A 72,089-nucleotide genomic window follows, 5' to 3' on the forward strand; every position below is an offset into this window, starting at 1 on the left:
GAGACAGAGGAAAAGTTCTTTGGTGTTGCTTTAACTTGGTTTCACAAAAGAGATGGCACATAAGTTACCATGGGAATTTATTCTCTGCACCTAGCCTGGTCCCGATCAGGCTAACAGCCAAGCTAAGTTAATTCTAATAGTAATTATGTCGTCTTATTGGTTCAGCTAGCTGTCATTCACATCAGACCTCTGTGCTAATTTTTAAGGAGCTTTATTCCAAGGTATTTTCAACTATAATATTAAGGTATATCATACTATGTGCATATTTGCAGTGGCAAGCGCTTTCTTAATGACGTTGCGTGCCGAGACAAGGAAGCACTCACACGTGGGTGCATACGTAAATTTGCATTCAGTTGGTCTACCACGCCTACTCCTGCTGTTTTATAGAAATAGCCGTGATTCCCCATTCCACAAAGGACAACTTACTTCATTGTTAGTCTATATCAAAAGCGGTTGTTCACTTTGTGTGAATGACGCTATTTTCCGCGTCTTTTTTATTCCAACCGTGGGCACGTTGGAGCAGAAACGAGAACACGCACACATCCTGATTTGCTTACACCTGGCTTGACATAGTCGCTCCTACTCATCCTGGATTGACATTAGTGAAACGAGTTGAGCTAGGATGACCAGACAACGCTATGTCAAACCTCGCTTTATCACTTATCTTGGATGTCTTAATTCTGCCTTTGTGAAATACCCCTCTGGTACTTTTGTAGCCATACACTACTCCAGCTAATCAAGAAGCTGCTTTTGGAACATGGAGTTATTTGATTGGCTATCAGCACCAACTGCTTTTTCGGCAGAATTATGGGCCGTACCTTTGACATACCCTTACAACAGTACATATAAGGTTCCTTTATACTGGTACATCAATTTAGTTTAGCCAGGCTAAAGTTGAATCTGACCGATCTCTTCCTGTTTGTCATGCTATTGATGCCATGGAAACTGCCATTGGCATTTTTACATTTTGGTTGCTCATAGAGGGAAGTCACTAGCCTAGAAATCTAGACGCACCCTAGCGGCAGCAAATTACATTTGCTTCCAGGGCTAGTCTAGCAACTCTCCGTTGGTTTGTGAGCTCGAAAAATTAAACTTCTATCAGGCCAATCAAATTGTGTATAGAGTCGTTAGGCGGGCTTAACATAAAGATTGATGGCTGGCCAACAGTGTGACACGAGTTAAGCTTGTTTTAAGATGGCAAAAGTTTGAACTAGCCAACTAGCTCCGCTGCTGGTAAAAACGCATGGGACTCAGCGCTGTCCTATTGCATGCAGAGGGAATTTGAAAGACAACTGTTGTGTCCGAGTGAGGGCACGCATACACATTGATGGAGGAGGACATGGAAGTGCTGAACAATAAACTTGGCTTTATTCACTACTGTATAATTATAATACACGTAGGCTTTCTGTGTCTCCTTGCGGTAGAGAAGAGCGTTGGATGGGGGAGTTCTACCTTATAGCCCCCGCCTAAACGCATTGGGAAGTGAAGTTTGTATATCCATACACAACATTCCTCCCCGGAACCTTTAACCTCATCCATTTCTTTTAAATCAAAACAATAGTGTTTACTTACACTCCTCTGTATCTTTTACAGGATAACTTCATTAACTCATAACATTTCAGTATGTCAAACGCCTGATTCTCGCCTGATTCTCTGTGGTCGGGTGCTGACTGGTTCATTCACAATTTCATTTAATTCATCTCCTTCCAGTTCCAGACCGGGTACAATCTGTTTCAGGAGGATCATACAATTGTTCTGCAATTACCTCATTATTCTCAGTAATTTTGCATTCACCAGAAATCTTAGTAGCAATCAGTTGATCAATGTGCTTTTTGCTTATTTGTCCATCTATGTTTACAAGGTAAGTAAGAGGACCCAGCACTCGCTCAATTACACCATGTTTCCATTTCTTTCCTTCCCCTCCCCGGAAATTCTTAACCAGCACTACTTGATTTGGCTGTAACATTCTCACACGGGTTTGGTTGTTTTTCACATTTGCTTGTTTTTCTTGCATTTGCACAGAAAACTTTGGTGTCACTGGTGACAACCTGGTTCTGACATTTCTCTTTAGGAACAACTGAGAAGGAGTTTTCCCTGTAGAGGAACACAGAGTGTTTCGGTAACTGAATAGAAAACTATCTATGCAGTGTTGTAATGATCGCCCAGAATCTTTCTGTTTATCCAGTGACTGCTTAAAAGTTTGGACCAACCTCTCAGCTAATCCATTGGATGCTGGATTGTATGGAGCAGACTTGATATGTTTAACTCCATTCACTTCCAAAAATGTTTCAAACTCTTTTGACACAAGCTGTGGGCCATTATCTGAAACAACCACTTGGGGGAGCCCATAAGCTGCAAACAGACTCCTCATAGCTTCAACAGTAGCTGTAGCAGTGGTACTTGTCATTAATTTGATCTCTGGCCAACGTGAATATGCATCACTAACCAACAAAAACTGGTGTTTCCCTTTTTCTGCGAAATCTATGTGAATTCGCTCCCATGGCAGCTCTGGCCATTTCCACGGGTGCACTGGTGCTTTGTTAGGTGCATGTCAAACGCTGTTTGACGTTGGCTGGACCAGTTCCACTGACTGTCCTTCTGTAGCAACACTGTCATTGGTTTGATAACGGTTGAGAGATTCTCAAGAAACTTCCCATAGTAGGTCAGTAAGGCTAAAAAAGCCCTAAGCTCTGTGACATTTTTAGGGACTGAAGCGCTGACTATCGCTTCCACTTTCTCAGGTACAGGGTGTAACCCTTCACTGTCAATTTTGTGCCCCAAGTAGGTAACACTGGGCTGACTGAAGCTACATTTGTCTCTGTTCACCCGTATGCCTCTTTCTTGTAAGCGTTGTAACACCTGCTCCACATTTTCCCAGTGTCTCGGCCTCGGTTGACCCCGTAATCAATATGGCGTCAAGGTAGCATACAAGTTTTGGTAAGCCCTGAAGAATCTGATCCATAATACGTTGGAATATTGCTGGTGAACTAGCTATTCCATAAGGTAACCTGTTCATTTGGTAAAGCCCTTTTGGTGTGTTAATGGTCAGGTACTGCTTAGATTCGTCATCTAGCTTCACCTGCTGGTAAGCTTGGGTAAGATCTAGCTTGGTGAAGTATTTTCCCCCAGCTAGCTGGGCAAACAGATCCTGTGTTTTAGGAAGAGGGTATTTGTCTACCTCTAACCATGGATTTATCGTTACCTTGTAGTCACCACAAATTCTGACATCACCATTTGTTTTTGGAATGCACACAATTGGGGTTGCCCATTCACTGTACTCCACTGGAGTGCAAACTCCCACTTCCTGTAATTTGGCTAATTGTTTGTCACCAGCAGCACTAAGTGCATAAGGCACAGATCTAGCCTTGCAGAATTTTGGATTGGCATTTTCCATGACTCTCAGCTTTGTTTTCACACCTGAAATGACCCCACGATCTGCATTGAACACAGGAGAATATCTCTCATACATCTCTGAGAGAGGATCAGTAACTGGTAAGTGATTCACTCTAGACCAGTCTAAATGCAGGTGCTGAATCCAATTTCTGCCCATTAGTGTTGGACCACTTCCTTTTGCCACTAACAACGTGAGTTGTTTTGTTTGCTCACCACACTGTACTTTCACTTGAATGTGACCCATGAGTACAATTGGCTCTGAGTACGTTTTAAGCCGCACATCACATGGCTGCAGTTTACACTTTTTAAACCGCTTGTTGTACAGCTTCTCTGACATTACACTCATTGCTGCACCTGTGTCAACTTCCATCTTAATCTTAATACCATTGCATCTCACCATTACCATATATGGCTTCACATACTCACTGTCACCTTTCACTGTAAACAGTTCAGTCTTTTGTGACCCCTGGTAATTCAGTGTCTGCACAGTTCTCAGTTCCTGGTGGCTGTCCTGGCGCGTATGCCGCTCCCTCCAAGGGCGATGCTGACCGTTGGCTCCGCGTTGCACTTGTCCCCTTGTCTGGCGGTTCTCTCATGACGTAGAGGGTGTCTCGCTCGGCTGGCGCGCCCCTCACTGACGGTCGCTGTCCGCCGCTGTGCTTGCCGGATTCCTTGGTTCTGCATGCTCGCTCCAGATGCCCTTTCTTGTTGCACGCTCTGCACTGGAAATCTTTGTATCTGCAGTTGGCAGGCAAATGCCCTTCTCGCTGGCAACGGTAGCACACGTTGTCTCCGCCGCTCGTTGCGTTTGGCTTTTGTTTCCTCTCAGATTCTTTTTGGCGTGCGTGAGCCTTCCCCTTGTAGCTGCTCACGCTGTCGGTTCTAAGCGGTGTTTGCTGAATCGTTTTCAGACTGCTCGTGGTGGACTCAAAATTGTGCACAATGTCCATGACTTTTGCCCACTTCAGCTTTTCTCCATATGCAGCACTCAACTAACCTGACGAATTTCGCTCCGCATAGCTCCACTCATCCATCTGGAACCGATCCATTGAAGTGTTGCTTCAGAAGGCTGGGCCTAATAAAAAAATGCTTGCATATGATTGAATAAGCCACTTGTCCGTCATCTATTGACGTGCTACTTCAACCACTCACATCGAAGCCAACCCGTGAAGCTAATAACAGTCTCACAGTCGCTTCTACGCTATGTCCAGGGGGTCAGGATTTGAAGGGTTAGCTTCAGCCACTTAGCATGGCATTTGGCCGCCGACATTTTTGAAAACATGGCGTTACATGGTTGCAACTTCCGGCACCAGTTTTTACATGCTGATTGGTAGATGACCGCTCATGCACGAGTTTAGTGTTGGGCACGAGCGTCCTCGAGCGTCCTCGCGCGTCCATGTTGGTTTGCATTTCTGGAAGACGACAAATAAAACAACTAACTACTTGGATTAAGCTACTGATACTTGACTTAATGCCTACATGGTTTAGGCTGTATTACCGGACTTTGTGGTAAATAAAAGAAAAATGTTAATGTTGTCATATTAGGCTATTATTTGCCGTATATGTGGGTTGACAAAGTAACTGACTATGACCATACATTTTAGCAGATGCATATGACCTATATCCAATTATTGGCCTACTCATTGCGTTGTGTATGAAAACTAATTTAAAACGCAAAGGATGTAGTTCTGTAGTCCATGACAACGCAACGTCTGGATCATGTAACCATGTCTCCCCAAGTGATTTAAAACTAAACAAATGTCAATGACTTATTTAGTTTGCTTTCTTGCAACATTGACATGATTAGGCTATGCATTTGATTTAAATGTTCAGGCTGCCAGTCGAGGCAAAAGCCAAATATCCAACAATTGCAGACTCTATGCCTACTCGAACCACAGTACCCGAGGGATGTGCGCTTCTATCGGTAAGTTTAACTTGCGTTGCCTTCATTTCGTCTGCCTGCAAATGTAGCCTAGGTTTAATAAGCTGCAAATTCACACTGGGTGCAGCAAAAATCCCAGCTATCCACAAGTTTCTTCGTCCCATGTCTACATAATTATAGTAATTTTCGTTGAATAGCTTATTGCGCAATATACAGCCTGTCCAAATATACTGTAACATTTAGGGATCATTATTTGTGTAGCCTAAAGTGAGTCAATATTGATTCGCATTGTTTATTATCACATATGAACATCACATTAAATAACCTAGGACTTCAGAGACAGGGCAAACTTCTACCACCATTCCCAAAATGTTATCCCAACCAATGAAATACATTTGCGCTTATAACGAGGTGAAGTGAAGTGCGTTCACGAACAACTTCTTTTCCTCTGAGGGAATGTCCAATCTTCATCAACGACATACCTGTTGTACCTTACGTTGTCTCTGTCTGTAACGTGGAATCTAATAGGCTAATTCTACCTGGTGCCGGAAACGAACACCCATGAAACGCCATTTTCATAAAGATGGCTGCAGTCAATTTCAAACTTTTTTGGCTGAAGTACCTAGCCTAGCATGGGCCATTGAAATGAATGGGGGCGGGACTTAGTCACTCTCCAGTCCAGTTATATATAATACCTCCATGGCTATGTCACATCTATGAAACTCCCGCCCTGCGTCCTGATTGGCTGAACCATAAAGTCGGTTGCAGAAATCACTCTCAATGGAAGAGGTCCCAGATGGATGTGAGTGAAGCTAGGCGGAGCTAAGCGGAACGAAATTCATCTGGCTAGGGTCAGGTTAGCACTCAACAGCTTAGTTCGTAGCTCTTTACTGCTAATTCCATAAACTAGCTGGTCCCTGAGCTGCTCATCCAACTTGTCACCGAACTCACAGGTTGCTGCAAGTCCTTTTAGCGCAGCCACATATTCAGCTACAGTCTCTCCATTTTGCTGCTTTCGAACACGGAATGAGTAACGTTCACTTAACACATTTTTCTTTGGCACATAGAATTCTCTCAGTGCTTTAAACAAGTCCTCTAATGTGCAGTCAGACAGCTTTTTCGGTGCTAGCAAGTCTGTCAATAATGAGAAAGTCTTTGCACCTACCACTGATAAGAAAACAGCCCTTTGTTTCTCTTGCTCAATTCCGTTGGCTTTCACAACGTCTTGAAACTTTAATTTTAATGTGGGTCTGGCTCGTCAGGCTAGGAAGTCACCTCTTTGACATCAAATTAATGATTCAACAGTTGCACTATACATAACAGTTTAAAGGAGACTTGCCGAAATGTTCTTGTTCCCAGATCTGTGTCTTGACACAATCCTGTCTCGCAGGTCTACGGACAATTATTTCGACCCCCTGGCTTGGTTTTCACTCTGACATACACAATCAACTGTAAGACCTTACATAAACAAATATGTAGGCTACCTCTCCTAATAATGTCCAATGAATTCATTTAGGCACAGGTGGATTCCAATCAAGTTGCAGAAGCTGAAGGACCACTGATAAGTAGGATGCACCAGAGCTCAATTGCAAGTGTCATAACAAAGGGTCTGAATATTTCAGTCTTTTATTTTTTTATATAAATTTACAAAACACTCCAAACACCTGCTTTTTTGTGGAGTATTGTGTGTAGATTGAGGAGAAAAAAAATAAGATGAGTCTGAAACATAACGTGGGAAACTTGAAAGGGTCTAAAAACTTTCTGGTGCAATATATATATACAGACGGGAGGAATATGAAACCTGTTTGATGGATCTGAGACATGGTTGACATGCTAGACATGGTGCTGGAGTGATGCCCTTCTCCTTTGCTCCCCCCTCTCCACCCAACCCTGCCCCTCTCATTCAGTCCATGTGATCAAAGTACATGTTTTTCCCAGTCTCAGCTTTTTCATGAGATGGTCAATACTAGCCTTGCTGACTAGGCGCTCGTGATGTAGCCACTGCTAGTCAGGCCAAGACAGGACCCAGACAAGCACTGATGTGTGTCGCCATGTCTGGAGCTCATCGCATGAAGTATGTTTACAGTATAACACACTGATACTGCAGGTGTGAGATCTTATAGGCTGCTAAAGAGACAACCCACCTTTGTCAAAGACAATTAACATAATTGTTTACTATATTCAATAATCTACACTGGCTTACATAAAGAGTAGATAGACACCTGTTTTCAATAGTAAGTGGAATTTGACAAATAGCCTGGTGATGTCCAGTATTTAGTATTTACCAGTTAAGTTAAAGAAATCAACTATGAATGAGTTTGTTATTGTAGTATATTTTATTGTTAAGATCAATCACAAATACATAGAAAGTATAGCTGGATAAGACATTCAAATGTGCTTTCCATTATGTATAGATTCTGTGCTTATGTACTTACACAACACTGACAAGTGAATAGACATATCGGCCTTAAAGTTAATGTTAATATAAAACCAGAATGTAATGCCAGAGGAATTACAATAGTGGATGGAAAGCTAAAGCTAAAGTTGGTGGGGAAATTCCTGGAAAAAAAACATTAAATCACTTAATTTTTGAGTTCGTACAAACCCTCGTACCAAAAGACCGTTCTGGAGATATAATGCACTTAAACAGGATGTGTAGTTTAAGGGAGCACCAGATTGTATGCATTAGAAGCTGAGACAGTTGATTCACAGAATTCATTGATTCAGAGAATTATTGAAGTAGTATGTCAATTAACATCAGGTTCATTGACAACCCAATCGAAACAAAGAGCCCGCTGCTTGGTCATGCAGTTGATGTCAGCCCACTTGAAATCATCCTTCTCGGACATCAGGGCACCACAGTGATGGGAGAGGGGCAGCCGGGGCACCTGCCCACCCTTCCAGTTGTTCCAGGCCAGTGTCTCTCCAATGGTCCAGACCCAGAACCCGAGGAAGCTGCTCTGCTGCAGACCCACCCACACCGGTTCTGTGATTTTGAGCCTTCTCATCAGCCTCTTAGCAGCCAGTTGCTCTTTTTCTGACCGAATGCAGAAAGAGCCGTTGAATCCCCGACAGTATTCCAGAGACTCCTCCCAGGTCATGCTATCGTCACTGATATGGATGTGGTCTGAAAGAACAACAAATAAGCTCTGACATATCAAAGGCAGGCTTTATTTTGTAATATCTGAATAGCCATTCTTGCCAAATGAGCCATCTTTGTTTCACTCTAATGAGACAAGGCAAGGCAAGTTTATTTAGCAGGGGTAATACACAGGGGTAATTCAATGTGCTTTACATACACAAAAGAAAAGGGTTAATAAAAGCATAGGAGAGTAGTTTAAAAATGTTTAGATTTTAGGGCATTACGATTTGCCACTGAAGCTGTTTGATTCCATAAAATTAATAAAATCCACAAAACCTCTGTTTGAGGGAGTCATTTCAATAAATGCCTTTCATAGGTTCAGCTTGGAGTGATATCTGTGTGACGAGAAATGATAGTTTAAGCCAGGGATTCCCAAACTGTGGTACGCGTACCACTGGTGGTACAAAAGCTGCCACTAGGGGGTACGCGAGATGAAAAGCGCAATGTCGGAAAGGTGTTAAAAATGATTACTTAATTAATCATCTAATTAATTAATAAATAATACATAATTTCGAATCAGATTCTAATGATATGGAAACGTGAAATTAAAGGAAATCATTTGTAAACTCTATAATAGGCTATGTTTTCATTAAAAAATAAGCTACCTAGCTACAATGCACGTGATTTCCTGCGGGCAGCCAGAATATCTAGTGCGCTAGTTTCGTGGAAGTATAGGCTAGGTAGAAGGCTACGCAAACATGGAAAACTGGCTAAAAACAGGGACACTGTCCAAAAGGCCTAATTAAAGCGATCGAAGAGGAGAATGGAGAGAAACAGAGCAGGAGACAGGTACTGTAACGATGGAATGGGATGGGGGCAAACTGATGAAGGTGGAGGTGGAGCGCAGGGGGATAAAAGAAAGGATGAGACAGAAAAGACGAAAGTATGATGAGGGATAGGCCTATAGCCCTAGGCCTCACGTGGATTGAGAGACATACACATTTTGTTATTTGTTATCATGTAGGGCGGCTAATTAAACATGATGCCTGGAATACGTGAATGGAATGTGTTACTTTTTTATGTGTCGGATGGTGGGGGTACGCGAGCGGAGTCAGGATGTAGGTGGTCCACGGGGAAAATAGTTTGGGAACCGCTGGCTTAAGCGGAAGTTCTGCTGGGAAGACTCGTAGTGTAGCCTTTCTTACTCCACCCATGCATTCATGGAGCCAATCTTAGCCTTTGTTCCACCTAACACTTCTTTCTGCTACTCAGTACGCCGACTTGACGTTCCCTCCACCACCCCTCCAGCCAACTGCATCATCTCCCTTCAGCCACCGCCACCGGTTGGTCCCCGTCTTTACGTAGGGGGGTAGGCTCCCTGCTCCTGCCTTCTTCCATCGGCAGGAATCGAGACACGCTCATCGCTGGACGGATCAGAGACAGGGCCTACGCCAAAGACTGTTATCTATTCAGGACACTTTATCATGCTTGTGTCCAAGCTACAGTGCCTATAAAAAGTCTTAAGCCCCATGTTAAAGCTGACCAAAAAGAGGAATAAAAAAATCATCATTTTCTTTGTGAATGAATAATGTATCGTAAATAAATAAATGTTCTTCATTAAAATACAGGGTGCTAGCCTGGCGAGCCAGACCCACATTAACATGTAGGGTCTGGACACTCACTGTTCGCAGTGCTCAGTCCGAGGGGCGGGATAATCAGTTGTCTTTCAAATTCCCTCTGCACGCAATAGGACAGCGGCAGCGCTATGAGTCCCATGCGTTTCCCACCAGCGGAGCTAGTTGGCTAGTTCAAACGTTTGCCAACTTAATAAAAGCTTAACTCGTGTCACACTGTTCGCCAACAGCAACATCCATCTTATTTGTTTTCAAGTAGCAGGGAATTCAAGCCAAACCGTTGCAACTCTGCCATCAATCATTATGTTAAGCCCACCTAACGACTCTATACACGATTTCATTGGCCCGGAGAAGTTTCGATATCTGGAGCTCACAAGCCAATGGAGAGTTGCTAGACTAGCCCTGGCAGCGTCTAGATTTCTAGGCTAACAGGGTGCATAAGTGATGATGTGTGTATGTATAGTATCCTGGATCCATGAAATAACTGGCCTTAAAAATCTGCCTGTCTCTATGGGAATTCAACATAGGTTTAACATAAGGGTATGAATACTTATGCACCCTGTATTTTAATGAAGAACATTTATTTATTTACGCTATATACAACATAAAAACCCGCAAAAAAACGGACAAGGTTATTACCATACACACGCGCCAACCCCTCCACTGGTGAATACCCCACACACGCTGGTTACGTGATTGCAACAGTCATGAAAACAAAGCAAACATACCGCTCTTCTAAGGAACCAGCCATCTTCCCTGTTATGTTGGCCCCGCTGCCTGATACACCTTTATTAGACAATGTGAGAATTAACAAGCTCAGCGACAGTAACAAAACAACGCTCCATCAAACTAAAACCTGGCCTACGTCAAACGCCAGCTCACAGTAAGAGGAGAAACGTTGTGCTTTCCCAACCTGGCGCACCTTGCCTCCGGAACAGGTATATTAGGACCAAGCGGCCTCTTCCCACCCCCTTTAAATAATCAGATGCCATCAGGTCAGCCCAAATGAAGCCTCGCCCCCTTTTACAGCGTAGCGGGCGCGTTAAGTAAACTATTGGTTGTGCAGGGACACACTACCACATAAGGTATATAAGCCCTGAACCCTCATACACTTAACGGACACCTGTCATAAGTGATCAAGTTTGTGAGTGCGTAAGGGTTTAAAACGCTAATAACAGAATTGGTTGCCAGAACGCACATCAAAGTGTGTGAGTGCGTAAGGGGAAACATTGTAGGGGTCGACCAATTATCGGCCTGGCCGATTATTAGGGCCGATATTTAACATTTTTATAATAATTGGTATCGGTCATTTTTTCCACCGATAAGCCGATATTGAAATAGATAAAGAATGAAATGCGCTACTTTGTCTGTAAAGCGTCTCTCACTCCCTGAATTTGCTACTATGTGGTCAAGAGCATTGTCCCGCCCACTACACCGTCTGATTTGTTAGTTAGCACGAATGCAACCAATCAGGATCGAAGACTGAACACAGACAAAGTTTAGGATTCTCACTGAGGCAGACTGGGCTTCAGCTGTAGCCTACCGAGCTATTTTTCGAAGGTAAGGGTAGCCTACATTGCTGAAGTTGCAGTGAATCACAATCATCTACACTGAAGTTACAAAAACACCACTTTGTAAGCTATTGTCTCTGATCCGGATCAATAAGTAAAGCACCCACTTCCTTCATTTAGCCAATTCCCGATTGATGCACGTTACTGATGGTGTTTAGTTATCCCACAACCTCGGGTGCTGCGCGTCGGGAGTTCTCTGCCTCCGCCTCGTTCGTTAATTGTGAATAACGGGACACCTCGGCGGACATAGTACAGACAAGCCCTAAATTATGCGATAGCGAACGTCAAAAAGTCTAATTCCTCCTTTTTGAAACGGACTGTAAGAAAAGACTACATGTTGGGGGGCGCTGTGGCGCAGCAGGCTACAGCGCCCATACCATGTACGGATCCAAGTGCCCACGGGGACCCAGGTTCGAGTCCGACCTGCGGTCATGTCCCGATCCCACCCCATCTCTCTCTCCCATTCACTTCCTGTCTGTCTTCACTGTCCTATCATAATAAAGGCAAAAAGCCCAAAAAATATACTTTAAAAAAAAAAAAAAAAGAAAAGACTACATGCACCCAGGGCCAACCGTAATTTAATCCGACCTGAACAAAATCGCGTCCTGAGCTGGCTATTAACGTGCCTTTTAGGCTCTCAAAAGTGTAGCTTATAGCCTACACATGGACACAAATAGCTTAAGAACTATTTTAAAACTCTTGTTAAACTATTCAACCGTAACACTTGCCATCACGCATGCACCTCTTCCTCTCCCTCTCCCTCTCGTGCACTCACACACACAAAGGCAAAGCATCATCTTTGTGACAGGTCCCTTAACAAGCACATAGCCCATTGTGCAGGCCTACTCTATGAAAATAATTGCTATCACTCAGCTCTTGGATTAACATGATACACAGGATTTACACTTGCGAAGTGATGCAAGTTGATAGACAATTGTGTATCAAAAGAAGAAAGAAAAGTTTGCATAATTAAATGATTTTGAATTAAATTTTTGCAGCATATAGCCTTTACTTATTGACAACTGACATATCGGTTTTACATATCGGTTATCGGCCTCCTGTTTTGGTAATAATTGATATCGGTATCGGCCCTGAAAAAACCATATCGGTCGATCCCTAAAACATTGAGATTTAGGCACCAGCTAGCTACCATTACACTCAACACCAACTCATCTACATCCAAGCTGGGTTTGAGGCTGCACACTAAAAATGCACGACTAAAAAAAATGACTCAATGCTTGGGCTCCCTGGCCCCTGCTTAGAACCGGCCCTGTCCAGTCTGTTTCTGCACTTGACTAATGATGACCATCTAATTGACACATTTTATCAGCATCAGGTGTTGAAAACAAGCTGACAGAACACTCAGAAGAAGTATATACTTAGTATTTCCCAACCACAACGAGGACAAGGCAGCGGATGTAAACAGTGGATAAACTGTAGCAAATGGTAAAAAACAGTGGTCTGACCTCATTAAATCGGATAATATTAAATCATATGTGTGGCAACTGTAAGAATTTAAAGATTACTCTGTGTGAGAATATTAGATTCAGCATCATCAGAGCTTGGAGAAGCTCTTGGTTCAATCAACACCGTCTGTAGCCACATACTTCATTATTGCTACACACACACACACACAGCTACAGTGGCAGTGCATTCAAGTTTGTACAGACACAAACATACATACACTGGCACATACACACATGTGCACACACTGGCACTGCACACAAATTTTACAGCCACACGCACTGACATGCACACTCACACACACACATTCACACAGACATGTTAAAATATGTACCTTTGTAGCAGATGAGAGGAGTGATGGTCGTGTTAGTTGCTGGCGTCCATACTTCATCAAGGGTGATTTTCACTGCAGTTTTACCTGGTTCAAAAGCTGCACCTCTCCAGTTCCTATATCCTGACAGTCCTCCATCAGACCACTCCCAGCCGTCACGTATCAAACCAATCCAGGAATTATTTGGGTTTGTCTGTTTTTCAATAAATACAGCGTTGTTCTGCTCTTCATCTTTGATGCTTACCAAGTCAATGTAATTCTCTCTGCAATAATCCTGAGCCTCTTGCCAAGTCTTTTTCTCTTCAATCAGTGTGTACCTAGAGGAATTACTAGGTGCTAGAAAGAGAGACCAAATGCCATCTTCACATGGTGAAAAGTTCAGAATGGTGGGTGTAATGTCACTTTTAAAGATATTTACCGTCGCTGTAACAGATGAATGGTCTCTTTTTGGTGCAGTTCAAAGCCTCCCAGTCCCCACTTGCAGTCATGGCAACACACTTGGTGTGATTATTTAAAGCATTTTTTTGGTAAATAACAATATCACCATTTGACCATTTGTATGAATTGGAAGAACCTATTAGACCAATTAAAGTACCAAGGTAACTTTTTTTTGCCAATTGTAACAATTTTAATAATTGCTCTTCGTCTGTCTTGTCATATAGAGAGACAAGATCAGTGTAGTGACTTCTACAGATATTTCTGCCGTCAATCAAATCTTTATCTTCGATCAATAGTATAAGCGTCCTGAAGTCATCCAGAGGTAATGTTTTGTTATCCAAACCTAAGTGGAGAGACATGAAAAATCTATGGTGAAATGATGGAAAACTACATGGAAAAATGACATTGATATCCACACAACTAGATGTACCGCAGAGCGGTACAAAATATGACCGCCGCCCAGTCCAGCACATTTTTTCCACAAAAAGAAATCACGCTGAAAGGCCTATATGATTCTAACTGTCTCACTAAATTGCATTATCCACACTCAATTCTCACTGGTATCTGCTAGACAACAAGTACCAAAACATGATTAGTTCATAGATTTCACTAGAGCCCGACCAATAAAGGATTTTGAAGGCTGATACCGATACAAATATTTGTTGATTTAAAAACCCGATATTCCGATATATCGGCCGATATATATATTTTTTTTCAGAAACGCGAAACAAAACATTAACAGATTTCCCTAACATTAGTTATTTGTAGTTATTTATGAGTATTGACTAAAATAATATGATAATGCAATTTAAAAACAAACTTGTTTATTTTTAAATAATATTGTCACAGTGGAACATCGAAATATATTAAAGTTCTGATAAATAAAATGTATAAAAATAGAAACTTAAGATATTAAACTTAGTCTTTTGAACAAAAACACAATAACAACAACAACCAAATCAAAGTTACCAGTATTAAAAGACTTGGTAAGCTTCATAAATATAACTTTGAACTAAGACTTAATTACAAAAAATAATGATGACATTATTACTATCATCATCATTTGTATTATCATTAAACAAGATAAAGGTAACTCCTAAATGTTTGCGTGTGTAATAATTAGTCCCTATTGCCTTATAAGCTACCTTATAATTACAATGTCAGCTTGCTTATCCCTTTACCTGCACTTTTAAAATTATTTCCATCAAGCTACATCAAACCATTTTCAATCATCAGTTGCTGCCTGCCTTCTAAAACCTACTATTTAGTGATCTAAATCCATTATGTAACTTGTTAATGCTGCGGCTGAACGACAGTCTGAAACGCACACTTGGCGTCATTGGATTTCACACACGTTTAAAAGAAAAGCTAACTTTTATGCACAAGCTACGTTTGATACTTTTTCTCTATGTCCAAATGTTCACTCCTCGCACGTCTAACTTACATTTTACAATGCAGGGACTGTAACTACAGATATACTAGTTTTAAATACAGTAATCATTACTTTATTAGGCAGAATAAGTTCGTTGTGGTTTCCAAGCTCATTAATGTTAACGTTAGCGGTCTTCCACTGATATTCATGGCATTAGCTAGCTTTGTGGTTAGCTAGTCTATGATGAGCCATAATTTAGCAATGGATAACGTCATACTGCAAATTGTAAAACATACGCTTTCAAAATAACAGGCCGGGGAGAGATGATACGTCTCACTGCTATAACTGTCACGCTATTAAAGAAATACAGTCATATTCAGTCACATTGTCAAAAGTTAAAAGGACAGACAGTCAACTACACTGTAACAACGTAACTTAATTACTAGCTAATTCCGCTTCACTCGGCTTATTTAACAGCAGCAAAACTGGACATTGTTTTCACGAATTTTGTCATGCTTACTTGAGTTAAGAGAACTGATAGAGATGTTCTTTTCAATTGTTATACCAAATCACCATGAACACACTTAACTGATGATCTCAATCGCGGATAACTGGTTCTCTCTGCCCGACTCTGGCTGGATCAGCAGGTTGCAGGATGTGTGGCGCGTTATAAACGAGTGTTGCCAGCAGGGACGGTGTAGAGTGCCCTCTGGTGGACAAACTATACAACGCCAACACTCATGACATGGTTGAAGGGTGTTTTGTCCGTTTTTATTTTATTTTTAAAATAGTCATTTATCGGCCATTATAAATGCCGATACCGATAGTTTGGAAAATGCCTAATATCAGCCGATAATATCGGCTCGCCGATAAATCGGTCAGGCTCTAGATTTCACATGTAAAATTCATTTTATACAACCCCACCTCCATCTTGCCTGTTCATAATTCTGAGAAATTCTTGATTGTTTGTGTTATGTTTATGTTATGAGTGTGGGTGTGTGTGTGTGTGTGCGTGCTTGTGTGTGTGCCTGCGTATGTGTCTGTGCATGGAAGCGTACATATGTCTACTGTGTGAGTATGTGTCATACGTATGATTACTGTGTGTGTGTGTGTGTATCTGTTTGTGCACATGAAATGGGTTAACATGACCCCTGGAGGCAAATATACGGAAAAAAATGGTCATCCTAGGCCCTACAGTTCTCAAGATATTCACAGAGAACTGTGTCTGGCCTACCCTCCTTTCGGGGGGTCCAGTCCAGCGGGGGGGCTACAGATCAAAACGAAAAATGACGGTTCCATGCTATCCATGTGGGGGTACATGCCCACCAAGTTTTGTGTACCCCGGTCTTTCAGTGTCCCGGGAATCCTTGTTGGTGTACGTCACTAAATGTACACATAAATTGTTTTATTGTAAGGCCCCCCATGAACGAAAGTACACAAAACTTGGCATGCATTCGGAGGGTGTCATAATGATCCTACACTTTCAATTTCGTGCAGTTTTGACCATGTCAGCCAGAGATGTTGTGATGAAAACACCTAATTTTTTGCTTTTTAATTTTTTAACTAGGTGGCGTTATACATGAAATAAGTGGTAATGGGATGGGTTGACATGGCCCCTTGAGATCAACATACAAAAAAAAGGTGGACTTCCTAGGCCCTACGGTTCTCGAGATATTCACAGAAAACTGTCTCCGGCCACCTACAGGCCAGTTGGTGTATAGTAACATAAATTAATTTATTGTGTGGCCCCCCATGAACGGAATTCCACAAAACTTGGCGTGCATTCAGAGGGTGTCATAATGATCCTACACTTCCAATTTCGTGCAGTTCTGACTAAGTTAGGTCACAGATACCTGCGATTACAACACCTCATTTTTACTTTTTTGTGTTTAACTAGGTGGCGCTATACATGAAATGAGTGGTTATGGAATGGGTTGACATGGCCCCTTGAGATCAACATACAAAAAAAAAATGGTCCTCCTAAACCTTACGGTTCTCGAGATATTCACAGAAAACTGTGTCTGCCCTACCCTCCTTTCGGGGGGTGCAGTCCAGCGGGGGGGCTACAGATCAAAACGAAGGTTCCATGCTATCCATGTGGGGTTACATGCCCACCAAGTTTCGTCTACCCCGGTCTTTCAGTGTCCCGGGAATCATTGACGGAAATTTGGACATGCGAAAAAGAAAAAAAAAAAAATCTGACTAAACCTATATGACCGCCGCTTCGCTGCGCGGCGGTCATAATAACATACTCAGTACAGTGTGTGTGTGTGTGTGTGTGTATGTATGCCAAGGCACCAGTCCTGTTCAGCCTCCTTCTCTTAGCCATGCCCACCTCTTCCACGTGTCCTGAGACACAGAGATGGTGTTCACTTGGAGTGCCACTTCGAAGAAAGCCTATTCAACATCAGACAGCTTTAGGCCCACACACAGAGACACAGTCTCTGGCCTATACCGATCCTTTGGACTCTTAAGTCCTACCCGGACACAGAAAGTTGCTACGTTGGTAATTGCCTTTAGAAGGCCGCTCAGACAATGGCAGAAGTGGCGTTTGTCATGTTATGAGGTTATGTGCCATCAGAATGATTTTGGAAATGTTATGTTAAGGTAAACAATCTGTTTACCTTAATTACAATACATAACAAAATGACAGTGACACTAAAGGGCTTAGAACCAGATTTATTGTTTCTGTAAGTAACATTTCACCAGTTTTGCAGTAGGACCAGAACATCACCAACTGGTTCAGTGTGTTCAGTGTTAAGTCCTTTGTTTTTTCACTAATAACTCTACAATTGCTTCCAAAATTATTTTCTCCTTTTAGAAAGAGCTGATCAAGAGATTTCATTTGATGTACAGTATATATCACAATTTCACCAAAAATTTCACTTATGCCCCTCTGGTTCTCACCCCTATATACTGTTGTTGTCCTGTTGTTGTGTATTTTATGCATTGCATAATTGCGTGCAAGACGCGCATATCCCGCTTATTACACGGCTACTTGCCAAAACGAGAAAAGAAACCTAACACAATGAATCTTTAAAAATGATTTGCTACCGTTTCGTGTCTTCCGCTGACAGAATAAATAGTTCGCCACACAGATAGAACTTGACAGTTTCAGGTGTTGCGTGGCAACGTCTTACTAGCTTACTTTCCCTTTCAATGAAATTCCATTGCAATAAGCGAACGGTATTCTTGCGGAGGGATATGAAAGACGTTAATCAACCCGTTGCCATTGACAGCGGTGATTATATACTTTGCCGGTGATTTATATAGATTTAACATAGGCCCGAACGTTGGGAAGGCCAATTCATGTGAATGGAACTTTCTGCAGCACTCTGAAGAGCCGTGTAATAAGTAAGGGATAATGTATAGAACGCCTAGCCTGGCGAGCCAGACCCACATTATAATGTAGGGTCTGGGCACTCACCGTTCGCAGTGCTCAGTCCGAGGGTCGGGATAATCAGTTGTCTTTAAAATTCCCTCTGCACGCAATAGGACGCAATAGGATATTTGTTTTCAAGTAGCAGGGAATTCAAGCCAAACCGTTGCAACTCTGCCATCAATCATTATGTTAAGCCCAACAAACGACTCTATACACGATTTCAATGCCAGATTTAGTTTCGATTTTCTAGAGCTCACAAGTCAACGGAGAGTTGCTAGACTAGCCCTGGCAGCTAGGGGCGCGTCTAGATTTCTAGGCTATAGAACGCCGGTCATTGTTGGGAAAATAAGTCCCGACAGGGCGAACCGGACCGGGTCTTGTTTCGCCCTGAAGGGACTTATTTTCCCATAATGACCGGCGTTCTATACATTATCCCGCTTATTATACGGCTACTTGCCAAAACGAAATAATAAACTCCCCACGATATGACTTTAGCCTACATAGCCTAGCCTATTTGTTACCGTTCATCGTGGCATTTGCTGAGAAACAAATAGTTTGCAACAACATACGCTGCTGAACTTGAATCAAACATTCTTTAGAACACAGCTGATCAACCGCCTGCTTTCACGTTTGAATGAAGTTCCAGTCCTTGCGTAGTGATATGAAAGATGTATCAGAAGCACAAAACCCGTTGCCATTGACAGCGGTAATTATATGTTTGCAGCGGTAATTACATGAATTTATTTTACCGCTAGAACTTTGGGGAATCCCATTCAAGTCAATGGAGCGTTCTACTAGAATTGTGAAGAGCTGTATAATAAGCATATTTACTGCCATGACTGTATGATTGGGCCTGACCGATTGTATTGGACCATTTTGGCCAAAATATTCCGGGGCCAATTGTCCAGCCTTGTTCCATACTTATCTCTTTATGGCCAATTCAGCAATGCAAAATGGGTAATGGCAGTATAAGGACTATGCCAAAGGCCTCCTGAAGTGCTGTAAAATAAACCAGACCCAAGGTGAACTTCTGTGTCATCTGTGCCAGGATGACCAAAACAATTACACAACACCTTTCTTTACAGGAGGGCTGAAAGACGTGTCCAACAACACCAGAGGGCAGCCGACATTAAACAACAGTGTTGGGCAAGTTACTTCAAAATCGTAATGTACTATGCATTACTTATTACTGTCATTTCAAAGTAATTTGTTACATTATAATATTACTGTCTCTGAATTGTAAGGCATTACACTACTATTGCATTACTTTTAAGTTACTTTCACCAAAATATCTAGAAATATGGATTTGCCATTCTAAATGCAGTTTATTATGCTCAATGCAGCTTGCTCTTCCAATGGAGGGAGATGTGGTATAGCATAATGACTGAGCTAGGCTTAAGGCAACAGTAGAATGCAATAGGCGCAGTGCTCATAATGCAATACAAGGAACAATCATAGTCAGAATTTTTTTTAAAACCGACAAAAGGTCAAAGTCTGGTAAATTGTGATAGAAATATTGTAACTTTAAGGCCTAGGCCTACTCATTAAAATCAATAGAGAGCTTACTATATTGTAAATCAAAGCTTAAAGGAACCGTATGTAAGATTGTGGCCAAAACGGGTACTACAATCACTTTCAAATTACTGTAGAGCGGTGTATCCACTTCCCCTCCCCTCTGACTGGCAGAGTTGGCAACCGGATGACGAAACACTACTGACTTTGTGATTAGTAGATAGGTGGAGGGTGGCGCATTAGGCCAAAACACAACATGACAACATCAACATCAGTTGAGGGCTGCAACTTCACTTTTTAAATGACAATATCCTGGCCAGACTACTGTTGTCAGTGATATAAGTATTTGAAATGAACATGATTTCGTAATGTCTAGTGACATATCAGGGCAATTTTATGATTAATTGAAATACAATTTTTACATACGGTTCCTTTAATAAAGACATGTCAAGATGGTGGCCTGCTGGCCATTTCGGTGCCCTAAGTGAGTGGCTTTGAGTGAGTGACATTTAAATGATAACTTAAACACCTAAAGTAAAATAAAAGGCCTATTATTTACAGACCATTACTGTGTATTTTTAAACATTAATTTCTGAAGAAATGCTGTTTTACTTATAAATGGTGCACTGTCACTTTAAGAGCATTGATCTTTACGTTGTCATAATGCCCTTTTGCTAGCTCTTGTTTACAAGCCTTATTTGTTTGAGTTACATTGATAGCACAATATTAACAATAATATGCACAATGTTAAGTTGTTTTAAGCAACCTTCATTGCTTTGGAAATGGAAGTATGCAATGACATGTTGCTTCACATTTCGTGAATACAAGTGAATTATGAGCCTGGTATCCACCTAGCTATCTGAATGGAATGCGTTTCAGTCGACTCAGCATATCATGTGCTTCATGTAGCCTAAATGCTTGGAAAACGAATGATTGAAGACCCACCAATTCTAGTACTACGTGGTGATTGAGAGAACCCAAAAGGTATCAAACTTGCATGTAACATCGTGTTAGGGCATTTTGACATTGTAAACGTTATTGATGAAGAGTGAAACGCAGTTTGCAGTAAATCTACTATTCATTGGTTACATTTGGGTGCCCCCTCTGTCCTTTGGTGCCCAACGCAAAGTGCGTGATGCGCGTGGTGGAAGCGGTGGCACTGCCAGGCTACACAATCTTTTTCTGCATTTCTATCGCTTTATTCTCTTCAATTCAAGTTCACAGCACAAAGCTGACATGCACAACAGCATAGTTTGTGTTTTATCAAGAATCAAAAAGATTAGCGTGGCACTACTTTAGATGTTTCATTAATTTACTTGTGCTATTTCGCGAGCTGAGAGATCTTTCGGTTTCGCACACAAAGTGCACTAACTATTATGTTCTTCATAGCCTTGTCTCTGACAAGCTGAAAATAATGAGCGTAGGCTTATGTCCATCCAGCAAATAGAGTCCGCCTGCGAGTCTGCTGCAGCCACAGTCATATTCAACCAGTATCAGGAGATAACGTTCTACTATTTTGCGCGGATTTTTTCTCCTCTGTTGTTCTCGCGTGGTGTTTGCGAATATGTATCAAAACAAAACAAGCGATTAATTTTGGGTTAAACTGCATTGTAACGCGCGTTACTGAAGTTTGTACCGAGTAAATATTACCCAATTTTTTTTTTTGTAATGCCTTACATTACCGCGTTACCGCAAACAGCAATATATTACAGTAATTACATTACTTTTGTAACGCATTACTCCCAACACTGTTAAACAAACCTCTTTCTGATGCAACAGATGGACAGCTAATAAGAGTGTGTGTGTGTGTGAGTGTGACCACAACTGTAGGTTGTTCTTACCTGTATCAGAACTGGCTAGAACAGCTAGGATAGGGATTACCATAGCCATGGTAACAAACGTCATCCTTAGCCACATCTGCTTTTTTGGTGTAGTGTACTTGGATGATTTTCTTCTAATTGGGATCTCACAACTTTAGGGAAATGATAAAGTTAACAAAATTAATTGGTAATGATAATCTGAGTGTTTATTTCAGTGTGTGTATTCACAAAGCATCTCCACAAAAGTAGGTCCTAACTGGCTAATTAGGACAAAGTCCTTAGGCTTTAGGCCTATTCACTGGGGCACGTGCCTTAGTAAAAGTCTCCAGTGAAATTCTATCGCTGCTCTCGCTGGAAACGGCATTCATGAGCGCATCTCCGTGCCTGCTTTAGTCATGACTCGACCCTGTCACTTACCAGTCAATAAAAAAACCAAGGAAAAAAGAAAGGGGCCATTATAGCCAAACAGGAAATAGCACCTCTGTAGCTGGGTAAGATTGAACCAACCAATGAAAATCGTTCACATGATTCTTCTGAGTGTTTCGTTGTACACATACACAGTGGAAACCGCTGGAGCATGTCACTTTGAGCACAGAGTAAGTCGTCCCCTGTTTTAATGTTACAACAAATTCACAACTTGTTTGACAAAAAAACTGACAAGTTGATCGCTGTTAGAGAATGTTGCCCACATAATTAGCATCTGTTTTCCCATGCTTAGCATCATTGTAGCCTAAATTTAGCAACAGTTTACCAGCTTGTGCTCTCTCCCTCACACACACACTCACACCATGCGTAGGCTGCATGCACACATGCGGACAATTAATAATGATTTATACGTATACTGTAGAGAGAGTCCTGTAAAAGTAGCCTATACTGTTTGTGAAGCTGTCCTACTGTAAAACTAAACATAGCCTTCTGATAAACTATTCAGAGATGGACATATAATGTAGGCTAATCTGATTCTGTGTAGATTATTATAGGCTTTAGTAGGCTATTTAAGCTACAAATAACTGCAGTATTGCCAGGATGACTATAGGACCCTTGCCTGGGAGGGAAGTATCTCAATTTTGACTAAAAATATGCTTCCCTTGTGTTAGAAAGTAGGATGACCAGACATCCTCTTTTTTAAACCTAAAAAGGCATCCGGGCGGAATTTTAAAATCGTCCGGGATTTTGTTAGCCTCAAACGTGTTTATAGCGAATTGGAATTGCTCTCTCTTTCATTCACATATGAGTCACGCCCTCCCCCTACAGTTTGCTTTGCATTGAGTGGAAGTGTAGAGCCTCACCTTAGAGCTACCGTCATTTCATTGGTCGATAGTATTCTCTGTAAACATTTAATTGGTCAGTCACCTCAATAGCGCAAACTCCTTGTTTACCACTGGCAAAGCGCATGGCTACCCGGCATCTTCAGCCATGCAGAAACGCAAGTGTACAGTAAGTTCACTGACGAATTAAAACATAAATTTCCATGTTTTCGTCTCGGTCGAGATTAACATGAAGCTGAGTGCCTGACCTAGCCTGGGTGTTCCCATGCTGCCTTGCGCGCGATTTGATTCACGCTGCTAAGGCAGCCTGGAGACCATGGAGCAAATTTCCGCCTGAGATAGGGGACCAATCACAGAACAAGGGGGAAAGCAAGACGATGATGAGCTATGCACAGACGCACAGACATCCGTGGCACCAAATAAACGGATCTGGGCATCTTTTTCAAATACGAGAGAATTAATGTTTGGTTCCCAGACCACGTCTCATTGAGAAGTGGTGGCGCTAGCCAGGCTATGCCTGACCTGCAAAGCAGGCACTTATGTGTCGGTCGCAAGTAAAGGTGCCAACGACCCACAGGCACACATATGTTCAACAAAGCATCGAACAGCAGCGAGGGGCGAGAGCTCATCAGCTAAAGTGAGTTTTTCGTAAGTAAAAATGAGAGTACAGCTGTCACTGCTGCCTAGGCTGCCTATGCTTTCCACACGGTTAAGCACCACGAAAGCTACAGGTCAATGGACTGCACTTCTGGCTTGTTAAAAAAGGTTTCCACAGATTCTCCAACAGCTCAAATATTATCAAGCGCTCGAAGTGCCGGTTCGAACCCCGACCAGTAGGAACGGCTGAAGTGCCCTAACTCCTCACCGAGCGCTGGGATTAGTTTTTTTAGCTGGGATTATGCTACTATCTGCTACTATACCGCTGCGTCGACGTTACTTCCGTGATTTGGGAAAAGCCTGTAAAAGTCCTGGCAGGAAGCATGCATAAGGATGTAGATCCAGGAATGCACTAATATTTTGTTTGTAGTGCCAGTTTGCAACAATTATTGGTTAACACTAAGTTGTAAACACTTAGGAAAGAAAATATTAAAAACTGGATATACCAAAAAACGTTGATGTAATCGCTTCCTGCCAGGACTTTTATGGCCTTTTCCCAAATCACGGAAGTAACGTTGACGCAGCGGTAGTAGCAGATAGTAGCATCCATCAGGCAAGTGTTATTTAAATAAACTCCTGGTGTATTTACAAACTTTTCAATGCCTCGATTTCAAAGTTTCGTACCATTCAGGGCATTATTGGTGGGGTAATTTATGAGATAAAAGTTGGTACCATTACGACTGCAGAAACTCATTTGTTTCTGACAGTGCTACTCGACCAGGGTTCGACCTAGAGAAAACAGGTTCTGGGAGGGTGTTTCGCTCGGGGTCATGGTGCAAAGGACCCTAGGGTGAAATTACTCCGAACCATCGCTTTAACAAATTAACAAGTTAAGAATAACAGATACACCAGATGAAACAGTATACCAAATAAGATTACAAACCCAAATATTAAAGGATAGAGAGAAGACAAAGGGAGACAGGGAGAGGGGGAGAGAGAGGGAGCAGACCAGGCAGAGCCTAGCCAGTCCAAGAAAAAGGCAGAAGACCCAGAAGAAAAGAGAGCAAGCTTGACAAGATTCCCCTCTTTTTATCATTCATTTGGGCCACCCCCGACTCATCATGACCAGTGCTCCAATTACGTGTGAGCCAGAGGGAGCCGAGCTCCCTTAGAGTGAGGACTGGCTCCCATGAAAACAACAAAGTCAAAAATCTGAAGGGGGCTCTCATATCTGAAGGTGTCTGGCATTGTCATTTAATCTTAAACACTCATTATCCATCCCTGTGTGATCTCTTACCATTAAAGTGTTACCTTTCATTTGAGACCAGGATTATGCTTCTACACAAAGGGGTTCATGTGCAGTAAGCATTTGATTGTCAGTATGCATTTTGGATAACCAAATATGCTATATCCTATGGGGAGTTTCCATAGGGCAATTTACAAAACGCATTAGCATTCCTTGGCAAATAATGGTCTAAAGTAAGTCGTTTTCATTCTATATTGATATACTTTTGCACACAGCTTCACAAGACCTGATGCTAGGGCTTAGTTGTGTTTCTAAGTCATCTCAAGTGACCTAGAGGGCTGAAATGTGGTCAGTTCAGAGTAGGGGTGTAACGGTTCATGTATTCGTATTGAACCGAAACGGTACGGGCGTCACGGTTCGGTGCATGAATTTACACGGAGAATACACGGTATAAAAATACATAAAACTCGTGTGCGGATTAATTAATGTCATGCGCAATTACTGTTAAGTAGCGAGAGTTACGGGAGTTCTTTAGCGACACCTAACGCTAATCTGTAGCCTCGCCTTAGCTCTGAAGCTCTGATTGGCGCCTATGTTTTTTTTTGTCAGGTCGTCGGTCGAGTCCGTCAGTCATTAGCAGCACTAAGGTTAGACCTACAAGAGTTAGAGGATCCGCTGGTCTCTTTAAGATCGCAAGTTTGAGAACTTCAGTTACAGTAACGTTAGTACAGGCGAAAGAGTGGTGGATAAGATGAAATTGTGTGTCGGCGTTGTTCAGCATTGGGTATGTGAGTGGAAAAAATGCTACACATATTCGAAGCCATCACCCAGATGATGTAGGCTACCAATCACTGAAACGAGGGGAAAGAAACTTCCCGTGCGCTTCAGCAGCCTTTGGATACACATACAAATAGGGCCAAAACCTATGGCTTAAATTAAATGATTTCGTAATGACAGAAAGCTATGTAAATCGGGTGGTAATTACCTTTATGTTGGGGTAACTTGTAACTTCTCACATGAGGAGCTGGTAGTGTTAAGTGCATAGACAGTAAAATAAAGTGACAACGCTAACCAGGCTAATAAACAAACCATGCTACGGTGAGTTAACGTCAAAGGGCAAAGTCACGTGACTTCTAGTTGTAGTCTGTTTATGAAATGAAAGGAGCAATTTCGTTTTTTAAAAAAAGGCAAAATAGTGTGATATTTTCACAGTTAGTAGGCTAGATTATTACTTTACACACAATGAAAAATATTGAGGCAAATTGTAGACCCTTCCATATACAACTAAACACAGATGTTGAAGGTCTTGCTTAAGTGGATTTTTAAAAATCATTTTCTATGTAATTTGCACTTTCAGAAATAAGAGATGCTGTAGGCCTATTTTCAGTATTATAGCTGATTGTCTTATTTTGTTTACAAGTTACAGATTGAGTCTGGGCACTTATTGTACTGTTTAGCCTACATCTTACACACTTCAGGCTGTTGCAGATAGCTCAGGGAAGAGACTGTATGACACTAGGTGGTACAGCCTGAGACATGTACAAAAAAAAATGCTTTCTGCATTTTTGTTTTGCTTTTCCCTCCATTGTACCGAACTCGTACCGAACCGTGATGTCCGAACCGAGGTATGAACCGAACCGTGACTTCTGTGTACCGTTACACCCCTAGTTCAGAGATACTTGTTATCCGGCAGAATGAAAAAATAGTATTCTAGCCTCTGTAACTCTGTGTCAATACATCACATTTCTGATTGTTGTCCAAGAAACTACAGTGTCTAAGCTTTCCAAAGAGTTCAGGCATTTGATTATAGGCCAAAGTATGTAGGAGCAATGATCTCCTAAGTAGATGATGTACAATGTCAGGCAAAATACTCAAAATGGGGCGCATGCATAAGAAAAATAGGCGTCAGCGTTAAATTCTGTCAGGAAGACTCAATGCTACGTCACTCATTCATTCATTACTCTTAACCAATCAGCGGCGTACAACTGTCTTTAAAACTTCTTCACTCACGTACCTGTTTGCTGTCTCCAGGTATCGGCTTTCGAATAGTCAGTCGTATTCCGCTTCACAGCTCACCATGTCTTGCTACAATTTGCTCGACTTTCAAGTCTCTGACTCCGACGAGGATGACCTTATTCCACCCGCCAATGTGCGCCGGAGCTCTCGTGTCCTCGCACGGGACTCCCCATGGTCAAACCATCCGTCGAACAGCTTCTGGAGTTACTGGAGAAACAAGGAATCCCCGTCAAAAGCGGGACTCCGAGAGAAGACCTGCTCTCTATGGCCCTGAGTATTCTGGGTACTCCCTCCATCTCCGACCAGGAGGATATCGCTCCCCCGGAGGCCCCAGTTCAGCCGAAAAAGGCAAGTAGAAAGCGCCCGGCTAAGCTTCCTCCACCTCAGCCAGGAAAAAGGGCTTACAAAGCTCCGACGCGCCCCCAGCCTTCGGCCTCCCAAGTCCAAACATTGCCGGCGGCCGATCAATCCATAGTGGAAGCTATCCTGTCTCTTACATCGACAGTAAAAGGCCTCGAAGCAAGAATGGAAGCCTTCGAGACCGTCTCAAGACCATCAACATCCACACCGGCAGCCTCTCTCAACACTTCAGCGTTTCCCAACGCGCCGCTCCCCTCCACTTCCTCCTTCTTGCCAGTGGCGTTTCGCCCTCCCGCTGCCTCCGGGGGCGCACCGCTTACAGAAGCCTCCGCCCTAGCAGGTCTACATACCTTCAACCTCGCTTCAGCGCTCCCAGCTCAAGATCCAGGTAGGAGGTTTGTTTCTCCCGCCGCAGCTGCTCTCTCTCCCATTATGAGATCTCACATAATCCAAGGTAAGGACGTTAATCTTTTCCTAATCTTGCCTCTCTCTTACTGCCATCGATCGTCAGTTCATAGACTGTGGGGACGTATCTGTTTTACTCATAACATCATACCCTAGGCTGCTCCGCAATCTCTCCTTCGGGGAATTTGTTATTGCGTTCAGTGTTTATAGAGACATCATGTGCCAAAGTTACCATGAGCGGAGGGAAGAACTGGACCTTTACATGGCGATGATGGCCGACTTCAGCCAACGCTACGGTGGAACCATGTTCTACGAGTATCATTTAGCTTTTGCAGCTAAATCTGCCGCCTTCATTACACTCCACAACACCCGGTTGGATTGGGCAGTTACCGACACTGAGCTTTTGGTTCGGCATTTTGGCGGGCATCGCATGCTCCATCTGTAGCTCTCACGGCCATCCAGCCACTTTTTGCCCTAAAAGCGTCAACAGGAATCCGACGCCTGCTGCTGTCCATGGTCCTGATCCAGTAAGCCCTAATCTCGATAGAAGAGGGCGCCCCCTGGTCTTTTTTAATGGTGCAACTGTGTGTAATAATTTCAATGAATCTGTCTGTACTTTCCCTAATTGCCGTTTTTCACATGTTTGTAGCTTTTGCAAAGATCCCCACCCAAAGTCGGTCTGCCCCCGGCGAATGAGGCCTCCTACGAGAGGGAAGCCTGCAACAACGTCAAAACAATTCTAAGCGGGCATCCCTCCACACCAATTAATGTGCCTGCCCTCTCTCACTTTCTGTCCTCTCACCCCGATCCTTCTTTTGTTAATTTTCTACTCACAGGGTTTTCTCAAGGGTTTCGGGTTGGCGTCCTCTCCCCTTTGAGAACTTCCTATGTGGCTAGGAATTTATTATCTGCTCTGTCCGAACCACTTACTGTGTCGAGCCTGTTGGCCAGAGAAGTTAATAAAGGCTACGTGGTTGGACCGTTCTCTTCTCCCCCTTTCTCTCCTTTTAGAGTAAATTCAATGAGTCGCGACCCGCAAATATTCAGGAAAAAAGCGTCTCATCTTCGACATGTCTTCTCCCCACTCTGAACTCGTAGCCAGCGTTAATGAGTGCATCCCCCTTTACCCTTTTTCCCTCTACTATGCTTCTGTCGACAATGCTATCCACTTGATCAAGATAGCAGGCCAAGGTGCATGGCTTTCGAAGGCCGATATCACAGACGCTTTCAAAGTCATGCCCATTCATCCCTCTGACTGGCCTCTTTTCGGGGTTAAGTGGGAGTCAAAATTTGACTTCGCGGTTAGGCTGACATTTGGCTGTAAGAGTAGTCCTCACATTTTCAACTGCTTGTCAGAAGCATTGTGTTGGATCCTGCTTAACGTTTACAAATTACCGTTCGTTCTCCATCTCCTCGATGATTTTTTGCTCATCAACTTCCCGTCCGCCGAGACTTCCGTGCTAGACACGCTTAGACAAACTTTCAGCACCATAGGCGTCCCTCTCTCTGAGGAGAAAACCGTGGGTCCTCTTACGTCACTCGAATTTCTAGGTATCATGCTGGACTCCGTCAAAATGCAAGCTTCTCTTCCAGAAGAGAAACTTCTCAGAATAAGGGCCATTACCGCATCGTTTGTGTCTTCTAGTGCGGTTTTTAAACGCAAACTTCTTTCGCTACTAGGCCATCCAAATTTCGCCATGAGGATAATTCCTCAGGGCCGCTCATTTATTTCTCGTCTCCTAAATCTGGCTCATTCCGTCGAGAAGCTGTCTGATCTAGTCCAGGTCGACGAAGGTAGCAGGTCCGACCTTAGGTTCTGGTCCCAGCTCCTTAACAATTGGAACGGCATTTCGTTTTTCTACAACGAAGTTCCTGAATCTTCCGCTTCCCTCGAATTGTTTACGGACGCGGCTCCTTCAGTGGGCTTTGGGGGGGTCTTCCAAGGGCAATGGTTCGCAGAGAAATGGCCAGCCGAGTTCTCTACCTTTGCCCTTGGATCTGCCTCTTCTGCTCTTCATGAGCTTTATCCCGTCGTGGTTGCGAGTGTCTTATGGGGTGGCTCTTGGTCTCGCAAACGCATAACTCTCTATTGCGATAACGCGGCAGTCGCCATTACTTAGACGTCTAACATGGCAATCCGTGATGTATAATTTCATCATTAACGCTGAACATATTCCTGGTTATTGCAATGTACTCGCTGATGCGCTGTCTCGTTCTCGTTTTCAGGAGTTCAGGCGGCGATGCCCAACAGCCAACCCGGAGCCGACACCATGCCCAGTGTTCTCAGACCTAATTCTGGACTGAACGCCGATTTGGATTCTCTCCTAGCGTCGGCTAGGGTTTACATGGAAAAAGGGGTAGCCCCAAATACACTAAAAGCTTATAAATCGGCATGGTCTTGGTTCTCTATATTCTACGGCTCACTACAACTACCCTTGTTTCCTGTTCTCATCACGTCGTCTCAAAATTCCTACAATTAGAAGAATGTTAGCAGGAATACAATTCTATGCCAAATGCCATGACCCTAATTTTTCTAGTTTATTTTCTGTACCTTCTGTTCGCTGGCTTCTCAAAGGTCTCGCTAAATCCACTCTCACAGTCCCTGATAAACGCCTGCCTTTAACCCCTCAGTTATTACGTCTTTTGGTGTCCAAATTACGCGAAGGCTCTCTTTTCACTCCCTATATCAATTCACTCCTCGAAGCCGTGTTCCTTATGGCTTTCTATGGGTTCATGCGCTCCGGGGAATTTTGCTCTGACAGCCAGGTTTTTAACCCTTTCTCAGCCATCCTCTTCTCCTCCCACTTCTATAGCGTATTTCTGAAACATTCTAAAACAGACACCTCAGGCTCTGGTGTCATTATAAGAGTTTCTAAAGTAAATAACTCTTTCTGTCCCTATACTTTCATGTCCTACTATCTTAAACTTCGCCCTCACACTTCTCCTAATGCACCACTCTTTCTTCTACCTTCTGGGTTATCCATGTCTAAGCAATGGTTCAGAATCCATTTGTCGACAGTGGTTGGTAGCTGCGGGCTCTCAACCTCCCAATACACTGGCCATTCCTTTCGCATCGGCGCTGCAACGTCAGCAGCCGCTCTAGGATTACCTGCATCCTCAATCAAGTTGCTCGGAAGATGGTCTTCGTCGGCTTACGAGTCCTATATAACACCTCAGGATCAAGCCCTTCTAGATGCGCAAATAGCTCTCGCAAGCGTCAAATAAGGTAAGCTACCTTGCAAAGGTCTGGTGGTGGTTATCCGGCTCAGCTAAAGCATTATATTAATTACGTTGGACCCGAGCCACTCTTCTCCAGTCACTACGCACAGCCGGCACTTTAGGCACAGAATAAAGTGTTAATACATTCTAGTCACTACGCACCGGCGCCCTTGGTCTAGCTTCTGCAAGCAAAACCTCGGATAATCTCACGTCACAACAGTTAATTTCTTTTATCCTACCATCACCCCACTTCACTCATCATATACATACGCAACTCGACTCGACAGTCGACTCGAATCGCAATCATCAATCGTTATCGAACCGAAACGATCATTAAGCACTTTCCACGGGGATTCTCACCACATTGCATTACATTCTTGCCGTGCAAGAACTGAGCTTACGAAAGCTCTGAGCTCGTGCAAGCTCCTCGACTTCGCTGCAATCGCTGCAGACAATGCTGGTTATGTCTTCTGTACCCGCAAGAGAGTACACATTTTCTATCATCTGTTCTTGGTTTCATTTCCTTTCATGAATCACTTTACTATTAACGAAGGATTTGTCTCATATTAATGTTCTCTTTGACTATGCTCTATTCCAGGAAAGCGTCCCAGCCTCACGTCTACCCTCGGGTAGGCCTTTCCCATCTTTCTCTTTGGGGGTAGGCTCCGCCCCTGCCGTATTCACCCGGCAGGATCTGCGAGGGTCTCCACGCTTCGGGTCCTGGACCGAGGATGGGGCCTACGCCAAAGACTCTTAATAATTTCCATTTTATTATCTCTAAGTTATCTAATCCTTTAAGGATATAATATTGTTAACTTCAATTAAATATTGTAAACCTAATGTCATGCTTCCCGAGTCTTTCTGATAGAATTTAAATTAAAATATAGGCTACTACTGGACGTAGACCCACCCTACGCTCTTGAACGCAGCATGACTGCACTTCACCACCACACCACTAGACTATATGAGCAAACCGCATGTGATCGATTTGACGTGCTGAAAAAGTCCTGTTTGCTGTTGAACTTGCGCTTCCCCTCTTCTATGTTTATTGACAAAGCCATAAATTATGGCCCATAATACAGCCTAATGATTGTGTGAATTGATCTGTAGCATCCTCTGCCATTCAGAGCTCCAGAAAGTTCCCAGATATTTTGAAACACCTGTTAGCAATCTCTGATGGCGGAATATTCAAATGCTACCCAACATCTCAGTGCAAATTCCAAAATTATTTGTCTATTTATTTCCACGGTGTTAATATTACTATGCGTATATTAACCTATAATACTAGAACATAGTTTGGTTGCAATGGCTTTATTAATTCCTGCAAGTTAGCGCATTTTCCCTGTGTATAAGTTAAAGACTACATGCATTATTGTGACACTGAGGATAGCCTATCTTAGACGGTGGTCTGGTTGAAATGATTTACGTTGTGAAATTGAGAATGAGTTTTCTTTTTAAAATGTCTCATTAATTATTTATTTTATTATTTGTTTTTGCTTGTTTGTTATCCGTCTTGAATGTTTCATATGTTGTATGTTTCACGTGTCACGGGCAGAGCCATATAAAGGTAGAGTTGCGACAACTCCATTGACGCTAATGTTCCATTTTTTTTCAACAATGGCGGCTAATGGAAGCCTCAAATAGTTCCTGAAAGTTAACAATTTATAATAGCAGCAGTGCAGTTACAGACTGTTTGTAGCCAACATTTCAGACTCAGATTTACATTATTGGCTCATCCGAATAATAATAATAATAATAATAATAAATAATAATAACAGTAACGACAGTAATAGTAGTAAAGTAATAGTATTAATAACCTAATTATAATAATAAACTATTTATGTATCGACTATGACAGCTTTTCTGCTGCTCAGTTTTTATCAGTTCCTTATCAAATAAATGAAAAGAGGCTAAAGCCCAATAAATGTGCCACACATAATAACCTAATATAAGAAGATAAACCTTGCCTATACCATTTCAATTAGGCAGCACTAGGCAACACCACGAACGAGCTGTCATGAAGTTTTTGCGTTTGTAGCCTACAACTTTTATGACGTGACGTGTCTTAGGCATTTAGCTTTACCATCATGTCAACATAGTTGTAACGTTATGCGCAATGCTCATCTAGGCTATGGATTTAAGTGGTTTAATTTTAAAAAGGGCAGCAAAAGTGGGATAAAGTGCAACTGCTTCCCCAAAACAATTCCTCCATAACTGTGGATTTAATCGTTTGATATGTGGATAACTTTCAGTGGACTAAACACATAAAAGGTAAGATTTTGTTATCACAAAGCTAGCTGGTTCCTTAAAATGTAATATGGCAAAGCATATTTACAGCCAACTTTGTACTTGCAACAGTGAAACTGAGTTTGTTGTTAACATTGTTGGTAACGTAAACGTTTCTTCAGTTAGGAGCAGGACTGTTTTCTTTTTATTTTGCATTCATTTTCTTTGGCAAAAGCTAGCCTTATATGCATGAGAGAACCTAGATTTAAGGGAGCTGCAGCTGTTAGCATCAGCACGGTCATATTAACACAGGAGGGCACACTAGCCCAGTGATGGCTATCCCAGTGATGAGGGATCGTGTAAAATCCCCATCCCCAGAAAGTTTCAAACCAAGCTTGCGCTGATGATGCATGATCACTGATCAAATTGCTATTTTCTGACACGATGCACACCATTCCCAGGTGCTCACCTGTCTGAATCTCAAGCTCTTTAGCCTATCATCTTAATGATGTTCACAGCACGGTGAATGACAAACGATGACAAAATGCTGTTCATGTTTATGAGTTCATAGCCTGGTTATTTATCGAAGGACTTACATGTCACGTTTTAGATTTTATTATGATCACTCGTATTACCATGGGGTTACTTAATAGGTAGGCCTAATGCTACGGTTAACTTAGAATGCCCACCATTACACTGGAGATGTTAAAAAACTTTTAAACTTTTTTTATTCTCCCGCGACGATAGGCTAGGCTTGGCTAGGTAATTCGCTCATTAGCTCAGATCAGTGACTACCAGAGGAAACGCGGGGTAGAACACTCAAACAAGTAATGTTAGACTAGCTGTGTTACAGTTTCTCGTTGCAAAATCAAAATTTCACAGGAGCTCCATGCGCTTTTGTAGGCTACACGCAGTCTCAAAAACACTGTTGACAGCTTTTCGAGTCACTGTACGAGGTCATTTATTTTATATAGCGATAATTTAGATACACTTATGGGGTGGGTGCAATTGCGTTTTCTAAAGAATCTCCCGTCTTGATTTTGTACAGAAATTAATATTAAGTGACACGTAAAAGGGCGGAAAAAAAGGTCACCTTATATAGCAGGCTAAGATATAAGGTCTGGAATTTAATTTAATATTGTTGTAATGGTAGGATAGCTACATAGTTTACACAATAATTACACTGTGTTATAAATATTGTATATCAATGCACTTATTGACCGTCAATTACCCAAAATCGTGGCTCTGTCTATCATTGTACAGTACTATTTAATGCATTCTAATCCATTGTCAATCACTTCCGGGAACTAGTTGAGGTTTACACAAACCACGTGACCAACGGAATTTTGAACACCCATTGTCGCAACTCTACCTTTATATGGCTCTGGTCACGGGTACGCTGGCGACTACGCCGCTCCGTCCTGCATTTTTTGTATTTGTTATTTTTTAAATGTATGTCTTGATGTCATGGGCACGCTGGCGACTACGCCGCTCCATCCGGCATCGTTTGTCTTGTTATGTGTCTTGTTTGTTGGAGCGCTTTGGATTGCACTATGTGCATGTTAAATGCGCTTTAAAAATAAATCTGACTTGACTCGACTTGACTTGGGGAGCAGTTTCCTCTGAGTGCGCACGCGCAGAGAGAATTTGCGCGCACACATTTAATATCTACGTGTGTGAAATAATATATAATATAATACACCCGAATGCATGTTTCATCGCGCAAGTGCTTTTTGCCACTATTGTGTCGCGATAACTCTACAGCCTCATTGGTAGACCATCAATTCAAAATGCAGATTTCATGAAAAACAAAAGTTGTTTACCCTCCTAGGTGAGAGAATTTGCCCTCTAAGCTTGAAATTGTTTACTGGACACCCAGCCTACAAGCCAACAACTTAACAGTCTAACATGGCTAAATTTGTAATGCATGATCATTTATTGCTTTTTTTTTTGCAAAGTCTTCTGGCCCAGAAAGAAAACCATGGTGATTACGGATCATGGCTGAGGAGGAAAGGTACAGCTGGTAGAGTTGTGCAGTGAGTGAACTTCCCTCCCAACACTGAGATGTGGTGGCAAAAGCTGTGGTAGCTAGCTTCCTTACTAGCACACCATCTTCCAGTCCAAGATGCATATTTTCGGTGGCAACCCGGGGCTGGACAGCAGTCAAATGCATTGACCTTGGTATTAGAGAATTTGTCTCTGTTGTCTGTGAACAGAAAGAAGATGGACAACATTTTACAAGATAAACAATATTTTACACAGAAATCCATTGGCAATGATGAGATTAATACAGATTATCTGTACCTATTTGACATTTACTTTTTATGGGTCAATTTGGTATTGACACCATCTGTTTGCCATCCTGGTATGGGTAGACCTGGCCAGGTAGTCTTTCCTTAAAGCGTTGTGCACCTTGGCACCGATATGAGTGCAACCACCCTGTTTTCTGCATTTGATTACCTTAGATTCCTTTGTTTTCAATACAACCGTATTATCGTTTTCGGGTCAAATGGCATTTTAAATGGGAGTCGTAGGGGCACTAGCCTACTATTTTGATGCATGAATCAAAATCATCATGTATGAAAATAGTTCTGCCCCTACGACTCCCATTCAAAATGGCATTTGACCCAGAAACGACAATACAGTCAAGCTTAATGGTGGCGCTTCTGACTTAATTATGCTCTCAAACGAAAGTTTGACTCAGGTACATTCACAAAAAGACCCTAGGTTGCATTTTGGCTTGAGTTATGCTTTAAGAGTAATGGGACAAGGTCCTGGATGAAGAATATTTACCTTTACTGCTGATTATTTGAGGCGTTCAGACATCTCGGTTTCAAAACTGTCCAGGAACACCTGTAAAAACATAGTTTAAACTAGGTAAATTACAAACACTACCATGAAATGAACTTGAATGCTCTGTCAAACACAAATAATTAAAAAAAAATCTAAATCTATCGCATAAACCAAGGCATAATATCAATCATGTAGCCTAAGCTTCATAGCACTAACTTAGTAGAACACCAGGTTTAATTCCCCCTCTAATATCAATGGTGGAAAAAAACGTTCTACTTCATAAAATGCATGGAATTTGTCCTGTAGACTCATTTTAAAAGATGTCTCCACGATTTAAGAAAAAACCAGCTACAATGTCATTAATGTCAATGCCTAATGAATGTGAAGTGTGACTAGCCTAGCACCATCCTCCTTTCTGTGAGTGAACTTAGCCTACACCACACATAATATTAAAGAACATTGGTGAACTTTAGGCAAACGTTGCTTAATAAAGAACACACTTTCTTCCATCATAGTTAGTCTAACGTTAGTGCTAGCCAACGCTTGTCAATAATCCCACAAACACAAAGCAGGCTAATGTAGTTTTCTTCTTGATAGGGATCTGGTCGACTTATGACGTAGCTAAATTAGCTAACGTGATCTGGCATTGCTAGCTTGTACTAGCAAGGATAAAAACAAACTCTTGAAAGATTGCTAAGCCATCAATTTAACTTCTCCAAAGACTACCGAAGGTCATTAAGAGTAAGCTACATCAGAATCATTTAACAATATGCTTTGGGACTCACCTGATAAGGAATAACTTGGCACTTTAGATCCAACTGGCTTCAGTCCTTGTTATCTCATATGATGAGTCCTTCTGGCTCTGTAGGACCAACGTCTCTGGCATGACTAGAATTTATGGTAGGCTATCTTTAATTTGGACAAACCTGTAACCTTATATGGACCGTAAACGTATGCATTTTCTGGTCTCTACAGTCCATCTGTCTTGCAAATAAAGTTACAAGCATAGACTGTATAAAATAAGGTTAATGTTTGCTCACACCATGTTTTGCTCGAAAGCTGCACACAGATCCGCCCACTCCATTTCAAATTCAAAAAGCCATGTTATTGGTCAACTGGACTGCCTATACATTTAACTGTGTTGCTTATAAATTTAACAAAATGCCACATTCATCCTCTCACAACCTCTACTACATCACAAACGTATAGACTACTACCTTACTAAGACACAAAATCAACAAAAGAAAAAATATTATTTGATGACCAAAACTGATAGATCAGTGTGTCTAGGCTAGGTTATTGCACATTGCCATCCATGCGGCTGACATATCAGGCCTAAAAGCTACACACATTAGTATTTTATTAAAGGTGAGATGACTATGAAACTATACAAACAATGTATTAGGCCTACCAAAAAAAAAAAATACTTTCCATAAGTACACTATATTACAACTCTAAGTATTAGCAATTTAATACACTTAAACTAAATACACTTCTTCACCATTTAAAATACACTAACAACAAAGTAAAATTTTAAAAAGTACATTACAAAAACACTTTGAATATTGCACAATAAGTATATTTAATTTTAGTACACTGAAGTTGAACTTAATACTATGACTATGAAACTATACAAACTATGTATTAGGCCTACCAAAAAATATACTTTCCATAAGTACACTATATTACAACTCTAAGTATTAGCAATTTAATACACTAATTTTAGTACACTGAAGTTGAACTTAATAACATCTACTTTGAAGCATACTTTCTAAAAGTACACATTAAACATACTTTACATAAAGTACAAAAAGTGTAAGCATACTTGCTTTATACTTCATGTACTTTAATCATATTTCTAACACACTAAAGTATACTACTTTTTTACCTGGGTTCCCTGCTACTTGAAAACAAACAAGATGGATGTTGCTGTTAGCGAACAGTGTGACACGAGTTAAGCCTTTATTAAGTTGGCAAAAGTTTGAACTAGCCAACTAGCTCTGCTGGTGGGAAACGCATGGGACTCAGCGCTGTCCTATTACGTGCAGAGGGAATTTGAAAGACAACCGATTATCCCGCCCCTTGGACTGAGCACTGCGAACGGTGAGTGCCCAGACCCTACATTTTAATGTGGGTCTGGCTCGTCAGGCTAACTGACTATCAAAATACCGATGCACTGTTTGAAGTTGCGCTGCTTGCTGTTAAAGGGAATGACAGATGTCATTTTAGGATGTTACGCCCAAAACACTACCTTGTTCTAGTCGGTGACTGGCGTACACGTATGTGTGTAGTGCAGTAAAGCAATTTGTTACATCGCAAGGCTGCGCGGGCCGCCGGCCCAAAGTTGCCACCCTTTGCCCCAGAAAAAAATAAAATAACCATTCCAATGACTCAAAAGCTGTGAAGTTAAGGTAAATTAAATTAAATTTTCGGTTACTGTGGTAATACCTCCCCACCTCCACAATGGCTGCATAGGTGCACTGGAACAATCCTTCCTAAAATGCATTAAACTTTTGTTTACAAAGACGTGAAACTCACCGAGTGGTCAGGGGTGTTCACTGATATGCTCACGCAAAAATCGCAGCAAAAGATGCTTTCCAACAGGTGTTTTACCATTCGTTGTAAAACTGTGGAGCTATTTTTCCAAACGCCCTTTACACTTGCCAATTACAAGCAAACCACTGGCATTTCATTGAATACACAGAAGAACCAGAAGATCGCTGTCTTAATTGAAAGCATTTGAAGTATTTTGCAACAGACAGCTAAAAATGGGGCGATTTTGTGCAGTTCCGAAATGCGGGGGGAAAAAAGTTGTCACAGACTTCCTTTCAACGATCCAGAAAGGCTAAAGTTGTGGCTGGAATTTCTGGGGTTGGATGTGAGCATGGTACAATGGGACTTAATACGGAGTGGCCAGCTCTCCGTAGACGGGCTCTGCTGTCATTCACATTGTGCAAGTTCCAAGACATTTAAGCATTAGCCATGGATGTGAACAGGGTAGGAATTTCCCGACGGCCATTGCCGTCACTGCCCCTTGCGTTGGCCGTGAGGCCCCTTTGAAAATCAGAGGTTTACAGGCCACGGTGGCCTTGGTGCCCCCTTCTTTCAATATTCTGCTTTGCGTCCTACTAATAGCGATTTTTATTTAGCCTGTGGCCTGTCAAAATAATCTTAGCATTCACAGCGCAAATTAATTTAGTCTTTTTACGCAGTGGAGAAAAGTGACAGTGCAAGAAAGAAAGTGCGTCCAAATTCACCATTCACTCTTCTCAGTTGAACTACTCGCGAAGTAGCCTATTCATCACACAGACATCACAAGTATCACATGAACAAGCTTTTTCTCATCTTTTAAACAATGTTAGCCGATAATTGCTGCGTTGAACGGTTCGCGAGAAAAGTAAATAATATAATTTAATTTAATCATTCTACTGAAGGTTTTGCGTCCCATGATCTCCCTACCCATTCATCTCGGTGGAATACTTCACAAACCCTTCTTTTAACACGTGACAAACCATATATCAGAATAAACAGCAGACCTTACCGAACACAAAGCTGTAAAGCAGTCCCATGTACAGTTAGCCATTCCAGAGTAATCCAGTTTTGAATTTGCAGTAAATTTCGACATGCATGGGTGTCTCCAAATTTGGGCTTTAAGTTTTACAATGTGTTTAAATTGTTCCACATGATTTCATAACGGGCCAAATACAAAATAAATGTTACAAATATCGCCATATTACCAATTAGCTATTGGTAAATCAGAGGACAGCTGACTAAGAGTTTGTGAAAGTAGCCTTAATGATCACAAAATGCTAAGCATCTAGGCTAGTTGAGTTTCTTAAAGCTGAGCTGTGCTTAAATTGTTCAATACATGATTTCATAACAGGCCAAATATAAAATAAATGTTATAGCCTAGATATCTGTAAATATTAGATGATCAGATGATTTACAGTTCTATGTAATATGTCATGTTTCATGTTTTTGTAATGTTTCATACAGTGATGCAGGTCTACTGCAGTGAATAGGCTAAATACAACTTTGATCATTTTTATAGCCTACTACTGTATAGTTAACTTTGGCCTTGGTGCCCTGACATGTGGCCTTTGTGCCCCCCACCAAATATGCCCAACTGAAGGCCAAGTGGCCTTGCCCCCAGAATGGTGAAATTCCAAGCCTGGATGTGACAATAATTTTGATAGCGTAGCCTACGATACCGTTGTAGTGTTATTGGCGTGGTGGAAATATCAGAGACAAGCACGCTATTCAAGAACAAGGCGACAGCCTGCTTCTTTACTTCACGTTCAACAATACACTACACTTTTACATCCTTATACATCACACGTATAACCATTCCAGCCAATCAGAAGCATTCACCATTAGACTATAACTTGAACAGGTAACTGCTCATGCTACACCCCCCCCCCCCTTAGAATAGCACCTATTGAGTAACCAATAACTGCATAACCAGTTCAGTACAACAGTACCATAACAAATAGTTGAACACAGGCACTCATGAATGACAAACCTAATACTTAGTGTAACTCAACATTATAAGTAATTACTAAATGATTCACACCATCCAGTGACTAATGCAAGACCCTTATGAAAGCACATAGTCTTGGAGATGAGCAGGTGGTTTGATGCTCCGACCTGGTCTGGTGTAGGTGGCATTTTGTGCATTGCTAGACTGTACTTGAGGACCCTCTCTCAGACCTTCTAGCGGAGATTCTGTGATGTCCTCCCTAGCTTCACTCTCATCACCATCATGAAGGCTGGAGTCATCTTGATCATGATCAGGGCAGGGAGCTCTGTCTGGCCGAAGGTGTCTCCTGTTCCTGCGATAGCAAGCGCCAGAGGATGTGATGACATCATAAGACCGTGGTTCCTTTCTGATGTTCACCACTGTTGCTGGAGTCCACTTGTCATTTATCCTCATGCGCACCCTCTCCCCCACCTGAAAGGATGACAATGGCGCTGCAGCCTTGTCATACTGCACCTTCTGCTTCTGTTGACGTTGGCGGAGGGCTGTGTACACTCCTACAGGTGTTGATGGTATCAGTACAGCGTTGCTGACCGGCAAGGTGGACCGTAGCACGCGGCCCATGAGAAGTTGAGCTGGTGAGTACCGTAGACCTGTGATAGGAGTATTTCTCAGGTGGAGGAGGGCAAGGTGAGGGTCATCACCTGACTGTAAGGCAGACTTCATCATGGATTTTACAGTGCGGATGGTGCGCTCTGCCATGCCATTCGACTGGGGAAAATGGGGGCTAGAGTGAACTATGGTGAAGCCCCATTGTGCTGCAAACTGGGCCATTTCATTGCATGCAAATGGTACATGATCAGCAACCAGGGTGTCTGGGATGCCATGTCTGGCAAACACAGCTTTGAACTTCTGAATGACTGTCCGTGCTGTCATGTCATGGAGCTGTAGGACTTCCGGATATTTGGAGTAGTAGTCCACCATCAGAAGGAACGGCTTCCCCTTGAGATGAAATATGTCAGCTGCAAGCTTTTCCCAAGGACGGTCTGGGACAGGATGGGGAAGCAGAGGTTCCTTGTGGTTAGCCGGTTGCTGTTCTTGACAGGGTACACATGATTCAACCATTTTGCATACTGGCCAGGCCAGTACATTATGGAACGTGCCTGTGCCAGTGAGCGCTGCATGCCTTGGTGAGCTGTATGCAGTCGTTTGAGTACGTCTGTTCTGAGTGTGCACGGCACAATCACACGTTTGTCAACCATGAGTAATCCTTCATTGACACAGAGAGTATGCCTTACAGGCCAATATGGTTGAGCCTGCAGCGGGACAGACTTCTTATGATCAGGCCACCCTGACCTGTGAAGAGTCAAGAGTAGCTGCATTTCAGCATCACTTGCAGTGGCTGTTTTCAGGAGCTGCATTATGCTACCCTGAAGTGGTACACTCTTTCATCACCAAGGTCACATTCGTCAGTTGTCTCTAAGTCATCAGGGTACGCCCTGGATAGAGTGTCAGCGATTAACATGTCTTTTCCAGGTGTGTACATGAGAGAGATGTCGTATCTTTGAATTTGAAGAAGCATCCTGTAATCGTGCGGGGGCCTTACCTATAGGTTTTGACAAAATTTTCGCCAATTCTCAGCCAGGTTGCCGGTGAAGGACAGTGGTGTCGGCTGCGTGAACAACTCCATGGTCTTGCGTTACGCTAGTAGGACTATCTGTATTTAACGATCTCTCGCCTTTGCTATGCTTCCGTTTGTTGAAGACAGCCACTTCTGGCACCATGCTACAACCGCGACTGCATAAGACTACAGAAAGAATACAACCCCATATCCGTTTCCGGTGGCGGAGTATTACCGTACCTCACAGCACATCCATTACAAGTCAATGGAGTTGGACAAAAACAACGATAAAACCTGCTGGAAAGTGTCTTTTGCAGTGATTTTTGTGTGAGCATATCAGTGAACACCCCTGACCACTTGGTGAGTTTCACGTCTTTGTAAACGAAACTTTGTTTAATGCGTTTTAGGAAGGATTGCTCTAGTGCACCTATGCAGCCATTGTGGAGGGGGGGGGGGGGGCAACCCTTTTGCGCCCGGCGTCCAGCATTTGATCTCAACATTACACCATTAAATTGTGGACTGATCACGCCTTTACTGTCTATAAACTTTGCACCTCTGACCATTCATTTCTGGTCGCCAAAATAGGGCCCATACTGTCTCTCCTTTGATGCAACCAATGGCTGCACTGATAGCAACACGATTAAACAGATATGGATGTGCATTTTCTTTGGAATTGAGTAAACAACTAATTTTAAAAACTTGTTTACAAGACAAATGTGTTTGTTGCACATCTGAAATGATTTGGTAAGAGTTTAATGCACCAGTTTCAGTTAAATTTAACTGCTGGTTACACCCTGGAAGTCATAAAACAGGAAGTTTAGAAACGGGCATCAGTGGGATCTTCAGTCTGTAAGTATTTTCTAATGAAAAATGTGCAAGACAGTAGTATTTTCTGTGTGGCATAGCTATTTCAAAGCTACAAAGTTGCACATTATTATGACCGCCGCTAGCAAAGCTAGCGAAGCGGTCATATAGGGATTTTTTCCCCGTCATCTACTTCCTGAATTTTTGGTCAACGATACCCGGGACACCGAAACACCGGTGCACATGAAATTTGGTGGGTATGTAGCCCCACTAGACTTTTACAGAAAAATTTCGTTTTTTGTCCCTGGGGGCCACTCCCCCTCCCCCGTGCTGGGCCCCCCGAACCGCAAAAAAAGCAGTTTTTCCTAAATAACTACCTGAACCGTGGCACTGAGGATGAAGAATCTTGTATGGTATGTTGGCCTCAAGGGCCCACATCAACCTGGCACATAATCACTCATTTGTGATTTGCACCCCCCCCCCGGTAAAAAATGAAAATGCAATATTATTCTGCTTTAATCGCCCCTATCTTCAGTTACGATGTTCAGAACTGCACCAAATTTTATGTGTATGATTGACATTCTCTGGGGGTATGCCAAGTTTCGTAGAATTTCATCCATGGGGGGGGGGGGTCTAAAAAAAAATAGGTTATGTGTACATTTAGTGACTGTACACTCATTGGCCTGTAGATGGCGGTGCACACATATACACATGCACACACACACAGCCACCCACATACTATCGGTATGAGAACGGCCGATACATAATTACAAATTCAGTAGGATTAAAAGAAAGCCAAATATTCATCATCATCATCATGGCAGCATTTCCAGCATTGGCGATAAGTAGTCGTTTGTCCACTAGATGGCGCATCATTGCAGTGAGACGTAATTTTGTTGGAAGTTAAAAGTGGGTTGGAAAAACAATGGACGCTTCATACAAGGACTGTAGTTTACCGCAGAGAACGTCTAATAAGGATAGGACGATGTTCACATAAAATGTAATTCCCATTTCTTCTTGAAGCCAAAATAAATCTGAGGATGTTTATCGGACATGCTTGGTTTTTACTGCAGGTACGTTAATCTTATAATATCAATAAGGACCTAATGTTACCGTTAGCGTTGGTTGAGTGATGGAGGCCAATTTGATTGATTGCATTTGTAGAAAACTATAAATGCGGTTATACCAAGCAAATTGATAGCAGCACTGTAATTGTATCTTTCGACTGTCATTTGTTGCACGTGCTACAAAAATCATTCTGTGCAATGGAAGATTTACCAACGTTACATCGGTCTGATACAGTTTTGCCTATACATGCGTGAGACTGAGACGCCTGTTTATTTTTGTTTTAAGTGCGTGCAGGGTGTGAAAGGGGAATCGATGTGCTCTGATTCCAGCTTGGTAGTTGTAGTCTGTGAAATTAAAAAGCACGTGTGTGTGAAGTATCCAAACAATGACACCTTCTTTTCATTATGGCTGCTTTACAACACACCTTAAGCTACTGTGTAGTGGGTCCCATTTAGAAGTGGCTACTTCATTCGCGCTTTCCTTGACTCATGGAGCTGCGTGAATTTTATTACAACTTTTCGCCACGATATGGCAGTTTAAATCCGCTTGATACTGTAAGGCGTAAGCCATTGGTTTCCAAAGGTGATTTTATTTGTGTCGCCAGCATAGCCTATTGACAATTTTGTAGGCCTACCTTATAAGCCTACCTGTAGCTTAGGGAAGCTAACAGCTTTCTATTAGGATCTAGTTTGTTAGTTACAGTTTTGTCATAACTCCCTGATGCATTTTTGCATTTAGAATAGCCAGAGCGTGGATACCTCAATCGGAAAATTAAACAATATCGGGTGCCTATGGACTAGGCTGGGTGAACCCAGCCTGATCTGCCCGCTATTTATTTTTTGATTTCTTAAAAGATTGAGCTTGGTCTGGTGAAAGCCAGACTAGCCATGGACCTCAGTTAGCCTACACAATGCAAGGGAACATGAATCAGCCTATATTTGCACGAACAATAACGGACAACAGCTGTTCAACTTTGGCCCGTTAAAATGTATGGTCTAGCGACGCATTTCATCAAGGCCCATTTGGACATGTCAGTTATTTGCACCACTGGTTAGATGTAAAACAGCATTTCGTTTCAGACTACTGTTACTTAATTTGTGCATTGACAATAAAGTATCACATGAACTAAAGATGACTAAAATCTTTTGTAGGCCTAGAAGAAGAAACATTCACAAAAAATCCATCCATCCAAAAATGACCTTTGTTTTTGATAGCTGTTGAAAACGGCATGGAACTGCATGGATGTTTTTGTTTATAAATAAATAAATAAATAAATAACATTATGCTGATACGTTTTGCTTTTCCCAAATACAATGTAGCCTACAGGTGTAAGTGACCTTTCATCAATCCAGTTGCAATGGATGAACTGTGATGAACTGCCCTACTTGTGATTGTTTAGAGATTTTAAAGGTTTTATAACAATGCTACATCTTCTTTGGCTATTCTACAATCTATTCACCTTTTCAGCACCAGTAGGCTACTTTCTGTGCAGCCACACACACACACTCAGGCATGCCAAACACAAAAGTTTCAAGAGTGGGGGATGGAGTAAAAGATGGAGACAAATTAAAGTGTGCTTTATTTTCGCGGAACGGATGTACAGGACTGAGCGGCGGTCATATTTTGTACCGCTATGCGGTACATCTAGTTGTGTTTGGAGGGGGCTGATTACCAGACATTGTGATAGTAGACTTACGGTACGTGTCCATTATTGCGGCGCGTAGACGCTATCTGACGCCTAGCCGCTATCTGACGCCTAGCCCTCTCTCCCGTCGCTGCTTGTGGGCGTTTAAGGCTAAAGTGTATGGTGTAGCGTTTTATTTTATCTAATTACACAATGCCATCTAACATAGGCTACTAAAGTGGAGGTAGCCTACTACTGTTAACATATTTTATTGAAACACTCACAAATATCACTGATGAAACCAACACTATTATCAGGCGTAACAAATATTTCTGGCAGGCTATTGTTCCGGACTGGAAGACTAGAGCAAAGGACAGAACTTGTTTACCGAAGATGTATTTTCATTGGCTAACCGCCTCGCGTTAACCGCTCTCATTTGCATAAAGTTCAGCATAGTCCAACTTCTTGACGCGCCGCCTCTGTTTGAATGGCCGCGCCACCTTCCCAAGGTGCATTGCGGAAGCGTAAACCACGCCTTGCCGCTCTCCATAGGAAATCAATGGGCTATGTGCGGCGCGGTGGGCTTTGCTGCGATAATGGACACGTACCGAAAGGCTTACAGCAATGTGCAAAGGAAAAATGAAAAATACAGTAAAATACTCTTTGACCCTCAGAGCTGTGCATGACGCTAGATTTACTGTGCAAGTCAATCTTTCTAAACATCCTGACATTCTTGTCTGTCAGGTCACATATATGCTAAACAGACTATGACAACTAGTTATGACAGCTAGTTCACCACTTTTGCATAATGACTCAAGCGATGAAATAAGGCCTATTTGTTTTTTGGGTAGGACGATTCAGCATTGAACCAGTACAGTGAATTTTGACCAACATGACTTTAACAATTGAAAAGGTAAAAAAAACAGCAGATTGCACCATCAAGTGCATTGTTGTACTAAAGCATTTACTGTTTGTTCGAAGCAATAAGAATGGCTTATATGATGTGCACAAGTGAATGACTCGTGTATGAAATGTTCTATATAAATAAACCTGGCTTTACTTGTGTTTATTATCATCAATGAATAGACCCTATTCCAATCTTCAGATTCTGTATGAATACATGTCCAGGTTTAGTGTGCCTACGCCAGTTCCCACATGTGTGTAGAGTATTTGACAATATCGGTAACACTTTACTTGACGGGTGAGTTCATAACACATCCATAGCAGCTGTCATAAGCTGCACATAAAGCATTCATGACTGTTTCATGAGACATGACTCAACATTCCATTGACTGATATGTTTGGTATGAAGAATGTTGAGTCTGTATCTATATTTGTATAGACAAATGAGACAGCTGTGGCCTACTGGTTAGCACTTCAGACCTGTAACCGGAGGGTTACCGGTTCGAACCCCAACCACTGCTCCCTGAGCGCCGCTGTTGATGCAGGCAGCTCACTGCACCAGAATTGGTGTGTGCTTCACCTCACACACTGTACACTGTGTGCTGTGTGTGTTTTACTAATTCACAGATTGGGATAAATGCAGAGACCAAATTTCCCTCACGGGATCAAAAGAGTAAATATTCTTATACTTGAAACAAAAATAAATGTGTACTCGCACAAAGTTGTTAATGGTAGCCACTGCTTTCACTGCTTTTAACTTTGTAGTTTTGAAATAGCTATGCCACACAGAGAAAATTGTGATGATTTGCACCATTGTTCATTAGAAAATACATGCAGAGTAACAAGACAAAACAGTTTGACTATCCTGACATAAACAATGGCGTAAGGACTTGCCATTTTGATTGCACTGACAATTTCATTGGTATAAATACTTGCTTTTAAGATAATCAAAGCATTTTGAGCAAGATATGTAGCCTGGCTAGCGCCACCACTTCTCAATGAGACGTGGTCTGGGAACCAAACGTTAATTTTCTCGTATTTGAAAAAAAAAATGCCCAGATCCGTTTATTGGGTGCCACGGATGTCTATCAAATGCGTCTGTGCATAGCTCATCCCCTATCTCAGGTGAAAATTTGCTCCATGGTCTCCAGGCTGCCTTAGCAGCGTGAATCAAATCGTGTGCAAGGCAGCATGGGAACACCCACAAGATATGTGCTTTTGCAGGTAATCCACTATGCAATGCAGTTTGCAGTCATTTTTATTTTTGCAGTAGTGCTTTGAGAAATGCACTGACTGTAGTGCAAATTATGATTCGAGAAATACACCAAAGCGACAGAAAAAATATAATTGTTATCTTACTGTTGCCACTACTTGTAACTGTTTCTGTTGTATCAGAACAACTTGTACAGTAGCCAATCACAAACTGTTTTCCAACACAGTATTATAATATGGTTGAAGTACCAATCTTACCTTAATACTTGTATGTGCTCTCCTTCGTTCCAAGAAGATTTCACTAGTAAATATGTCAATAGTCAGAATGGTTGATGATGGATGAGGGTTAGAACTGGAACCAGTCTCTGTGGCTCAGTGTGTTGGGATCTCCTCGTCCTTCTGTAGAGAACTACTGAGTTTGAGAAGCTTATATGTCAGATAGGAGGAGTTTCCATTGTTCTATGTGAATATAGTATCACTAGAACTCTAGTCTCTCTCTGTCCTCTCTCTCTCTTCCTCTTTCTCTATCTTTGTCTCATTATGCAAATGACTGCTGTTTATGGTTTGTACTCAGAAGTGATAGTAGCTAATGTATAAGGGATTTCCACAAAACTTATTTTTTTTACTTTTGGTCATAGTTGTGTTTTGCTTTATCAATAGGGACTTGCAACATACAGAATACTTACATGTAATCATTATAAAGGTAAGTCAGAATCTCTGGTAGAAATATCATAATTTAGTTTAGATAGACAAGTGTTTTTTCAGTCCAGTGATGGAGGTAGACCATGTGTTTTCATAATTTGCACATTCAGATATTTATATTCATTTTCCTGAAAAAGCATATAAAGTTAGTCAAATACATTAATGACTGTTGTTGCATTCAAATCCTAATGATTATTGCTCATTTGGGGGCAGCCGTGGCCTACTGGTTAGCGCTTCGGACTTGTAACCGGAGGGTTGCTGGTTCGAACCCCGACCAGTAGGAACGGCTGAAGTGCAAAGCACAACCCCTCACTGCTCCCCGAGCGCCACTGTAGCAGGCAGATCACTGTGTCGGGATTAGTGTGTGCTTCACCTCACTGTGTGCTGAGTGTGTTTCACTAATTCACGGATTGGGATAAATGCAGACCAAATTTCCCTCACAGGATCAAAAGAGTATACTTTTATAAGTTATTGAGCTGGTGTGGGGACAGGGGCTCTGCTGCTATGTTTGATGCTTTTAGGTGGAAGTTTATTACCCTTAGTGCTCGACCTAGTGGCACTCAGCTGGCGGTATGGACCGGTCACAAACGGATTCTGAACCTCAGTGCCTGACATGGACCGATGACAGTACAGACACAGGAGCACCCCCTAATCCCCCCCCCCCTCCCTGTTTTCTAACAAGGCTTTTTCCTTGATCAAAAATGAGGTTGAGGGTCTGCAGTCGCCGTAACTGTTCTTGTTTGTAATGACTGGTACTCCCTTTCCAGATGGGATGTCTGCCATTAGAGAACTTCTGCTCTAGTTTTTCCCTGTTTGTGTTTGACCGGTTTGACTTTGGCTTTGCCCTTTTGCCCTGAATCAACCTTACAACACACCTTTCATTTTTAATGAAATATAGAGTGGATAAAAATGATCTCAGACATTAAATAAGTTCCAAACACGTCCTTGATGACACCGGCCTTGCAAGTTGTTACATGCCATCAACGTTGCATGTTGCAGACTCATACCATATTGACCATAACATATTTTTGTTGATTATTCAAACCAGCAGCCAGAGTTGTTGTTACTGTAGTATACATCCAGAGACACAGAACTTCACAAGCTGACCAGTGCCCTGTGGGCCAGAGAGGGGGATGGGCTGTCCTGGGACCTGCAAACTGAGCCAAGCATTGAGAATGATGCAAGGAAGGGCGAACTGATGCAAACTCTAGCTGTGTACAGGGCATGCAGACATTCTGAGGCCACACCACCTCTCTGTCCTTTCGGCAGCTGTACACTATCTCTGTATAAACTATTTACTGTATGTTCTGCATAATTGCTTTTAAGATCAATGTGTGAAACAAACCAACCCTTTGAAAAATGAGGGATAGTATTGCTTTGATGAAATTGCCAATTCTGCATTGCAGTATTTTTCATTTTGTCTTTATGTCTCAAGACACACAGATTCAACGGCAATCATTTTCAACAGAGCTTATTCACAAATATCTATCTATCTGTCTATCCATCCATCTATCTATCCATCTATCCATCCATCCATCCATAGCGTGCCAAGTAGTACGTATCTTTGGACAAACTGGTTGGATAAACTGTGGCAGTACCTGAGTGTACACCAACCTGACTTCCCAGCAGGCCAATGGGTCTAAGCGTTCTGTGCGGAGAGCAGAGGGCGAGACAGTCAGACTCCAGAGGCTGAGTTGGGGGATACGAGGAGGGGGGGGGGGGGCGCCCTGCGATCAATAGGACACATCCCCTGTAAAAGGGGCTGAAATCAAATATCGGATTAGAGTGGCACAAGGAGACTCCGGTGCCTCTCCAGCGCCTCTGCTCTTGGACGATGTATGGAGTATGTTGATGTGGCTAGTTAAGGGTGGAGGATTTTGCCATGGAAAGTTCGGACTAATGAACGTGTGAGAGAGAGTGGGGGGGGGGGGGGGTTATGGTTCAAACTTACATCATCAAAGCACCTGAAGACCAAACTGGAAGGTCATCTGGTTTGAAAGGAGTACACGGGCAAAAATAATATTAATCTTAGTTTTTGCTGTAGGCCTGTACTCAGAGCACTAACTTCAATACATAATAGTCACCACACCAAAGAGTTCAAATGTTGAAGCAAAAGCACATCAAGGTGTCAGGCTGTGTGTTAAACTGTGTGTGTGTTTTTCTGTTACTGTGGCCAATGAGCTGAGATCCAAAGTATGTAAATGTATTCTCACGATTATGAGTGTTTGTTTATCTCCCAAATACCCAGTTGACAAACTGAATATGATGCACTGAACGTTTGCTCAACTGAAGCACTTTCCATATGGTCAGTGGCTCACAGGATTTTTCAAATGAAAGTCACAGGACTTAAAGTACCATAGGACTGCGTGTTGCATATCGACCATATACAACAAGCAGCTACAGCGCTACACTCTGGTGGTATGAGCATACATACCACCAAACATACCCTCAAAGTGTCCAAGCAGCTACAGTGCTACACTCTGGTGGTATGAACATGGGGGCTCACAAACATACCCTCAAAGTGTAGTACTGTAGCGGCCTGGAAGCTTTAGCTGCTAGCTGCAGCCAGAGCTGTACTGTATGTAGATATAGATCTGTATACGCCTCTGGCTGCAGCAACTCAAGCTAGGTCAATCTGATTGTTTTCATTTGTTCCGTACCGACAGTACAAGATGATCACTAAATGCGTGTCATATGCATAACTTGGTCTTCTGCTTGGTGAGTGAAAGATGACAAATTATCAGTGACGATAAAGAGGAGGTGGTCCTCACCTCTGACCTCACAACTTTTCCAGAAAGTTCTTCTTTTTTTTCGCCCAGTGCTGTTTGTTTCCAGCACTGCCCCCTCCGGCACACCGTGAAGAGCTCTCAGAAACACCTTCCGTCTGCGGATGTGCTGGTTAAGTGACTGAAGTTTATGAGGCAGTGAGGCACACATGCTTTTGACTTAAGGAAAACAGTCGAGAGAAAATGTGCTGCTTTTGACAACACCCGGTCTGTGCAGTAAGGGTCATCTGCATTCCCTCTCTTTACAGAGTTAATTCATTCCAGCTTCCAAAACCAGCATTTCCCCAGCTAAATGATGCCTTTTGCTCCTGTAAGCGGGGGCCTCGTTCTTGAAAGGGCATCGCCATTTGTAGTCAAGTCCAGTGCCGTGTTGCCACACTAAATCAAAAAGACCAGATCATGTTGAAATCAATTTTTCTTCCTGCCTCAGGAGAATAATGCATACATTATCTATTCAACGGAGGGCTCAGAAATCAAAGGAGGCAAATATAAAAGGATTAGCCTACTGTTAGCTGGTAAGGGAAATGGCTTGGTTAATGTTGCTTATGATTGTACTGGGAAACAGCCATCAGATGTTGTTTACAAGATGCTTCCCGATTCTTGACCCCTTATGTGAAGGATGAAGCAGTTGCTTTAAAGGCGAGTTGAAAAGATCTCTGTTAAATAATAATAATAATCATAATAAATCATTCAAGACACCCAACGTCGCTTAATTAAATACCAGTGCAGGGATACTGGAGTGTTAAGAGTATTTATTCACAGTCATGAGAGGACACGCACCAGCATGTTTAAATGTTTGCATTTGTTTACAAACATACTAACAAATGAATGTGTGTCGCTCATGTATGTGATTTTCAGCGTGGTTCACAGGTTAACATGTTGGCAGTTAATTCATAACTTATGTAATATTCCAAATTAATTGATATGGTCACACTGCGGAATGCATTAATGGTAGGCTATATTGCCAAAAGTATTGGGTCACCTGCCTTGACTCGCATATGAACTGAATCGTACTTGTGACCGAAGTGTGGCCGGTTCGATCCCTGACTGGTAGGAAAAATGTGGGTAGGGGGGAGTGATTGAACAGCGCTCTCCCACATCCACGGATGAGGTGCCTTTGAGCAAGGCGCCTAACCCCCAACTGCTCCCCGGGCGCCAGGATTAAGGCTGCTCACTGCTCCGGCTGTGTATGTGTGCTCCTATTGTGCTCACTGCTCTCTGAGGGTGTGTGTGTTTGAAAATGGGTGTACACATGTGTGTGTTGTACATTACCCCCGGATGGGTAAAATGCAGAGCACTAATTCCTTTAATTCCACTAATTCCTCCGTACTGTATATGCAAGTATACGTGGCCAATCAATAATCAGATTTACTACATTTTACATTTTTGACCATTCTTTCAGAAGTGCATTTGTGAGGTCACACACTGATGTTGGGCGAGAAGGCCTGGCTCTCAGTCTCATCCCAATGATGTTCTATAGGGTTGAGGTCAGGATTCTGAACAGGCCAGTCAAGTTCATCAACATCAAACTGCCTAGAACACTTTTGGGATGAATATGGAGACTGAGAGCCAGGCCTTCTCGTCCAACATCAGTGACCTCAAAAATGAGCTTCTGGAAGAATTGTCAAAAATTCCAATAAACACACTCCTAAACCTTGTGGAAAGCCTTTCCAGAAGAGTTGAAGCTGCTGTAGCTGCAAAGGGTGGACCAACGTCATATTAAACCCTATGGATTAAGAATGGGATGTCACTGAAGTTCATACAGTATGCGAGTCAAGGCAGGTGACCCAATACTTTTGGCAATATAGTGTAGCTTGCATACCATTCCCTCACTCACTCTCATGCTGTGAATTCATATTCAATTATGGATGCATAACCCAAGGGAAGCAAAAAAATACAAATTAAATGGACTTTGATTTTTGTCTTTTAATTGTTTTGCTAGGCAGATACTGTCAGCTATCTCCCGCGGTGCTCTGTATTGAACAAGCCGTCTCAGGGTGTCTCTCTGATCGAAGCTGCTAGAATTATTGAAAGTGTCTGCTGCTAGCTTAATGCAGCCTGCCCTGCCTGCCAGGTCCCCACAGAGTGGGTCAGCGCAGGCTCCAGTTAAAAAGCTGCAGAGCGCAAAGGAAGTAAGAACATCCAACTGTTGCATGTGTGAATGGTCTGCCATTTCCAGTAGAGCTGGCTAACTGTATGTATTTATTTATGTATTTATTTATTTATTTGAAGTGTTGGCTGATGAGAGGTTGGCAGGTGGGTAGCAGCTCTGTATGCCACTCTGTGGTTCGAGTTGCCATGGGTCCTCTGTGTTGTACTACCCATCTCAGTGATCCAGAGTGCAAAGCTTCTCCTTCTGAGGAATCCTAAGCAGATTTTGTATTATTATTTTTCTTTCCTTTTCTTCTGTTTATGTGTTTACTGCTTTGTCTGTGTCTTTGAATACTGTCAGGCTGTCATGAGACAGGCCAGTGGTGTAGTCTAGTTAGCTGTAGTGGGTATACTGTGATGTAGTAGCTAGCTGTAGTGGGTATACTGTGATCAACCCCAAATGTTAAAACCTATCCTTGTCTATTTTAAGTGGGTGATGCTTTTTAAGTTGGTACAGTATACAGTTCCCAGTAGCCCTGCGTTATCACGTAGACTATACCACTGAGACAGGCAAGGACCACATCAACTTGACCTTGACTTGACCTTCTCACTTCACAGAGTAAGAGAGAGCACCCCCGCCCCCCTAAAACCCCACCAAAAACAGAGCTGATGTCACTCCAGGCAGTCAGTGCCTCTCAGCGCCCTCCTCTGGCCATCAGAGTCATGGCAGCCACCTCCTGAGAGCAGCTCAGGGCAGATGGACGCTGTCTGTGAGTCAGTGACTTCCTCTTTCCTGGAACAGCTCTGCTGTGTTCATTTGAATTCCTCAGCAATCATTGACAGAGTTTGTTGGTTTTGTCCACGAGGGCTGAACGCATGTGTACATATTCAAAAGAACATGCAAAACAATATGACATCCACGAAGCTTGCAGAGCACAGATGATAAACTAATAAACGATGTGACGTCCAAAGCAGCAGAGCAGAGATGATAAACTAATAAAATGGCAGCTTCAAAACAATCCTGAAAGAAGCCTTTTGGTCAGGTTGCTAAAGTGAACAACAAATTATTATTATTTTTTTCCAAATGAACCTCACATTATTCAAGAATAAAGAAAACAAACTGACCTGAAACTGCATTTCATAAATAAAAAATAAAAAAATAAAACAAAGAAACAGTTTGACATACATAGAAAAGATTATAATATGACAATTTCTGTACTGAGGCAACTCGCTCACACACCCAATGCCTGGATCTTGATTCAGATTATAATTGAATCCTACAGAGATATGAGACAAATCTCCAGAGGTGTACCTCCTCCACTCGTGATCAGCCTTTGCTCTATTGATATGTTATCATCCGTTCATTTAGGTCGAGGGGGCTGCATTTACATAACACAGCCTGCTGCAGTATTGCGAAGCGCCTTGTGATGATGAGTCATGCATGGAGTTGGTGCCTAAGGCAAGATTCCTTTCAACTGGCTTTTATCTGGTAAATGCTCGCCGGGATCAAATTCCATGTGGGTCCTTGTAAATGGCATCGCTTGGGATGCGATGGATTTAACCTTGGTATACACATTACTCTGTGTGATGTTTTTCTTTTCCACCGATACTGTGCATGACACATGTACATTAATCACTACAGAGCTTAGTTATTGCTTTAGTGATCTGCATCTCGCTCTCTAAAATCCACTCTTGTTCCTCACAGGTGAAATATGCGATTAGAACACCAAACATGTCTGTTGTCAAGCCTGTGTCTTCTCTGCCATAGCCCAGGGCTATTGAGTTTGAATTTGCCATCCCTCTAAATGTCACCGTCACAGACGTTCTTTAAAAATTGAAAAAGCCCATTACCAGTGACATTTCCTTGCACATGTGCATTTTATTCGGAGAGAGTGGGAAATTCAGAAATAATAATGAGAGTTAAAGTCACAGAGCGCGATTCTAGAGGACATTAGTAGCAGCTTAGAAAACCCCAAAACATTGATCCCTCAGACCTCTGTCTAAATCATCTACTTTCTCATCCATATACACACATGTCTAGCAGCTAAATGACTGATTGAAACGTAGGTGAGTCCTCACTCTTGGCTCGCTGATTGGCTGGGCCAGCCTGTCAAGATGGGGCTGTTCTCATGGACGTGGCTGCTGTAATTGTAATCACAGAGGCTACCTTTAATTTTCATCAGACAAACTGCCTTCCTCTCTTTAGCCATTAGAATGTAAAGATGGCTAAACCAAAGTTAAACACTCATTTCAACTTTGAATTATTTCATTCCATTTACTGTTTTTCTCCACCATGTAGACTGCCGGCATCCCCAACAGGCGACCATCTCCCAACACACATACATACACACACACACACACAAACACACACTCACACACTTACACGCTATGGACACGGATTACTACTCTTGTGCTCTTGGCCGTTTATTACGGTGATTCATGAATATAAATGCCAGGGCTCATGAGTGCAAGCGGGGTTAGCGTTGTAAGCGCATTCATCTTTTCCCCCCACATATTAATTTTCATGTGAAAAATTTACAAGGACCGCCAAGCAACTGGGGACACCCCGCTTAAATCTAAAAGATGATTCATTAGCGATGGGGAGTTGGGGGTGGTGGTGGTGGATGGGGTAAGCAAGGGGTCGGGAGCTGAAAATATCTTCATGGTCTTTGCTTCCCTATTTGTGTTTTATGCCCTCGCTGTGGCTGTCTGGTCCTGTAGGGGGTGATTGTAAATCGGGTGAAGAAGTGTGATGAGGGGTATGTGTGTGTGTGTGTGTGCTGTCATCTTGGGTCATCTGTTGGGCTGGAAGGTCCTCTTCTGGGGCTACACAGCAATTCATGGCCAGAGCACTGTCCTGCTCTGCAACCTGTGGCTTCATTCACTTGGCTAAATTAACTCAGATGGTAAAATGGACTGTTTCTTCTTCGTTCCGTGGTTCTGTCGGAGGCATCTTTCCTGCTAGTCAGCACAGCTGGCAGAGGTGTGGCCCATTCATCGAAATAAACACCCGTGTTGTACAATGGTACAGGATGCATGCCTTCATTCTTGGAAAGGCTGCCCGATTCATTTCGGTCCGCGCTGCAGTGAAAACACTTTCCAGTCTCCAGTATTTGATGTCAGCGGCAACATTCCCAGCATTCCCTTTCTTTGCAGCATCCACTCAAGTTTCTCTGATGATCAGCCAACCGCGTCTGTCTGCGGTGGTTAGAAAAGCCCCACCACTGTTCTCTGATCAGCGCTCACTCTCGACACCAGACAGATTGTATTGCTTCTTCTCCCCTTCGTTGCCACACTTCTGTCCCCCTCGAGTGATTACCCAATTTCTGCGATTACTACATCTGTCCCTTCCCTCACCAACCCCCCCCCCCCAACACATACACACACACCCACACAGACACAAATCTACTTTGTTTTGCAGATTAGTTGTTTGGATCCTTATTGTAATTCAGTTTTGTCTATCCGTAAATCTATCAGGCAGACTTGCTGTCTATCTTTTCATATAACAAACACTACTATCCTTATGTTTGCTGATGGAATTCATTTTAATCAGGTGAAGGTGTGGCCAGGGAAAAGTGAAATGACAAAAGAAGAGGTAGCAGGGTGCACTAACTTAAAATTACATCAGGCCCAAACCTAATCAGCGCCAATTAAAATGAAAATTGCTACGGTAAAAAGGAGGGAAAATGGCAACAAATCTGTGCCAGGTTGGTAGATTGCCAATTACCGGGGAGTTGCGTGCCTACTCCGCAATCAGGGCTAACCAGCCAGTTGTTGCTGCTACTGTTTAATGTGCCCCTGCCTGTTTGACCTCTGGGAGTATGATTTTTTCATTTGCGAGTTTCCAGTGTTGCTACCTCCTACGCCCCCATACACCCTCCCCCACTCACATGCATACAGACTCATAAACACACACACACACACCAGGGATGTAGTCACCATAGACATTGAGGGGGACGGGTCCCCCCCAATATTCAAATATGACCAAAATGTCCCCCCCAATATTCGGACATAGAAAAATAAATAAAGAATAAAGCGCTATACTAGGCCTACAGGAAACCAACACGTACTGTATCTGAAATGTAATCAAACGTAAATAACGCACAAATTAGTGACCTATGGTTCCAGAGTAGCCTACACTCCTGAGTGGTTTGTCCTGGTGATTTTCCTTTTTTCCTTAGTGGCGTGCGCTATCAAAAGCTTCCATTTACTGCACCCTACTGCGGTGAGGTAGGGCTGTCAACAATATCGCAAAAGCTACTGGTACAATTTTCACAAAACTTCTTGGAAGGAAATCCCATACATGTTTGGAGCCGATCAGGCACAAAACGTAATTTCTGTCAGAAGCCAGTCTATAATGCATACAGGGGTAACATGAGGTGGGTCAGACAGAAGAGGGGCCTGTCGCCTATTCCTGAATCCTGTCCCTTTCAAACTATGTTAAAATTGTGTGATTAGCCGCCAGCATAATAAAATCTAAATTAAAAGACAAAATCTTATTAGGCTCCAAACCTATGAGTCTAAGCCTTAGTTTAAAAAAATCTTCAGGTGTAAGTAATAAGTCAAAGAACCACATTCTGTGTAATAAAGAGGTTATCATAAGATACTCTAGTTTGTAATTTCTTTTAAAGTATACATTTTGAACACAAATGGAGTCACGGGTCCAGGGATGGACCAGTGAAGTTGCTTCTTCTCCACCCCTCTCTTTTCACAAAACACAAAAGGGGGGGGGGGGGGGGCATCTGTGTCCAGGGGTTCATAATCCATCCATGCCATGCCTATGTCCGTCAAAAGTTTGGAATAACGTAATTGACTGACCTAACGACTTGTTTGTGATTTTTAATAATATTTTTGCATGGTAGGAAATGTATTAACATTCTGTTTGGGGATCCCTCAGACCCCACCACAGATTTGGTCCCCCCCAATGTTGACATCATGACTACGGCCTTGACACACACTACGTAAACACTCTCCTAATCCATTCACCTCCGCCGACCTCTCCACTCCCCGCATTCTCAAGTCTTCCTCCGTCAGCTGTCGGAGGTTTCTCTGGACATGACAAACATCATTAGCCTTGCTCACGAGTGACAAGGCCTTCTCCTGCCCAGGCTTATCTCCCTCTGTCGGCTCAGAACCCGCTCCTTTTGTCATGGAAATGAGCAGATGTGATTTACATGTAATTAATAAAATCCAGTGGACATGCTGGAGACATCCGACACTAAGGATGCCAGATATGTCATTTGCCTAAAATTATCACCGTTGTCATGTCAGACGGCAACTCACTGTTTCTGTCGCACCCCCCCCCCCCCCCCTTCCCTTGACTCATGATAATGTTAATTGGTTTATACACATATTTGCCTCTTGGTTTAATGCATGCGTTTGATCAATCTGTTGAATTAACTCGCGCTCCTGTTTCGGTACAGAAGTGAGCTTCGGGGAGACTCAGGGGAGAAGACACCAACAGGGATGACAAGCTTCTCAACTTAATGGTGGAGCTCGCTGTTTGAAATGGTAATAAAAAAAACAACCTCGGTGGAAATAATGTGTTTTCCCCAATAAACGTTCGTTAGAGAATTTGCAGCTGTTCATTTTAATTTCAAAAGAACACTGATCTTTCTCACTAGGAGGTGCCTGTGGCGTCCCTTGTCATCAGTCGTGACTGTGATGAAGTTTCATATTTTGCTTTACGCTTCATGTTCCTGTTCCTACAGAGTAGTAAGCAAGGTATAAAACGGTAAATATAGTAGTATACAGTAGCATGATAATTAAAACATTTTTAACATCCCACTAAAAGGTTCCATTCTCCTAGACTCATGTGTTTTACTTACATAACTTGTATAACTACAACTTTCACAACAGTAGATGAGTGACTAAAAAAGTAACTATATGAAAACTCATATAGATTGCAGCTCACCAAGACCTATCCTGCAATGGTAACGAAAGTGACAAATAAGTCCTATGATTCAGATATGCACCAAAATTAGGTGGGCTCTACCTTGGTCCACACTACACCCCTCCACAAGATTTATAAAAAAAATCAATTAGGTAGTTTTTCTGATCCTGGTGATAAACAGACAAACAAAACAAACATGTACATATCACAGTACCCCTTTTTAGAAGTGCAGATCCCTTGGGGGTGTAATGTGAAGAGAACAATACACAACACCTCTTTGTATCTTGATAAATTGTAGTCTATAGGGGTTTGGAGTAATGATGGTGCAGTTAAATCTCACTCAAACTCAGCTTCAATTCTCTGGTAAAATTCCCACTGGAAATGATAGCTTCAGCGAAAGTTCTACTAGGAAGACTCGTAGTGTAGCTTACTCCTCCCATGCTTACACGGAGCCAATCTTAGCTTTGCCTACTTTCGGGAAAGCCCTGCAATCTGATCATTCACTCATTCAATCAGCGCTAGCCTATAGGAATTCAGTGGGCTCTTTAAATATGTACCACCTAACACTGCTTCTGCTTCTCAGTACGCTGACTTTGACGTCCCCTCCACCTCCCCTCCAGCCACCTCTGCCAGCAGTCCACGTCCATCGGGCACGGTCTGCCTACCACATCATCTTCCTTCAGCCACCGCCACCAGTTGGTCCCCGTCTCGTCGTGAGGGGTAGGCTCCCCGCCCCTGCCTTCATCCATTGGCAGGAGACGAGATCCGCTCATCGCTGGACGGATCCGAGACGGGGCCTACGCCAAAGACTGTTACCTATTCAGGACTCTATCATGCTTGTATCCAAGCCGTTCCTTTACTAATTAAATTGTTAACTGATTCTATTCTGTCTACTGAGTCTTTCTGGTAGAACCTCCGTGATCAGATGTACTGTAGGCCCCAAACGGCTGTCCTTTGAACTCTTTCTCGGCCCGTCTTTTGAACCGCAGATCAATGCTCACTAGAAGTGGTGGACAGAAAGAACAGACCGAACTCTGCCAATTTGCATTTGTGTTACCACCACTCTGCCGGCAAAACAAAGCCAGAAAAGTCACACTACAATCCCGGACGGGCATGTGTGCTTTACGTACTTCAGTCTTTATTTGCTCGTCTTGAGCCGAGGGGGAGCTCAGACGTGACTTGTCGAGTCTCGGGGACGAGTGGGACATGGGGAGCGCCTAGCATTTTAGCACCATATCAAAACTGTTCTTTTCCATTAGAGGCCAATGGCCTGATGGGATAGACCAGATGCCGTCGGCTGCGCCACATGTCCCCTGGATGTTTACTTCACCTCCTTATTCCGCCTCCTTCCCTCCCTCCCTCCCTCCCTCGCTTGCTCGCTCACTCACTCACTCACTCGCTTGCTCAGTCGGTCGGTCGATGGAGAGTGAGGACGGTGCGTTGGTACGCACGGAGAAGATAACTGGCTCGCGTCTCTTTCCTGTGGTTATTCTGCAGCAGTGTCACATACCATTTCAAGGGGACAAATGAAATCCCATCGCTTCCTGACAGAGTATAAATCGCCATTTCCCAGACCTCTTCCAGGGAGGAAAAAAGGGATGAATAAATCTCATTTCAGAGCCCTGTGGTGGCTGCCCATTCACTGCCACACACATCTGTGCCTATGCAATGCATGCCTTGGAAGTGTTCAGCATTCTCCCCTGTCTGTGCAGAATCTTCTGGCGAAATAAATAGATTCATTAACATGACAATGTTCAGCCCTAGTCTGCACTTCCATTGTACATATTAGTGATGTGTATCATTTCCTATGTTAGGGCAATCAGTATGGAACTGTCAATGAATTCCTCACATATAAAAAACTGTGACATCATTGATCGTATGACGTACTGCGTTCCTTCTTGGATGTTTTCATGCTAGAATGTTCTCTTGTGTCTCTTTGTAATCTTTGGGAACCACTGACCCTGGTAAAATGAACTGGACAAACTTGTTAGGGTACTATATCGCCATAATGTTTGAATTTGAGGTTGTGCTTAATTCTCTAACTGATATTAAAACATTGGTGCTGCTCTTGTATGGTACACAAGTATAAACCATGGCACTTTACAGTGACATACTGAGTAGCTAATGTGGACTAACTGTGTGCGCTGGACTGCACAGTTAAAACAATAGACTCCATAATGAGCTGTCACACAATTTAAACACATATAGAAAATATGGACATAGCGCCAGCTCGGCCTCATTAGTTTTATGCTGCCACTTGTATCCCACATCCTGTGATCTTCGATTCACTCCTCCAGCGCTGTTGTCTCTCCCATCACAGCACAGCACAGCACAGGCTCTCCAGGGTAATGCATGTGCTGAGGAATTATTTTGTGCCAAAGAGCTCATCATCTTCCCTCAATAATAAATTCATGTAGCACCGCAAACATTCACTGTGTGGCAAGTACGGGGGGAGGAAGAGAAAGAGACTGAGAAAGAAAGAAAAGGGAGGAGAGAAGAGGAAGGAGGAGAGGGATGGTTGTGGTTGTGGAAGTATATTTCCTCTGCTCCTTGTCTGTGACGTCTCTGAAGATGGTGTACGTGAGTCGGAGAGGGCCACAGGGCGTATGGAGGAATGGGAGGCAGGCGCGTGACAGCACACCGAGATCAATATGGAGTGCGGCTCCATGCTGAGGACTTATTGCCTCTTGCGCAACGCCTCTCTCTCTCTCTCTCTCTCTCCCTCTCTCACCTTGCTGCTAGGTGAATTGCAAATGAGCGCGTTTGTTTTCCACGCAGGCCCCGGTGACTCCCCGACCTTTCGCAGCGGCGTGAGGAATGAGTCTCTTCCGTCAAAAAGCCCTTAGCCGTCTGAAGTGCTAAATTCCGCAGGGGAATTCATTTTAACCTGCAAGGGAAGTCCACAGTAAATGTAAATGCCGGGCTGAGTAGAGTTGAGAGGAAGGCATGGATCAGGGCAGTTGTACATTTCTGCACGCTGTCAAGAGAGTCGAGATGGAAGGTATGTGTTTAATGCCTAATTTAGCTTCAGCCAAATGAAAAACTTACATTTCTTCTATTAATGGTTTTTAATTACTGTATTGGGTTCAGGAACGGGGGAAGGCTACTGAAGCATCAAGGCTGTATGTGTGGGTGAGTATGACAGAGTGTGTGTGTGTGTGTGTGTGTGTGTGTGTGAAAGAGAGAAAGAAAGAGAGTGTGTGTATATGCATGTTTGCCCACATCAGCTAGCTAAACCATGTCCAACGCACAGGGGATTCACTCCAGGGCTGAGCAATTGGCTGTCTCTCTCTAGGTCAGACGGATGTCAATGTCTCTTTGTGATAAAAGTATTCCCCCGTTTCAGCCAGAGAGGTCGGCCGTAGGTCATCATCAGTGATTAGCAGTCCTACTGCATATTGCTGTGAAAGATGCTAAAAGCAGTGCTTATGCCAGTTGTAGTTTTCTTAGCATCGCTGTCAAGTCTGAGTTCAGGCAAGCAATTTTCCCTCTACTTGACATCAGTCAATGGGAGCCGCTGAAGATCTTTACCTTTACACACACACACACACACACACACACACCGGCACCTGAACCAACACGTTCAGCTAAATACACATTCAGTTCCATCCTTAAAGGTGTAGTTTGCCACGCTAACCCCATTGACTTTTTGTCAAATTCAGCTACTTTCCTCCTGGTCCACTAGTAGTCCATTCAGTGTTGACTCAAGTCAAAAACTCAAGCGGTCATAAACTGTCTTGCTATAGATTGCCATTAATAATTCTAGCCAATCGATATGGGGCTGAGGAGCCCAGAAGGGGGGTGGGGTGTAATCTGATTGACTGTTGACCACAACAACCTTTTTTGAAACAAAAATCTAATCACGGATCCTTTGTTAACCCTCAAAACAGTTGGCTTCTTTGGAAGATACAATGACATGATTTACTTATTTAATATTTCTATTCACTGAATTTTGACTCTGCAACATGTGGTTTAATACCCTAAACAGACCAATCCAATAATAAAAACAGAAGGAATGTTGTTATGGAATAATCAAATACTAATTAACAATATCTATGATGATGGACAAAAAGGGATTCCAATAAAACAAGTTATACCAGTCCAGTACTATTTTCCTTATCACATAAATAAATAATGTAGAGGTTTGTCACTGGTTTATTCATTGAGAGTAAATGGACTGTTGACCTCAAGCTCACAGGTGATTTTGTTTTCCTCCATCCTTGCAAAACGCAAAGGGTAATTGAGTCCATATTTTCCTTTGTGGTAATACAGCAGACACATTGGCTCTCGCTGGAGGCGGAGGAGAGAGTGTTGATGTGCGTGTTGGTGCAGCCGAAAAGAGGGGTCTGCCTCCTCCTGCTGCAGCGGCCAGGCCCTGAGGTGTCCCTTGGGGATACAACCACCTCTGTGCCATCACATACACACACACACACACACATACATACACACGGACACACACACAACCCCCAAAGCCTCTGCTCTGAGTGATTGCTCTGGCTTTCTGTTCTGACACAAAAGGCACCCCCCCCCACCCCCGCTCCCCCCAAACACACACGTCACCCATCTCCACCAACCCTTTGGGCGTTTTCCAGAACCATCTAGAATACCAATACCCGTCCCAGAACTTTCCAACTCTGAGATGTTGTCTGTCTCCCTGGAATCATCCCCCCATCGCCCTCGTCTGCCACAGTGCATGCCCACCCCATCATCTCTGATGCATTTGCAGCCAGAGAGAAAATGGAACAAAACACACACGCACACACACACACATAAAACTAACAGTCTGTGTCTTTCATGAGCATAAAACATGGGCATACATTCCCTCGCAAACGCCTCTCTTTTCACCCTTCGGTTGGGACGCCTAGTTCTCCACGGTCTCAGTGGAGCCGTCGTAATGTATAACATTTACAAATACCCCTGCCCCCCCCATTCCCCCAACCCGCCGGAACAGAAACATGGCCACGTGACTTGCATCCTTAATGATGGCACATAAATATTCTTCGGCAGCCAGCTGCTAAGTGTTATTCTTCCACCCCGCGTGGATGAATTATGTATCTCGCCGACATTGATCTGTTGTCGCTCAGATTGTCCTTTTTTTTATGGTGCGTTGTGGCAGCGCCCGCAAAATGAACAAAGCTGTTTCCCCTCACCGAGACGAGAGCACAGTTGTGTAATGACTAATGTAAATCAGAGTTAAGACATCTGATCCGCTGATCGGAGTGTGCGTCAGGGAACAACTGGAGACCGGTTAAGACAGACTGTGTTAATAACGACAAGGAGAGTTGGCTGCATATATATCAGGCCACAGGAATCCTCGCTTTTCTTCTACATAACCTCCCTTTTTTGCTGCAGATGAGTTACGACTTTCGTATCATTTCGGCTGAATTCACACTCTTAAAATGAATGTGTTGTCCGTATCTGGACACAGAGATGTGTTAAAAAACATCACAAGTTGTGTTGTTTTCAACGCAAATTGTGTTATTTTCAACACATACTCTGTAACAAATACAACACAAACTGTGTTGTCCCTATCTGGCAAAGAGATGTGTTAACAACAACGCAAGTTGTATTGTTTTCAACACATTCGTTTGCATTTGAGTGCACCTGTCAGGTGGTGTTTATTTTCGAGTCTTTGTGTACTGATTTTTGTGTATTGCTGCCCCTCATAATACAATCCCCCCACAGTGGATGTCTGACGGACCAAACAAACATCACTTGTGTCCCCGCAAGAAAGTTTTGATGGAGGTGCAGTGCATAGATAAGGAAGTTTGCGTTTCTGTTTCAGAGAAACATCCAGAGGTAGTATTGCCTTGAAATGCTATCCCACATCCCAGTTCAGAAATCTTGCCTTGCATCCAGTCCCTGGATAGAAATCTAGCACAAATAAGGATGCATTTCAAAGTATTTGGGGGGGGGGGGGGGGGTGGGGGGCAATGATGGACACTCTCAATGTCACATCTTGCCAATTCAAGTATCATAGAACATTTTGAGTTTCCCACTAGCAATTACAACTTTGTTTGACCATTCATGTGCTTGGAACTCATAATTATGATATTTCTGATATCATGTCAAGGCCCCATAAACTCCCACTCCTCTCCTCATTCCTCTCCTCTCCTCCCTTTGCCCCTCGCCTCCTCCCCCACTCCCTCAGTTTTTCTCTCTCTTTCATTCACAGATCAAGCCCAGGCAACATAGCCTGGGTGTGAGGCATCCCGAAACAAAATGTATAGCCCCCCCCCCCCACACACACACTCCTCTCCAGTTTCCTCCAAACACATCATCTCCTGTGAGTGCTGAGGTGAAGTGGGGAAGGAAAGGGGAGGGCTGGGGGACACACTCTGAGAGGAGGGGGGCAGAAAGATAGGGGTAAAGAGAAGGAGATAGATAGAGAGAGAAGGAGAGATAGAGAGAGAGAGATTTGAAAAGGCGATGCCAGTTTGCAGATTTCTCCATTACATTTACAGAGGGGAAGGATGTAGGCTTCTGATAAGGTGGGGTGTGGAGTTGATTAAAGTCTCAGAAGAAGAAAGGGAGCTTATTTAACATTCGCACCGCATTGTGGAGGCTTATTTTCATGCTCCAGTTTATTAAAATGGGAGACGCTGGAGGGGGGGCTCAGAAAAACGGCAGAGAATCCTGACGTGTGTGATTAGCGCCGGATCCGCTGTCATATTATCGGGCCACCGAGATCCGATTATGCAGATGGTTCCAGACCAGAGGGGACAAGGGCCACAATATTTAGCATTGTTCCATTGCGCCAACGCTGACAACTTCATCCTTGGAAAAAATAAAAAAATAACAACAACAACGCGCCCCTTCACGCAAGACGGCATCAAGTGCACGTGATGGCTCCTGCTGTGGCATGCCAAGTCAGATAACCTCGGTGAGTTGGTACTCTGGAATGTTCCACCGAAATGGGTGGCGTTTAAGAACCAAACTGTCAGAAACCACCCGAACAGTCAGTGTGAAAGACAGGGTGAGGGTGCGTGGGGGGGGGGGGGGGGGGGGTCAAGGGAGCGCGCCATCCATCCCCAGAGGTGGCATGGCAACGAGGCGTGCGGCAATTGGCAGCAAAACAGAGCGGGAAACGGGGAGCGACGTGAATGCACAGTTCTGCTTGACTACGTGCATTAAGGACACAACTGTCACATTCTCCGCGTTCGGCTCGCCTCCCCTCTCCACACATCGCACTCTCGAATGCTAATTATTCCGAATGCCTCGCAGGCCCGTGGGTTTATTATTAATACCTTTCCCCTTCAAGTCCGGAGAGGGGGGAAAAAAGCCACAACAACAAAACTGTGCTGCTGCTCTATCCTCCATGAATTGGGATGAAATATTCATGAAAACGGAGGAAGATGGGGCAAGAGAGAGGGGTGGGGTGGATGTGGGGGCGTTTGAGCACATGGAAGAAATATAAGGGTAGAAGAACTTAACTCTTTGATACCTTGATGACGCGGTGGGCGAGCGTAAAGCTAATGAATGGGAAGTGGAGGAACAGTGAACCCGCAGCGCATCCGCAGTCCCCGAGGTGCCCCGACGATGTGCGCGCCAGCCAGCACTTCTAATGGGCTGCGCCGCTTGTTGCCGTGGCAACGTGGGGGGAGCCAGTATGCCAGCCAGCCTGCCCACCCAGTTCACATGCACGCGTCAAAAGGAGCGCCAGGACTCTCTACTACCTCTCTGAAGAGCTGATGCCGGCCAGGCGGTGGTGACAGTTCATGAGGAGGTGTCAGACAAACTCAGACCCACTAATAGCCTGCACCTTGTGCTGTTTGCCCACTGAATGCCAAACCCCCCCCCCCCCTCCCTCGTGTATAAGCAACAGCGGTGATGGAGTAGGTCACCGAATATGTGGTGTGGTGGCAGTCACTTGCCATGGGTCTGATGAAGTGCTCAGTGAGCTCACAGCTTTTGGCCGAGAGGAGAGGTGCGGCAGAGATGGAGCAGACGAGTGTGGTGGTCCAAGTCAGGGAGTCCCGTTAGCACATGGGTGTTGAGTGAGGGTAATTTACTGCTTTTGCAGTAGCATTTTGTTGTGGGCACGGTAGCTCGTTTTCAAATGGACAGACACTAAAAGACACTAATTGAAAGACATTAAAGGGGACAAAGGGACACTAAGTGGTGATTAATAAGATCAATTGCTTGGTGCTTAGTGAAATATCACATCGTAAGATGGGGGGTCATGGACATGTTCCAAATATCTACTGCATTCAGGGTTTCCCCAACTTACATGGGAGGGCCTTAGAGCACAACACAACTCACACACACACACAATCTCTCTCTCTCTCACACACACACACACACACTCATGGATCTCATGCTGCAGCCTCTTCACAAGGCCCTGGGTTTTGAAATGGGCTAATTGGTATGTTAGCTGTGCACTCCAACAGCTAGTGTGTAAATGCCAAGGCAAAGCAACACAGGAAAAAAAAACTACTGCTTGGGTGTCTCACACACTTTTGGTCTGATTACAGTGCATAATTTGATTTGCCAAAAGGTCAGGGTGCCTCTCTCTTTTGCTCCGCATCGATGCATCATCCATCGTAAATGAGGTCACACAAACCTTGAACGACAAACTTTTGGTCTGTAAACATTACATTAAACCATAAAATTGCTTACAAATATCATTTGCGCAAATATCAATAGAGTGACGTGAGGAGGGAATGGCAAATCGATACAAACTGCATTTCAAAGAAAGGCCACATTTTTTTTTTTATTTCCTAACCTGTCTGAATGTTAGCGTTTCATTTCCCAAAGCTAATTCCACGGGTGCCTTTTCAGAGGCATTTGGATTCCGTGTTTTCTGGCTGGTCGGTTGTGTTGTTTTGTTACAACACTTGTTTTCTAACAGGCTGTCTAGTCTGTCTCTGGAAACCCCTGTGTCCTGTTATGTTGAGGTGGAGCCAGGCTGATTTCAGCCCCAGCTCAAGTCACCCTCGGTCCTGTCACCAGGGAAACTTTTTTCACGAGTCTTACTGCTCTTGAGTGTTTTTTTGTTGAAGACACAAAAGGTGCATTCACGCACGCGCGCGCGCACACACACACACACACACACACACACACACACACAACCGCACACACACAACCACACACACGCACACACATACACACAACCACACACACACAACCACATACACACACACACAACCTCACACACACACACACACACACACACACACACACACACACACACACACACACATACTGTAGAATATTACACTCAAAGAGATCCGCACTCCCTCCCTCCCTGTCACTCTTCTCTGTGCTCTCATGTGTATGTAACTAGGCCTGTGGTCCTTTGTCTAGATGGATGACATTTAATGGATGTCTCTCATAAGAATGTTAAGAGAGCCCTGCAGCCTGCCAGAGCCCAGCCTCTCACAGTAAGGCAGTACTGGGAACGGAGCGAGGGATGGAGGGAGGGGGGGAATAAATGAGTGTGCCCTGGGTTCGCAGAGTGTTCCTGCAAAGCACACTGGGACCAAGAGGGAGACTCGTTTATTTTCGCTGACATATTTTTTACCCGCAGTGACACTTAGCTCAACTTCTCTGTGCAAACTTTAGCTGGGGGTAGGGACCACGCCTTTCGATGAGAAAAGGTCCAGGCTAGTTTACTGATGGGGCGGTCAGCAGAAGGGGCCTGTCTGGGGCTGCAGACGGCCGTCTTGGCTCAGTGGCTTCAGTGTTGACATCGGGCGACCTTGAGTTTTGATGTTGCTTTTCAGACCTTAAGAGAGAAACAGATGAGGGAGGAGCCAGAGGTAGAGAGGCTCAAAAATCAAACAACACTATACAAGATGGATGGAGAAGGTGCATTAATTCTGGAGAGGTTACAGCAATGTTGATTGGAGTTTCAGATGCAGTTTCTCTCCTGAATCATGGCAAATCCATACAATGTATGACATTTCCAGTACAAATTGTTATGTCTCCCACACCAATTGTTCAATGGGAGATAAATTGACTCATGTAAGACCATTTTGCTTCATTACAAACTGACATATTTAAACAAACTGGTGGGAGAAGAGGAGTATTAGTTGTCATAGTGCACTGGGTCAACATGATGCATGGCCATCTAGGATCACCTCTATTTAATTCTGATGTAGCCTTTTGGTGGACAAATACTCCCGGTAGACAAATGCTGTGTAAGCGCAAGCTGTTTCCTTATTTGTTTTATATGGCGGATCAATCTGGAAATACTGCAGTGAATGACTCTCCGGGGCTCTATGCTTCAGAGTCTGGCATCCTCTCCAGTCTCTCCCCGAACACTCCCGTTCTCTGTCTCCTTCCAGAGTCTGCTTATGTCACAGGCGGAGGAATTAAAAGCGTTCCGAGTCGGCTTCGACGCGCAGCGCAAACCCCCGCCGGTCCGGGAGAACAAAGGCCGCGAGTGCATTATGCCACACAACTGCTGAGTCATTCTTTCTGCCGGGGAGGCTAAGGGGGTTTGGAGGGAGCGGGGCGTTCTCAAAAATAAGTTGGTGCCATCGACAGCTAAGCCCTCTGCTGTTTTATTGACTCCGTCATCTCTGCACTGTATTTATGTATCGGGCGATAAATCCCCCGGCGGAGTGATGAGGACTCTTTTCTTTGTTGGCCAACTTCGGCTCTTTCGCGGTGAATATTGATTGCCCTAGACGTGGAACGATTCTCTTATTCTTAGTACCCCCTGGCTCGTCTGGACCGACAAAGGCAGGTGCCCGCGGCGCAGCGGACTCCTCATTTGGCATGCTGCTTCAGTAGCCAGCCGTTTGAATGCGACGCGGAGGCCCCAAAATGACACTGCGGCGTGGCAGATTTGACAGTACTATCTCTCGGCAAAGGCACAAGCCAATTACTATTAGCCCCTGAGTTACATTCATGTCAAACACAAATGCTATCAAAGCAGGTCACACTCACTCATTTTTAATGTCAGTTGTTACACTCAGAGGCAGTGGACACAGCATTACCCTTTTGAAACAGAACAGATAATGACAGATTAAGACCAAGGGTAAGAAGGCGGAACAGGCTGTGTCCTTAAGTCCAAAGCCCATAACACTTAAAACAGCTAGACTCCTTAAATCCTCCACCAAGCTCGACATGGAGACTAAGCTCGACATGGAGACCAAGCTCGACATGGAGACTAAACTCGACATGGAGACTAAACTCGACATGGAGACTAAGCTCCCAGCTTGCTTGCGCTTTGTTTCATTCTCAACCGAGGCAATCTGTTCACTTCCGCCTCCCAGAAACGGAAACCTTTGATTCTCATTTAAGGGCTGGGGGTGGGGTAAAAATATAGATAAATAAATAAATTAATTAAATAAAAAAACGGTCTACTCATCTTCTTCATGCTCAACAATCACTGCAACGAGACTCAGAGAGGAGGAAATAAACTGCAGAACAATCTGATCATCTCCCTGTCACACCACCATGGCATTTGGACACAGATGCTTCCTCAAAGCGAGGACCGCAAATTCTTCTTTTGCTCTGGAAACGCAGCGTGAGATCCGCTTTTCAAGCTCCTCTCTGATCGGTAGGCATGGGGACGTCTCATTCTGCATACTGAGGACCAGAAGATCCGCATGAGGACAATGAATGCCACTGGCAGGGGCGATATTAGGGGGTGGACAGGGGGGTCGTGTCACCCTCAACTTTCAAAACGGTGGTGTTTAGTATGAAAAAATATATTTATTATTAATTTATCTGAGGTGGCGGAACTACGTTCTTCCCCGTTCCCCCCACTTGGGGCAGCCGTGGCCTACTTGTTAGCGCTTCGGACTTGTAACCGAAGGGTTAATGGTTCAAACCCCGGCCAGTAGGCAATGACTCACTGTTCCCCGAGTGCCGCTGTTGTTGCAGGCATCTCACTGCGCCGGGATTAGTGTGCTTCACCTCACTGTGTGTTCACTGTGTGCTGAGTGTGTTTCACTAATTCACGGATTGGGATAAATGCAGAGACCAAATTTCCCTCACGGGATCAAAAGAGTATACTTTACTTACTTAAACCCCTGCCCACAGCCCTATGTTTCAGACCCTAACCCTAACCTAACCCTAACTAAGAAATGTGGGAACATAAGGCTGTGGCACCATTGGGCTATGGGAACATAGGGCTGACCCCATGGATATGATTAACATTCTAAAAACGAAGGGAAACGCAGTAACACAGTGCAGTTACAGCAAAGGAAAATATTCAAACAGCAATATCATGCGCTTTTTAGCTCAGAGTAATCAGCCCAGCCTCAAAACACCACCGGCCCACTGGGAATTTGTGAATTCTCCCGACTATCCCGATTATCACTCAGCTATTGATCAAGGAAATGAGGAGCAGGATAGTAGTGGAGGACTCTCCTGTTGCTGTATCAGCAGATGAGAAGGGCCTCAGCGTGCCAGTGATGTGACTGGCTAGGCTCATAGGTTGGTGAAGGAGAATGCTTAATCGTAGCCCGCTAGTTGAGCAGTGATTCTATGATTTTGTGAGAAAGCGCGCCATTTCAGAAGGCAAACAATTTCCCTGGCAGACCTTTTACAAAATATGACCGCTATGTAAATCATCATATATAATACTAACATCAAACACACCTGGCTCTCATCATCTCTCGATCATGACATTTGTAGAAGCACTGTCTCCACACACTAAGCTAATGCACTAAGCTGGAAATCTGGTCGAATAGGCCTAAATCTCAGTTTTTTGATGTCCACATAAAATGTAATTTCTGTTGATAAAAACATAGCTACAGTACGTGTTTTGAGTAACCCATGGCCCTGTCTGTTTCCCTTGAGTTAAATGTTTTCATGCAGATGTCTATATAATAGGTGAGGTAACAGATCATGTGTTTTAGGCATAGTATAGGCCCTATTCTCTGACGGAGAAATGTGCAGAAATACTTAACAGTATTTACAAAATTTCCCTTGGGGGGT

At 43.3% G+C, this 72,089-nt stretch overlaps 2 long non-coding RNA genes across 2 annotated transcripts; both read right to left on the bottom strand.

The window, feature by feature from the left end:
* Nucleotides 1-7,662: 7,662 nt before the first annotated feature.
* LOC143136738 (uncharacterized) lies at nt 7,663-48,100 on the bottom strand. The gene is made up of 5 exons (XR_012989428.1): nt 47,979-48,100; nt 21,903-22,033; nt 13,776-14,138; nt 13,361-13,693; nt 7,663-8,402 (listed from the first exon to the last, which is right to left on the bottom strand). It is a non-coding gene; the product is annotated as an uncharacterized LOC143136738 (long non-coding RNA).
* Nucleotides 35,010-36,914, bottom strand: LOC143136737 (uncharacterized). The gene is made up of 3 exons (XR_012989427.1): nt 36,797-36,914; nt 36,012-36,071; nt 35,010-35,219 (listed from the first exon to the last, which is right to left on the bottom strand). It is a non-coding gene; the product is annotated as an uncharacterized LOC143136737 (long non-coding RNA).
* Nucleotides 48,101-72,089: the final 23,989 nt, after the last annotated feature.

The sequence above is a fragment of the Alosa pseudoharengus genome, unplaced genomic scaffold, assembly GCF_046254945.1.
Source record: "Alosa pseudoharengus isolate Yale_2024_CS ecotype anadromous, Long Island Sound unplaced genomic scaffold, YU_APseudo_1.1 YU_APseudo_1.1_scf_20, whole genome shotgun sequence".
NCBI lineage: Eukaryota > Metazoa > Chordata > Actinopteri > Clupeiformes > Clupeidae > Alosa > Alosa pseudoharengus.